This window comes from Epinephelus lanceolatus, chromosome 3, assembly GCF_041903045.1.
Source record: "Epinephelus lanceolatus isolate andai-2023 chromosome 3, ASM4190304v1, whole genome shotgun sequence".
Classification (NCBI taxonomy): domain Eukaryota; kingdom Metazoa; phylum Chordata; class Actinopteri; order Perciformes; family Serranidae; genus Epinephelus; species Epinephelus lanceolatus.
This window is the reverse complement of record NC_135736.1, coordinates 5,170,738-5,242,826: the sequence shown is the minus strand read 5'-3', so window position 1 is coordinate 5,242,826 and position 72,089 is coordinate 5,170,738. Positions and strand designations below refer to the sequence as shown.

The window sequence follows — 72,089 nt, the reverse complement described above, 5'->3', positions numbered from 1 at the left end:
CAATTGTTGAAGAGAAATCCGGTAGAAGCTATCTAAATACATATCAGGTCTTACAGCTGTGTTTGAGGTTAGATAGGTACTATCTGAGGACAAGAGGTCATGAATTTTGCCTCTAATAGTTCGAATTTTGTCGTTAAAAAAGCTCATAAAATCATTGCTGCTAAGGGCTAAAGGAATACAAGGCTCAATAGAGCTGTGACTCTCAGTCAGCCTGGCTACAGTGCTGAAAAGAAACCTGCGGTTGTTCTTATTTTCTTCTATTAATGCTGAGTAATAGTTTGCTCTGGCATTGCGGAGACCCCTCCTATATGTTATGAGACATTTGCCCAGACTAAACAAGATTCTTCCAGTTTGGTTAATCGCCAATTCCTTTCAAATTTTCGCAATATTTGTTTTAACTTACGGGTTTGAGAGTTATACCAAGGAGTGAACTTTCGGGGCATTGGTGGCTTAGTGGTAGAGCAGGCGCCCCATGTACAAGGCTGTTGCCGCAGTGGTCGGGTTGGAGTCCAGCCTATGGCCCTCTGCTGCATGTCATCCCCTCTCTGTCTCCCCCTTTCACACTTGACTGTCCTGTCCATTAAAGGCAAAAAATGCCCAAAAAAATCTTTAAAAAAAAAAAAAAAGGAGCAAACTTTCTTTGCTTTGTTAACTTCTTTTTAAGAGGTGCTACAGAGTCGAGTGTTGTTCGCAGTGAGCCTACGGTGCTATCGATAAGATAATCAATTCGGGAGAGTTTAAAGTCGGTACGGGAAACCTCTGTTACTGAAAGACATGATATTAAATTTAACGACGAAGGAATCATTTCCTTAAATTTTGCGACAGCATTATCTGATTAACATCTAGTATAGTAACTGTTGCTGAGTGGAGTGTAATCAAGTAAATAAAAATCAAAAGTTATTAAATAATTGTCTGATAGAGAGGGATTCTGTGGATAGACTGTTAGGTTATCAATTTCAATTCCATACGTCAGAACTAGATCGAGGGCATGGTTAAAACAGTGAGTGGTTTTATGTACACCCTGACTGAAGCCAGTGGAGTCTAATAATGAGATAAACGCGGTAGCCAGGGAGTCATTATCAACGTCGACATGAATGTTAAAATCACCTACAATAATAACTTTATCTGATTTAAGAACTAAACTGGATAAAAACTCTGAGAATTCAGATACAAATTCAGAATACGGGCCAGGTACACTATGACAAATAAAAGTGGCTGCAAGGTTTTCCAGGTCGGATGTAAAAGACTAAGAACAAGGCTTTCAAATGAATTATAATATAGTTTAGGTTTAGGGCTGAATAACAGACTAGAGTTAAAAATGGCTGCAACCCCCCTTCCTCGGCCGCTGCCTCGAGGAATGTGGGTATTATTATGACTGGGAGGAGTGGATTCATTTAGACTAACATATTCATCCGGACATGGCCAGGTTTCGGTGAGGCTGAGTAAATCAATGTAATTATCTGATATTAATTAGTTTACTAACACTGCTTTAGATGATAGAGACCTGATATTTAACAGTCTGCATTTAATTCTCCTGTTTTGTCTTTCTGTCACAGAAGAGGTTTTAATTTTTATGAGTTTGTTATGCACAACTCCTCTTTGTTTAATTTTGGAGTTAGATAATTTAGGTGGTTGGGGGATAGATACTGTTTGTATAAAACTATGCGTGGGTAACTGCACTAGAAGCTCAGAGAAGCGTGTAGGACTGCGACTCTGATTTTTGGTCTCAACTCTGGGTTGTCAGGCGGTTATTTGTGCATAACCCACAGATTATTGGAAGCAGTTAACATGTGATCAATGTCCAATGGAGTAAAGAAGGAAGCAATCCTGAGCGGTTCATAAGGAGGCAGGTTGGGGCGATGGATGGGTCATGAAACACTGGACTTTCCCCACGAGACCAGTATTCACAACTGTGTTAATTTTGAGTCAATTTCAGTTACGTCCTATGTTTTTTTTTTTTTGTTTTTTTTCTAAACCTAACCATGGTAACTTTACTTGCCTAAACCTAATCTCCCCAACTTTATCTTTATTACATAACTTAACATTAAGTTGGTACCATCATTCATGGGGCACTCATTTATAGGATATCATACGAACAGTTGTATGAGGACAGACTGAGTTTTACATATTGCTTAACTTACTGATGTATTGCTACTTAATGACCTATAGTGTCAACTATCCTTTGGAAACATATGATTCTTGACAAATCACCACTTTGGCTCATAACAACACTTGCAAGGGAGGCAAAAAAGAAAATCGAAAAACAATAAAAGCAAAAGAGTTTAGTGGGGCAGCTGGAAGAAACAGGCCTAATCTGCATGATCATCACTATGGCACGCGCTAGTGATCAAATACGGAGGGGGCTAAATAATAGATCACAATGGGGCTGTCACTGCCTTTTGTTTTGATGTGTGCACTGTGATAAGGCAGAGAATGTGCCTTGCAGTTTAACTTACAGACTACTGCTCATCTACAGTAGTGTGGCACATTTGCCCTGTCACCCACCACACATGACTCGATTCGGGAAGAGAAAGGAGCAGGATAAGAGAGAGCTGTCACACCAAGAGATGATATGATCGCTACTAAAATTAGATTGTGGTAACGTTTTCTGGAGAGAGACTGAATGAAAGTGAGCAAACTGAGGCAAAGGTTTTCTCACCCCAGCACAACTGGTAAGATGACTTTGAAACATTTGAAATGGTGACTGTGATGTACGCTGAAATGAAAGAGACAAAAATACAGGAGAGAGCAAACGGGTGCTGATTACAATGTTGGGGAAGAAAGAAAGGAGAGGGGAGGGAAGAAAACAACTCGAGTCATCATCGCTAATCGTGTTATCATACTTTGATGTGTCAGTGGCATACACAATGTATTTCTATCATTTATGACTTTAAGTGAACTCATGATGGCAGAGGATTACATTTGTCAGTGGGGTGGGGGCTTTGAAAGAGATATGTTAATTTAGCCAAGGAGCAAAAGAACAACATCAAATATGTACCAGTGAATAGCCAAGGGACTTTCAAGTCTTAATATCCTTCAGAAGTGCTTTATCTTCATACCACAACCTGCATTTAGAGCACAAACAGGAAAAGAGCCAGTTGTAGCTTCAAAGCACCGCTGGTCCATGAGTTTAATTCCAGATCAGGCTCAATAAAGGTTATCAGCTGGACCACTAATGAAACAAAGGCGAGTGCACATATGCAAACGTTGTTAGCATATTTCGCACCGCCCTCTCTTTTTCTTCTCCTTTTCCTCTCTCCTTCTTTCATGGTAGACATTTGATTTATTTATTTTTTTGCCAGTGTTTTAAGTTCTGCATCAAAGTGACTGGAAACAATACCCGACCCGCCTGACTCTGACTCTCTTCTCGCTCTCCCGCAGTCAGCGTTTGGAATCATAGCAGGGTGGTGCTTGTTTGATAGCTTGATAGTCATTTGTTTTGATCTGCGACTCCTTTGTCTCTGTTTGGGTCTGAAACAATAAGAGATTAGAACCCTAGACTGAGGGTGCAAGCGCAGAGAAAGAACAAATGCTTTCTTTGTTGTTTTCCTTTCAAGTTTGCTTCTTTTTTCGCCACAAATCTTTCAATCTTTTTTCGCCTCTGAGTGACTTGCTGTGCTCTTAAAGCCCCCCAAAAAGCCTCTCTCAGAGGGTTGTTATGAGCTCGAGCAATAATGATTTTGAGCTGTTGCATACGCAAAAAGGTTGCTTCACTAACTTTCTTGCACACACTGACAACAGGCAAAATTGGTTCCTGTGGTTCAGTGATGGTATCCCAATTATGAAACCATGAACACAGGGAGAAGAGATGCATGATGTGAGCATCACAGTGAAGAGAGTGGTAATCGAATGGGGACCATATTAAAGATCTTTTTCTCCGTCTTCACCATCAAACATCAAGGCAAGAGACAAAGAAGAACAGGAAGAGAGAAAGTGCAGTCTACCAGTAGAGGCCTTGACTGAAGATGAAAGCTTTCAAGGAATCAAAGAAGCCCCATCACTCATTATACCTTGGTGGGATGCCTCAATCCCTATTCGCCACAGTCACAGCGCAGGATGCTACACTAGAGGTGGACAGAGGATTCAAAGTGAAGGTCAAAAGTTATTGCAGTCCTTTCTTGGAATGACAGTGGTCAAACACAGTCCAGACATCTCAAATATTATGTTTTTCAGGTGAAAATACCAAGAATTCCAGCCTCACGGAAGTATGTATGATCAAGATGAGAATTGCAATGATTTAAAATTACAGGAAACATTTGCTCAGTAGATTATAGCCCTTTTTGCACTATTGAGCCACACTAAGTCCCCAACAGAGTTGTCTCACCTCTGAGCTAGCAGTAACAGCGCCAGCACAATATCTGTATAAATAGGACAGCCAACAGAATGAGATCATGAGCAGCACAGGTATGATGTTTTGATGATGTGTCATTGTGCGACCCACTGCGGGAGATATGAAAAGCAGCTAATAGCAGTTAGTAGCTAACTCAAAGAAGAAGAACAGTGGCCGAAAATGTCTGCTAATTGGGAAAACAATGAAGTCCGGGAGCTCCAAGCAGAGGACGAGATCAGCTGCCATATAAAGGAGATAAATGATTGTTATAGACATGCTATGTGATCGTTATTATTTATAAAGCACTGCCAATGCATATATTATATGTCACACTCAATATATTTACATGTCATTGAGGAAAATCAATTTGTTTTGTTACTCCAACTAAAACCAGACTTTTAAAATCAAACGCAACATGTTAGTCCAACTGAAATTGTGTGAAATTGAATTTCTCAAAGTCGGACTAACACACCCATTTGCGACTGGGAGTTGAATTGTTCCTGCATGTATACAGTCAATCAAACCCAAACTGGCCTAGGCGCATGCTCCATAGTTTCCGCCCCAGGCTTTGAACCGGAAGTCAAATAGGCCGGTGACAACATGGCAAAATCTACAACCAGAGCTGTGCATTTTTGAATGGACGAGGAGACACAGTCCATGCTGTGTCTCCTCATACAGAGCTGCAAAGTTGCCACGAACTACCGTCGGTAGCTTAGCGGTAGAGCAGGCGCCCCATGTACAAGGCTGTTGCTGCAGCGGCCCGGGTTCCACTCCAGCCTGTGGCCCTTTGCTGCATGTCACTCCCTCTCTCTCTCTCCCCCCTTCATGCTCATCTGTCCTATCGATTAAAGGCTTAAAAAAAAGAGGCTGAAGCTGTTACATGTCACACCTCTTTTGTTTCCCCATTGCTGGGATCCAATCTAAAATCACACAGTGAAGCAGAATAATTCTGTGTAAAATGCAAAGGTGGTATATAGAAGAGACTTTGTGGCTGTCCTACACTGTCATCTCTAAAAGGATGGCTGCAGTCAGGCTGAGGCAGCACCTTCCCCTCATATTAAAGAATTCAGACACAGATATAGCTGTCTCTTTACTTAGAAAGCCCAAAGATAATGCCATATGGAAAGACAGAGAGTTACAGTGAAGAGAGCAGGAGTTACGGTAAGGTTGGCAGGGAGGCCAGCGATTTTAATAAGCAGAGCACATAATCTGATAAGATGTGACTCCACATTGACACACTTTGTCTCTCCAGCAATGTGAGGCTCGTCCCCAACAGTTACCTACCCTGCCTCATCCACCACCCCCCCCCCCCCCATCCCTCTGTTGTTTCGTTTTATCTCTGTGAAAAATAATGAAAGCAAGCACTTGCAACCGCATCTCCATTGATGTTCGAATACACAACCAGCAGATTCAAAAACACATTCTGGGATCAAAGTAAAAGGGGGAGGGAGAGGGGGTCCTCTTCTTTCCAATGAAATTATGAGCGCAGGAGTCTACTGCGCAGAGCTCATTTGCTAAGACTGTGAGGCAAATAGTCGTTAAAGAATGGCCTATAAGTAGGCATTAAATGGAAATGCCTGCGATTCCTGTGGATTAGCATAAGAACCTTTTCTTGCCAGGCCAGCTAATAATATTCATTTAAAATAAATACATGGGAAACGAATCTGTTTGAAAAGCAGGGCGATTGCACATATTTACTGAAGGGGCCGTCGAAATGAAAGAATGGAGATTCGCAGACTGCTCGAAGGGATGTGGACTTGTGAATCGTCAGTTCTTTGAAGTTTCGGAGACTAGAAAATTAAAGTCTTTACAAAAAATTAGAGGAGGAGAAAGGTTTTATGATTCAGTAGGCTTGCGAGGAAACACAAGTCTGAAGATGTCAAGTACTTATAGTAATGGAAATGAATTTATTATTCTTGTTTATCACAGCAGATAGCAACCTTTGATCTTCTACCTATAGCAACAGTGATTAAGTTCCTGTTGAACTATGAGAGCTTATTTGTACTGCCACAAGTTTTTGTCCCTGATTCAGCATGTAATGGTAGCAAGAGATGTGAAAGTTTTATTTTGTTAGCAAAGTCTTAAATCTGTGACATGAAAAAGTGAGTTCTCAGTAGTCCGAACACATCAGGCCTCTGTTGCTCATAGGTTCTCTGTTGCTTGTAAGTTCGTAGGCCAAGCCAATTAAAATGACCCCCCTACCCCCCTAAAAACAAATACACCCGCACATACACACTTCCACAGGGCCTTGTTTATATACCCTGTGTCAGCAAATGTGTCAATGTGTGTCCTGTGTGCGCTGGCTTCTAATGATGCTGGCCCATCATGATGGCCCAGTCAGATACTGACAGCCAAGCGCTAAAGTGGAGGAACTCCAGCCGTTTCTATAGCTACTGTGGAGTTCAAAGGCAGCCATCTTTTTCTGAGCATAACAAGAGAAGAAAGAGGCCATCACAAAGCAAGAGACCAAAGACGACCTCCAGGGTTACACGTCAAGCCTAGCCCCCTCGACCCACGGACCCTCCCATCCCCCCTTACCCCATGGTGTTAAGGCATGGTCCCAGGATCTGTGGCTGGACTGTCAGAAGCCTCAGACGAGGTCAACAGAGCCAGGTAAAGATTCTCCTATCAGTATTATATTAGCCCACTTTCTTAAAGTCAAGGCTTTGAAGTGACACCAAAGTCTGTTGCAAGTATCTCTCATCTTATGTCCTTTTTTCTAAAACACTGCAGTGTCGACATTTCAAGCATCTTTCAGCGTTTAATGTTGAGCCTTTGATTTTTTTTTAAGACACTAATTTTACCATCTTCAAGGGAGAAGTGAAGTCTCTGCATTTGGGTTCTTTTGTCTGCTGTCTTCTGCCCTTTCTCTCTCTTTATGATATGAAAAGATCTTAAAAGGAGAACTTGTTCAAAGGCGAATCTCCATCAAAAGTAATGCAGAATGTGCTTTTTGGTGACATTTTTGCTACTTGGCCATTTTAACATGATGCCTGTCATCCTAGGGCTACTTCTTCTTCTCTCAAAAAGAGATTTCACAAAGCACATAGACAAAGACTGCATTTCAAGAGACAAACAAACTTAGATTGGGAAACCTTTGATATATTATCATACAAAGTTGAACAGCAACCAATGCAGACTAAGGCCAAAAATTGTGTTTTGAAATGCGGGGTATTCAGCGTTGAGTATTGAAGCATCTGCCTTACATCTGGTAGAGAAATCATCTCAGTATCTGCTGAGTGAAAGTGAAGACATATGGATTTACAAATGGTTGTTGAAGAGGGAGTGGGATAGAGGAGTGAATGTTGAAAAAGAGAAAAGCCCATCAAATTTTCATAGTGGTGTTTCTACCACTCTATCCAATTACAATGTTAAAACTGGATACTTTAAGGATAGGACTTTAAGAATTATTTCCTGTTACAATAGATATATGTTAAATGTATGATTAAAGGATTATTGGCCACTGTAATTATTCTTCTGTCCACACAGGCTGTGAAAAGATCCTTTCTAATGTATCTTTGGACAATAATTATTACAAAATGCACAATATGATGAATGTAAAGAGTATTTTTGCAATTAGACCCCACCATGACATGAAGGTGTGGTTAATTTATGAATATTCCCCTGTTGTAGTCTAGACACTGGTGGTGGAGGTAAAGAGAGAGATGGCTGAAGGATAAGGATGATTGGATGAACAGGACTGGGCAGTAATGAGCTGAAGACTGGAGGTGGATGGGATGGAGGAGGGTTGCATCTGTTTGAGCTACACAGACAACTGACAGCGGCAGAGAGGAGAGCAATTTTTAAAATACTTGACAGCAATGACATGATTGGTTTAGGGAGACTGTGGCAAACTCTGGTTGGATTAATTTAGGGTGATGCCCATAGTCAGCTGATAGAGTAGTGGCCAGAGAGGAGCGAAGAAAATTGTGAATGAAATGTGTGAAAAGAGTCTTCCTGACTGATTTTGCTACGCTTCATATGTGGCATAATAACCTACAAAGTCAATGGAAAGAGTGAAGTGAGTTCTGAGAGCAGTCAGAGCCATCACAAACACACAGAAACGCTCTATGCACACACATCAGTGTGTACTTGGCTAGGTAGCTAAAGCTAACATGTGTATTCAATTCAAATTCATGTCATCCATAGCACAATAAAATACAAAATGTAAGTATAAAACTAAACCAAACCAAACCAAACAAAACAAAACAAAACAAAACAAACAAACCAAAAAGAATAAACTAATAAACAATATAAAAAAAAATCACAACTACAAAAAAAACAAAGGGCAGAATTTGTTTTTATTTCCCCATCTAATTTGCATCGTCTGATGAGCGTACCAGAACGCCAGGATTCTAACTAGAAATCTGGGAACACCTCTTTCATGTAATTTATTAAATAGCTTTTCATGGTTTATACAGTCAAAGGCTTTAGAAGCATCAATAAAACACATAAAAATTGTGGAATTTTGACCATTAAATTTATCTAAAATCTCCTTTAAAACAAAAATGCACATATCAGTGCCATGTTTACGTTTAAAGCCAAACTGGTTGTCAGAAGTCAGGATGTACTGTTCCAGCCTATTTAGTAGAGTTCTCTCCAGCACTTTGGATAAAATGCTGGCTAAGGCTACAGGCCTGTAATTCTCCGAGCTGTTTAGTTTACCAGCTTTAGCTTTAATGACAGGCACTAATATAAGAGATAAGATAGAGTCAGGTAGAATATCATGGACTAATAACCCAGTAAAACAAATAGCAAGCAAAGGACAGAAGTTTTTACGTTTCAGATGTTCAGCAGTTATATTATCCATACCAGATACCTAACCATTATTATCTCCTAGCTTCATGACAGCATCTTGGACTTGGGTGACAATCACATCCTCATTATTATCTATGTTGCCCACACTAAACAAGTTGCTTTTAACACAGCTGAATAGATCATAGTGATGTTTCTGCCACAACTGAGAAGTTTTTTCTGAGCCACTTACTCCATCAATATTCGATGATAGCGATGTTTTACAATTATTATTATTATTATTATTATTTTGCACCTTCCTCGCAAGTGAGTCAGATCTCATTGTATTCTCATTCCTTTTAATAAATCGAAGGGATATTTAAAATTAGCATTTGCACATTTCTTATCTTCAAATATAGGACCATGTTTATTTCTACCCAATTCTACCCATGCTTTAAAAGCCCTTCTAGCCTCAGCATGGAACTCTATTACATAGTTATTCCAACCCGGCTTAGCATGGTATACATTAGACGGTAACACTACATAATACGGCCCGTGACTTAGAGCGTACCTACCGCTCACTTAGAGCGTACCTACCGCTCACGTTGCACCTAATTTAACAGAAGTACTGAGTAACTCTCACTCACCCCCCCCCCAACCCCCCCCCCCCCAGTATAACTAGGCTGCTTCTTAGCGCGTAACTCCCGTTGACTTATGTCCTACTTTACACCAACTTCCACAGAAGTACAGAGTAACTCTTGCTCACTTCCCCCACTATTTCCCCCGTGTTTTACAGTATAACTAGGCTGCATCTGAGAGCGTAACTCCTGTACAATTACGTCCTACTTTACACCAACTTAGAGTAACTCTTGCTCACTTTCCCCCGCTACTTTCCCTGTGTTTTACAGTATAACTAGGCTGCGTCTTAGAGCGTAACTCCCGTACAATTATGTCCTACTTTGCCCAGACTTACAGTGTAACTCCTCCTGGTGTTTTTTTCCCCACCAATCATTTTAAGTACCAGGTATATTAAATTAAATAGTCTGCTGTACAATATGAGCACAGCCTTTCGCTCTTTGCAATTGTTACAATCTTGTTTTTTCTAAGTGTCAGCAGGCAAATTTCACCCCTATTCCAGAGATGTACTATTCATTATGGTTTGGAAAAATAATATGTTGGGAAATGGGTATACAGTATGGAAATTGGCTAATAACAGGCTGGCTGGTAGCAAACTTACCTCTCTAAAATGCACATCTATGGAAGTCTCGTACTATCATCCAAGGGCAAAACACAAACTATACAGTAATAAATCCACAATAATGAGTCATTCAGAGTTATAAAATGTTTTTATTATGTGATTACACAGAAAACACATGACAGGCACTATTCCTCTCATCCATACTCCGTAAGTACGGTAATTTTTATTTATTTCATTTATCCTTTATTTAACCAGGTGAGTCCCATTGAGATTGACATCTCTTTTACAAGGGAGCCCTGGCCAAGAAGGCAGCAAACCAAAATTACAACAATAAAACATCATAAAACATAAACAGTACATAGATAGGTACATGAAGTACATACAGTACACATCAAACTGTAATCAATGTCTAAGTAGATCTTAATTTCCCTGTAACTAGTGTCTAGGTATAGCCTACCTCTCCTGTGAGTACTGCCAAACTACGGGAAACCGGGCTGTATTATGAAGTTTGCACTGTTATCCCCTCCTTAGTGTGTAAGTACACTCTAGCTCTCCTGGAGGTACACGCTAACTACAGGGAACCGGGCTGTATTATGAAGTTTGCACTGTTATCCCCTCCTGTCCATGAGACTTCACGATAGAGGATAGATAGTTCTGATTGTGGTGGGGATGATATTCAAATTGGATGGGGCTTTGAATTTAAAGGCATGTCTGCCGGTTTCAGGAAATATTCTGGGAACTTTGAAATATGGTTGCTCGGTGTGCCTTAGGTTATTCCTGAGGTATGAGGGACTAAGGGTTGTTTTAGATAGACAGGGTAGTTAAAGGACAATTCCGGGAAATTTCAACCTGGGGCTGTAGTTTCCTAACATTTTAGGTCTAAAAGAAGGATTCTGAAGATTTTCGTATTAATCGCTCCTATTTTGCAGTAGTTGTGTCCGTCCCTGCACTGCTGCGGCAGTGTTGAATGGGAGGGGATTGCATTTATGCTGTTTACATCCCTCAAAACCACACTTTTTTTTCCACAGACTGCGTCAGGTGGCTACTCAAACATACACTGATGGGTTTGTTTACTTCAAGCAAGCCGACATGTTTGGAAACGGAGCTGTAATACAAAGTCTTGCGGAGTCTTGCATGAGTCTCGCGTGAGACTGCAGTTGACACGCTCGGTGTGTTTACATGCAGTCTGAAGCTCCCGTTTGTGTCATCAGCACAGGAATATCAACTCGGAGGCACAGCGGTTTCGTAATGTAAGTATTTTCTCAATAATGGCTGATGACTTCATGTAAACAGACTAAACCAGCTCCTTCCACTTTCATGGCAATTTTACAGCCATTAGGTTTGTTTTTTATGTTCCGTTCCGGCATTTTAATTTAATATCTTAAAGTTTCCTTGTTCTTGTTCTTGTTTCTTTTTTTTTATTTTCCAACATTATATACAGTTTTATCTTTGCTTTGTTAGTTTATATGTGTGCTGTGTGTTTAAATAAAACAATAAATTTAAACATGTTGAATTCTTTTTTTCTTATTTTTAAATAAGAAAAAAAAAGAAAAATTGTCTGATGACATGTTGTATGGTATTAGTTTGTGACACAAAAGTGAATTGAACAGAACACCTAATCACAGGTCCCTTGCTGTAACATCAGAGGGACATAGTTTGCTTGACATTGTCAACAGAGAAAGTACCAGGTTTATTTTCTTACAATATTCCCGTATGATTCCTCAGTTGTCTTGAAGTTGCTTTAATGTTTGTTTGTTTGTTTGTTTATTAGGTTTTACGTTGTTAACTGTCAATTACTAGATCGCTCTGGCATAGTCTCATTGATCAGACAAGGTGTCAATCACAGCCACTCTGCTTAGACCTGCAGTCTTTGGTCAAACAGGGAGGTGCACATTTCCCATTGGTTAAGACAGGAAGTACCACCTCTCAGCGAGGCCGAGGGGACAAGCTTGTACTGCGCAGGCACAGGAATCAGACGACGGAGGGAATCAAGTGAAACTACACAATGCTTACGGTGAGAAGTGTTGCTGTAAACACAACGATAACACTCCGAGATCCTCGCAGGAGACGTGAGGGAGGGACCGAGGACCTGTGCTGTGGGAGTGTTAATACGTTTATCAACGTCTTGGTGAGTTGATGCTAACGCAGCTAGCGATGTTAGCTTGTGCTGCAGAAGACGCCTGTCATATCCACCTTATTTTTCACGGAAACACGGAGGCAAAACAGAACGCAGCCAGCTTCTGTTTTTTTGTGCGACACTTCCGGTCCAGCACTCTTACCACTGTGTAAATGGGAATCGCCTTGTTGTTTACCTTGCTGAGTTTAGCTATATATATATATATATATATATATGTATATATCACATTTTTCACGTCACTATATCACCGTTTAGACTAATCTGATGTTTGTAAAGTCTATAAACACAATGACTGAACAAACATTAGTATTTTCTCTGTGTGTAATTAATAACATGGTTATTGTAGATTAGCTGGGCTAACCGTTAGCTGTTAGCCGTGTCTGTAATAACTCACTAAACTCACAAAGTGGCCCGTGAAAAAAATATTTTCTCCAGCGGATGTCTTAGTTACAACATGATTGAGCTAACTGGAGTAGTTTCATGTCGTATCCGACAACGGGAGGCTTTTAACAGATGATGATCCTGATGTGTGTTTTTTCGCTGATTCGGTTCTGCAGGTTCTCTGCTGGTACACTGGAGACGGGGATCAAGCAGTTTGTCTCACTCGGGATAGATTGTGCTTTTTTGGTTCATAGTTTATGATTGACGTGCGATTTAGTCGCGTTTAGAGGCAATAAATTTCCGTTATAACGTAAACGTGGGCACAGTTATCTATACAAAATACACAGACTAACTAACTAACTAACTAACTAACTGATTGACTAACATAAACAACTGAAAACTGAAAAAAAAATTAGCTTGCACCGTTAGCTCCGGTAAGAGAAAGCATGAGGGAAAGCGGCTGACCGGAAGTCACACACAAAAAAACGGAAGTTGATCACTATTTACTTCCGTGTTTGAAAATAAGGTGGATAAGCCGGTTCCGCCGCTGCCGACGCAACTCCTCCTCCATGAAAATATAATAAATAAAATACAATAATAAAAAAACACTACAAAATATTAACTGCCTTTGCCCCTTGCATCGTGACGCGACACAAATCATGACATGCTCGCGGAACCAGGAAATCCTCCGAAGGCTAGACCGTCCCATTTAACAATGGTTGAGGCAGCATTCGGAGGACGCTCCTGCATCCTTGAAGGACGTGGCCACGAAGGCTGCGTCCTTCAAGCACGCAGACCCCGAATCGGGACATAGCTATAGTGTGTGTGCTTCCCCTCTACACTACACTTACTTGGCATTGCAATTACTGTTCGCGACCTACTTGTAACTCTAAAATGCTGCACTCGTTTTGCCTCGTGGCCCCTTGCCGTTTGTATTTGTGTTAGTGTACTGTATACATTTGCACCATTACAGTTGGGTCATGAATGCTATTTGACTGATGAATAGTCAAGTGTAATACGGTGTGTGCACTGATGTAGCCTACATTTTCGAAGTACGTTTTGTTATCCATAGTTAAGTGGAAAACAGTTAAGAATGTTTAAAAACACAAACTTTGTAGTTCAAAAGGAAATGTAATCCACTTGTTATGGTTTAAAAGGCTTATGATTCATGATGTGAAATGTAAAGACAGGATAAAGTATTCCATGCCGAGAAAAACTTGACAGTTAAAAGTTTGCTCACTTTGTGTTGTAATGTTGTTGTTGTGATGTATTTACGTAATAATGATAATGACCACAAAAAGAAATTGAAGTTGATGATGCAACATAGTAATACCTCTCTTTCTGCACAGGTGATGTTTTTTTAGAGATTCTGTGGAAAATTACATGTGGATTTGACATTCAACCTGACGAGGGAGATGGCTAGCCACCCATGACCCCGATCTCTGCCTTGACCCAAGGAGTTGGATCAAGATCACCTTTTATCCAGAGAAGCTCATACATTCTTCCATCTCCATCACTGGGTGTCACACTCCAGTATGATAGTAGTACCACAATGATCTTTTCCACTTGACTTTTGACTTAGAAAGTACATTTGTCAACTGAAACTGACTTGACTATTTTTGACTTAGAAAAACCAAACGGATCACAATAAAGGATCAAAACTAAATTGAACAGTTTATAACAGAAGGAACAAAACTGAACGTAAATAACAAAAACCAGTAGAAATGTGTTATTTTATGTTGTCAGGGATACTTAGTTTCATCTTTGGATTGTTTTCAGATGATGTTATTTTGTGAAACATTGAAGTAACTGTGTTCTAACTCACTGGCTCTAATTACACATTAGTTACAGTGGTAGTAGACTGTACTTAGACACTAAGGAGGGGATAACAGTGCAAACTTCATAATACAGCCCGGTTCCCCGTAGTTAGCGTGTACCTCCAGGAGAGCTAGAGTGTACTTACACACTAAGGAGGGGATAACAGTGCAAACTTCATAATACAGCCCGGTTCTCCGTAGTTTGGCAGTACTCACAGGAGAGGTAGGCTATACCTAGACACTAGTTACAGGGAAATTAAGATCTACTTAGACATTGATTACAGTTTGATGTGTACTGTACGTAATTCATGTACCTATCTATGTACTGTTTATGTTTTATGATGTTTTATTGTTGTAATTTTGGTTTGCTGCCTTCTTGGCCAGGGCTCCCTTGTAAAAGAGATGTCAATCTCAATAGGACTCACCTGGTTAAATAAAGGATAAATGAAATAAATAAAAATTACCGTACTTACGGAGTATGGATGAGAGGAATAGTGCCTGTCATGTGTTTTCTGTGTAATCACATAATAAAAACATTTTATAACTCTGAATGACTCATTATTGTGGATTTATTACTGTATAGATTGTGTTTTGCCCTTGGATGATAGTACGAGACTTCCATAGATGTGCATTTTAGAGAGGTAAGTTTGCTACCAGCCAGCCTGTTATTAGCCAATTTCCATACTGTATACCCATTTCCCAACATATTATTTTTCCAAACCATAATGAATAGTACATCTCTGGAATAGGGGTGAAATTTGCCTGCTGACACTTAGAAAAAACAAGATTGTAACAATTGCAAAGAGCGAAAGGCTGTGCTCATATTGTACAGCAGACTATTTAATTTAATATACCTGGTACTTAAAATGATTGGTGGGGAAAAAAACACCAGGAGGAAGTCTGGGCAAAGTAGGACATAATTGTACGGGAGTTATGCTCTAAGACGCAGCCTGGTTATACTGTAAAACACAGGGAAAGTAGCGGGGGAAAGTGAGCAAGAGTTACTCTAAGTTGGTGTAAAGTAGGACGTAATTGTACGGTAGTTACGCTCTCAGACGCAGCCTAGTTATACTGTAAAACACGGGGGAAATGGGGGAAGTGAGCAAGAGTTACTCTGTACTTCTGTGGAAGTTGGTGTAAAGTAGAACATAAGTCAACGGGAGTTACGCGCTAAGAAGCAGCCTAGTTATACTGTAAAACATGAGGGAAATGGGGGGGGGGGGGGAGTGAGTGAGAGTTACGCAGTACTTCTGTTAAATTAGGTGCAAAGTGAGCAGTAGGTACACTCTAAGTGAGCGGTAGGTACGCTCTAAGTCGCGGGCCGTATTATGTAGTGTTACCAATTAGACATATGTTCATAAAAAGGCCTGCTGGAGATAAGGAGAGACTCCACAATGGAATCATACATAAAACATTACTATGTTGCGGGTTTTTACAGTTCATATCACAACAAACAGTAGCGTCTTTTGGTAGTTCAATACATCCCAACAAGGTGTCAGTCAGAGAAATGTATTCTTTAAGATTCTCCTGTGTTAAGTTAGACCAGTTTAATTTCCCTGCACTCATGTTGCTATTAATAGACAATAGACTAGGTATATTGCCAAAATTTAGCTACATAGAAAAGGGTATGTGGTTCGTAGTAGCCAGATCATAATTAATCTCCATGGCATCTAAAGTGTTATGTGCATCAGTTGTGCATATGCAGTGATCAAGCCATGAAGTTGTGAGCCAAGCTTCACTGATATATGTATAGCTATTGTCAGGCATAAGCACCTTGCTAGAGAGGATCAAACCACCATCAGAACAAAACTGCATTAATTGATTTGCAAATAAAGAATTAACATCAGAGACATCAGCATTCATATCTCCAACAACAGGCGGAAGCACTCCTGAATAAAAGACATCACACATGACAATCTATTGAGATATTCCCCTTCATTTTGGTAACATCAGTGCTTAATTTGTAAAATTAGAAGTAGGGGAACACTTTGGGCCTCTGAGAGAGCAGTGTTCCCCCACTCCCAAAAGTGGGGGAACACCCGAGCCGCCTCACTGCGCATCTCCGAATGGAATGGTTGTGACATCTTGTGTTGTCACGGTACCAAAATTGGGACCCACGGTACGATACCAGTGAAAGTATCACGGTTCTGAGTAGTATCATGATACCACAGCCTTTTGTCATTTATAAAAAGATAAATCACTTTTCTATAATACATCAATGATATTTCAATGGAATAAATTACTTATTGACTTATTCATACTTCAAAAACAGCATCAATAAGTGATTAACATAGGGGGGATCAAAATAAAATAAATAAATGAAATAAAAATCAACCAGCCACCCTCCTCCCCTGACAAGTAAAGAACAGTCCCTTCATAAGTAAAGAACAGTCCCTAAAGTGCGGTGAGGTTTGTGGACCGTTACCTGCCACAAAGAGAGAAATGTGAACGGCTTGTTTCTACTCTGACACGTCACATACCTGTGTGCCGCCACGGCTCGGTTGTCCAGGTACTACTGGGCAGTCATGACATCAACAAAAGAGGAAATTAGGCTACTGGACCTGGAGTTGGACTTCTCTGTCGCCGGTAAGCCATTATGTTGCACCGCGGAGCTGCCGTAGGCTATTTGACTGCTGTATTCCTGTCTGTGACCCCCGTTCAATCCACAACCGGCAGGATTTGCTTTGCTCGCACAAAACTATTTTTAGTCTCGCACATAGAGCTCTGTGGAAAACAAATCACTGCCGACAAGCAAAAAGAAATAAATAAGAACTTTCACTGCTCAAAGATACTCACGTCTGGAAAACAAACCACTACAGCAGTATATAGAGTGCCAGGTGGCCAGCGCGCCGTTATTGACTAGCGCGCGCCAATATTGGATGGCGCATGAACACTCACCCTCTTGCTACTGGACTTTGAACTTATCCCACAGTAGTGGTACGTGAGGCACCGTAGTACTACGGTACTCCACCCTGCAACACTAGTGCCAATACTGTATGTAGTTTTTAGATGTGAAAAGTTCTAGACCCATGCAAATTAGTTCCAGAACGCAACAGGGCCTTTTCTGATAAGATCCTGGTATGCGTTCCAGTACATTCCAGCTCAAATTAAGCACTGGGTAACACTGATAAGGCGTATAAATGTTCAAAATGATAAACTTTTTGTCATTACATTTAAACTCTACTCCAATAGCCCAATCAACATCTAATCTAACCACATTGACCACCTGATCATATTTCTTATTCCATAAAATGGCGACTCCACCTAGAATTCTGCCTCGAACTATTTTGCTGTTAAGGTCAGTAGTAGACTCACCAGCCCCGTAAAAGTCTTTATGTAAAGAATTTAGTCTTTCCAATGCTTGTTTAGCTAAGAATGTCTCTTGAATACACAGTATGTCACAGATCTCCAAGAGCTTGTCCACAACCACACGGTGAGATTTGTCTGCTTCACTGTGGCCAACACACAGCCTTCGTGCATTATATGACACAACACTGATTTGCATTTAGGTTAGTTCATTTCATGCCATCTTTACTGGCTGCTGACATTTGACTGGGCACAAACTAGGCTATGGCTCCCGTGCGGTGATACAGGTGTATTCACACAGCACTACAGACCAGCTCCCCCCACTGATCCACAGGCCTCACTGTCGTTAGCTCTGAGTCTACAAGTCTCATAATAACGACGGACATAAGTCCCAGCTGGCCAAAGTTGTGCATCGTACATATGAGCAACTTCATTGCATTTTGCAGTGACCTGAAACGAGCTGAATCTGTTCCAGGTCGAGTCAATCTTTCGGCATGTCACTGATTTATTACCCAATTTCTCAGTCAAATAATTACGTAGAGTGTCAGCATCCAGATTAGGGGAAATCTAGATACAAACACACTCACCAGCTTGGTTTTAACCACTTGAATGTTACTCTCAGTGCCGGTACCAATTATCCCCGTTTTCTTCTGCTCTCATTTCAAATTCCACGATTGTATTCAGGGCAGGGATCTCATTGCTGCCCCATCCACCATGTCCACCTGGTGAGTGGAGCAGGGTCCAAGCCAGAGGGAACGCGGTGCTTCATTATAGCTGAAATCCGGCGATTCATAGCCACTGTAGCCACCCCCAGGTTCTCACTCACATTTGTCTGTGCATCCAGGGCCCTCCAAGCTCGAAACTTCTCAGCTCAACTGCTCCAGTCTGCTTAGCAGCACCAAGAGGTCCATACTGCCAAACCCGACAGGTGGAAGCTCATCCAAGTAGTGCGAAACAAACCTGGGAATGTTTTGTCCGCATTCGTGCAGCACTTTCAAACATGTTTTTATATTGTTAATGTCCTTCTGAAGGCCTTTGTGCGAGACACAGCTTTGTTAAGTTTTTGGGCAAACTTCAACTAGAAGCCTCTTGGACTCTTCAATCCACTCCAATGAGAAGTTGTTTGAAGTCAGCAAAACAATTTCATCGTGGCTTAGAGTCCTCATTTTCATGACAAGAAAGTTCAACAGCTCGTCTTCCACTAACACCTTTCTTTCAACCGTTTTATGAAATTTATGAAGGTTTTGTACGAAGGCTAACACCGCCACCAGCACCTGCACCAGAGCATGTGAGTGGAGCAGAGCAGAGCGGGTAGCGTGAGGATTTTGTGTTGAGCGAGGAGCGGCTATTTTTTTTAAAGGTGGAGTGGAGCCCTATCTCTCGCTCCAATTTCGCTCCGGTCGCTCATGCCCTATCCAGAATGCATCTTTGCACCTGCGCACACCCACACTATTTTCTTTCAATATTATGATGTTTACTGTGTACTTCAGAAAAGAAACTGAGAAGAGAAGCAGCGGTACCTTGGAGAACGGTCCCTAACTGCGGGGAGAGACGAGAAGGCTTCGGAGGTCGGCCGCTTAACCTGGTCCGTCTCCTCTACACTTTGACTTATTTCCACCCTGCCAGCGGTGCCGTGTAGAACAGTCCCTAACTGCGGGGAGAGGCGAGAGGGCTTCCCCGGAGAATCTACCAAGCTCATGTTTTATTGGTGCCGTAGCATTGTTCCTACCTCTCATTAGTCAGACGTCCCGTTGTTTCGATATGTGATTATACTAGGCTATACTGTATTTGTGTACCATAGAGGATCAGCAACGCAACAAAAGTAGGCTACTGGTCGAGATACAAGTGTCATAGAGAGGAGAGAATGGAAACACCATAACCTCCTGTTATTAACTCTGGGGTCGAGGTTGTGTGGGGAGCTCTCCGCAGTGCTGAACCGGGCGTATTTCTGCCTTGATGGTGTGCCGCGACCGGCTCTAGGTCAGCTGGGAAAGGCTTGAGGCGAAGCAGGCTCACGGCTTATGTGTTTGCCACTTTCTTTTTCATTTTAACCCACACCATGATTTTTTCCTGACCCTAACCAAGTGTTTTTTGTGCCTAAACCTAACCAGACCTTAACCACAGGGCATCATGAACAATGGGTTTAATATGGTCGGAACAATGGGCTGTCGGAAAAATGGGCAGAGCCCGTTTTATTTGTGAATAGAAGATTACAGGTTAGGGTAGTACGACGCAGTTGTTTTGAGGGGAGTGGTGAGCGAGTGGAGCTGGATAAAATTTATGATGGAGTGGAGCGGAGTGGAGCGAAGAATGCGCAGAACCAAGCGGAGCGGATGAGCCGTGCAAAGTGACAGGTCTGCGAGCGAGGAGCAGAAATTTTCACCCGCTCCGCTCCACTCACATGCTCTGACCTGCACCTGCCCGCACCTCCGCTCCCGCCATCTTCTCTCCTGTAGTAGCCTACAGTTAATGAAAACAAAGACTGGACAAGCTGTCTAGTCATCAAATTTGCACAAACAAGGCAAGGCAGGAAATTTGCTCTGCTTTCTGTCTAAAGATAAGCATCAAAAGTCAGTCTTCATTCTGCAAAAATGCATTTAAAAGTTCAGCCCTAAAGCTAATTTGAATATATATATATATATATATATATATATATATATATATATATCAGGAATCAGAGCAAGGCTGCATTCAGACCGACTTAGCTCTGCATGAAAAAACGTAGCCTCCTCAATCATTTGAATGAAACCAGTCCAGCGACGCAGCGAGATAATCATAAAAGCTCTTGGGCAAAACAAGCAGGGTTATCCTTTAAAGAAGTTCAGCATGGCTCAGCTCTTGCAGCAGTGTGGCTGCATGTGGCAAGATGCCACAGTAGCCAAATATATGTGTGCGATTGTCATAATAAAATGTATAATTGTTATCATGATAATTTTCCAGTATTGCTTTGCAGCATTTTGGCATCTTAAGCACTATTCGGACGGGATTAGTTTTACATGTGCACGTGGGGTAATGTCACTTTACCACAGGACGTAGTTAATATTAATGGCCAATTTGCACAGGATAAGAAATATCTTTACTGACATTGTGTGGTACCTATGTAAAACTAATCCCGTCCAATTAGGGCTTTAGACCTTTAAAATCATGGACCTGTTACCTTCATTTTTATTGTCTCACCACTACCTTAATAAAATACCTTCACCAAAGCAGCCCTCTTCACTGTTTTATCACAGGGCTGTTATCATTCTAAATGAATCTTAAGGCAAATCATAATTCTGGGTTGTAGGTATTTTTAGTATGGAAAATCTCATGAAAGGTTCTGTATGAAACTTTTTATGCTAATAATTTTTTTGCTAATGGTTGAACGCATGGTAGCGTAACCTTAAAACTGAGACCTTCATTGACTTTTTCAGTCGTAACAACCTGTGGACTGATTCCTATATAAAGACATGAAACATATTTTCCAGGAAAATCCAGACGATATGTCTATGCACAATCGCGAGTGCCTTGCCCCCTTCTTTTTTTTTGTTTCTTTTTATTGATGCAAAATTAACACAGTGGTGGTTTAACAGAACAAAAAAAAACATTCAATCAAACAAACTTTAAAAAACAAATCAAAAAGGGTATATACCTAAACACAAGGACAGAAAAAGAAAATAGGGTGATACACAGAGCTTGACTATGCATAATCCCCTTGACGCCTGAATTTATTTACAATTATATAAAAATTTCAGTGATTTGTGTTTTTGCTTTCAAGCTAATGCTAAATTAAGTGGAGATTGTTAATTTGTCTGTAGCACATAAAATAGATATAAATTTAGGTATGATGCAAATTAGTGACAACAGGCATAATTGAAAAAAAAAGGTTAAAAAAAAAAAGTAATAAAACATTCCCGTCTCAGGTAGATTTTACTGATGCCACAAAATTATTTTCAATGTCCTGACTATAACACCAACTATTATAATCCAATGTGAAAAAGAGCTCAAGCTTTTCACTTGGAACACTGGTGACAGGAAGTGCATCATGATTTCCATTGGAGTCTCTGCTGCTCCTGTTGTCAGTACTCTCACTACTGCTGCTTTCATACCTGTTGTAGAAAAAACAGAAAGTAATATACAAAAGTGCAGACATTTTTATCTATATGTTATACACATCATGTACACATGGTTACATTCACAAATATATGGCTATATGTAAACAACAAAAAAGCTGAAACTCTTCACAAAATTATAGCATTATTACTGCTAAAGTTTATTTGTTAGGCCTTTTGCCTTAGGATAGCATGAAATGGGAAAATAGAGAGTGGGGGAATGACACACAGTGGAGGGCCACAGGCTGGAATAGAGCCTGCAGCTGCTGCAGCAAGGCGGTGCCTCTCTGCATGGGGCGTCTGTACTATCCACTAAGCTACCGATGCCCCTATTATTGCATTTACATCCCAGCATGCTATTTTTATTATGTTTATAGAAATTAACTAGAATAGCATTTCCTAAAGAAAATGCATGTGAGTGATGAAATCCATCAAAATAAAGCATTATTTATATGCTGCAATTATAGCCGAATTTAGCCGTTATGGATGAATGTAGCGATTTCGCGACAAACAGAAATCTTCAAATAACGTAAAAAATATTACTCACATGAAGTCTATTCCAATATGTCAGCTGTAGAAGCAAACAAGAAGCTGGTACATATATTTATCTTAGCACAACTTGCCTCATATTGGACAATTTCTCCAAATTTGCAGCCTCCATACGTAGCAGTTGCTAGCCAAAATGTTAGTTTCCATGAACTGGATGTAGTTCCCACTCAGACCGGTCCTAAGAAAAAACAGAGCTTGTAAAAGGTTCCTAGCCCTGTATCGCCAAGTGTATCATATTTGATACATGAGTTTTTGAGACCTCTACATCATCAGTGTGATATTTTTTTCCTGAAAAACCTGATGTATACAATCAGATACATGCAGTGCATGGGCAATCCACCAGGGATCAGTAATTGATGCACCAGAGGGCCTTCAATTGAGACATCCAAAATGGCTGCTGTCAGTCAGTGACCCACACATGATTTTTCAGGTAAGAAAAACTTGCAAATTGTTACTGAAACTTCAATGGGAACATTTGATGGATTGATGCAATGTAAAAATACTAAATATTTCATAACTTAATTTACAGTAAAACTGTGTTGAAAAAGTGTGTATCAAAATCGATACAGCAGGTATATAAGGTAATTTATTTGCAAGTCTGTCAGTTGTCATTTTATTGCATTTCATGCATTATGCATTCAATAAAGCAACATACAATCTTTTTTCTTATTTAAGTAAACTAATTAGAGGTTTAACTGACATAATTAGGTTTATTTAGAGTAGAAATTGAGATATTATTAACCTATATTGTATTTTTATATATTCAACCTGCTGTATCATGATGATTGATAAGTAGTTGAATGTTGCTATGGCTCCCTTGCTAATAATTGTGTTTTGTTCACTGATTTCTACTAAAATTGAACAATTCAGAGAAAAAATACACAATAATTTGTGTTTTGGTGTTTGTTTACAAGCCGGTCCGGCTGTGCGTTCATGTACGTTCATGTGAATCCTCCTCCTCCTCCTCCTCCTCCTCTCGGAGCCCTTGGCCCTCCCTCCCTATAAAAGCCTACAGCCAGTGAGCAATGGCAGCGGTTATTTTCGGAATAAAATGGCAGAGAGCAGAACGTCCACCTGAAGAAGACCAGGATCTGACATTACCTCTAAAGAAACAACGGTTGTTGGCGAAGAAGTTGTCAGATAAAGAAAGGGACAGAACTGGGATTAACATTGGCCTTGCATTTCCAAGGTGGAGAGCACTGCGAGAGCTAAAGGGGCTACAATTTGACTCGGAGCTAGCTCTTCTTCTCCTGGACAGGTACAACATAAAGTCAAATGTCTGTTTTAATTAGTGTTACAGTAACGTTAGGCACATGTCGCTATGTCGATTCAGTTAAATTTAACGTTACAGTCATAGCATGGGTTAATGTCTGGAGCTTCGGTCCCAGCAATGGGTCAGGCGTTTCGGTTGTGTTAGGTGTATAGCCCAGCAGCCCAGCTAATTTGCAATTAGCATTGTAAAATGTACTGGCGGCTGTGTTTAGCTATTCCCTGCCTACTTCAATGATGATGGTACCTGTAATAAATGTAATATATTTGCTGAAATGGAGGCGAGGCTCAGTGACTAGAAGAGCTGGTAGAAGCGCTCCATAGCTGCAAGCTACTCCAGTAGCCGTAGTAGCTCTAGTGCTAACTGTGGGAGCTAAAGCTAACATTCCTCTCTTCTCCGGGAGCCGGGAGCCCGAGAAGCAGGCTCCCGAAACGTTAGCATAGCAGCCGGCTAACGCTAACGTCCCCACGCTTCTCGGCTCCGACTCACTGAGCCTGGCGGAGAAGCGTGAGCCCGGCTCCCGACTCAGTTGAAGCGTTAGCTTGGCAGCTGAGTAAGCGCTAATGCTAACAGGAAACCAGGGAAATAGCTAAACACAGCAGAGACCGAGAGTGAGTTAAAGACATTGCTAACTGCTAAACTAAGTTGGCTGTTTAGGTTTTATTTCCTCGCCCCTGTGGTGAGTGAATCTGCCTACAGTGAAAGCGGGGGCTAACTGGTGCTTCCTCCTCAGGCTCCACTTCACTCAGCTACTAACACACCCAGTTAGCCTCCGCTAGCTTCCCAGCTAGCGGCTCTCCGTATGGATCCAACCGGAGCACCAAGCCCTGGTTTGTTATTCAGGTTAATGTGAGAAGAAGCAGCGGGTATATCGGGCAGCTGAGTGAAGCGGAGCCTGCAGAAGAAACACCGGGACCGTCTGGATGTGATAGTCCGTGGAGGTGCTGTGGTACTCGCCGGCACAGACAAGGCGAGTGTGGGGGGGGTGTTGCCTGCTCTACAGGCAGTGCACAACAGCGAACCTAGCGGTGAAATGATTTCGCTTATTGCCCCTTTAATGTTGCCTGTTGTTATTGTCAGAGAGAGTTTTTTGGACACAGCATTCCAGTCTTCCTCACAAAGTGGGAGCACTTTAGACCAATTTATGGAATAATCAGATATCTTGGAGAATACAGATAAGATATCAAAGACTTCTGGAAAGGTTGTGGAAGGATTTGTTAGGTATAACAGGATGTCATCAGTGTATAAGCTAATTTTGTGGTGAAAATGTCTTGTGTGTATGAGAGTGCAAGAGTGCAAGAGGTTTGGTGAAAATGGCAAACAATAATGGGGACAGTGGACTTCCTTGTTTTGTGCCACGTTGCAGTATGAAGCGTTGAGATGTGCTATTACTGGTTATGACTACTGCAGATGTTAAGTTATAGAGAAATTTAATCCAGTGAATGAACGACTCCCCAAAACGAAAATTTCCAAGGGCTGTGAAAAGAAATGTCCAGTTGACTCTGTCAAAGGCTTCTCCTGCATCCAGTGATGTGATTATAGTGTTGAGGTGGTTTCTCTGTGATAGGCTCATGAGGCTGAATAGACAGCGCATACTGGTGGATGAGTGTCGGTTCTTAATGAAACCTGTTTGGTCTGGGTGGATTAATGTAGATATGACTGATTCTAGTCTGTTAGCCAGTGCTTTACTGATGATTTTTGGATCACAGTTGATCAGGCTTAATGGTCTGTAGCTGGAGGCAAGGGTTGGGTCTCTGTCGGGTTTGAGCAAAACTGAAATAAGAGCTGTGTTCATGTTGGTAGGTATAGTTCCAGATATTTGATATGACTAACCAGTTTGTTTAACAAAGGGGATATGAGTTGCCAGAAGTGTTTATAGAATTCTACTGGGTAGCCATTAGAACCTGGTGATATATTGTTGGGCATGGAGAAGAGTGCTTTCCTGACTTCATCTGAGATTATAGGTTGGTCTAAAGTGGTGGTCTGTTCATTGGATAATTCTGGAAGTTCGATGTTATGAAAGAAGGAATGGATATTGGAGATACCTGATACATTATCTGAATATTAGAGTCTTGTGTTTATCCCCTTTGGATTGTATATTAAATTTCCTTCTGTAACTTGTGTAACGGCTGCCTTGTGTGTTTTAAATTGCTGTAAGGAGGGATTTTGCTTTTTTACATTTTAGTTGATTAGGCAGGAATTTACCTGTTTTTTCATTGTGTTCAAAATTATTTCATCTTGCTCTTTGCATTAAGAATTGTGTATTTTGGTGTATAATATTTTCAAGCTGGGTCTTGATTTCCTGTATTTCATTGTGTATTTGCTCATTAGGGGAGTGGAAATGTAAAGAGTACAGATGTTTCAGTTTATTCTCCAGTTCTTGTTGTTTTTCTTTTCTTTTTCTTCCTTTTTTTCCTTGTGAGTGGAAGATGAGATGATATGTCCTCTAAGAGCTGTTTTTGCTGTTTCCCAGAGTACTAAGTACTCTATTTAGTATTTTTTCTGATGAGTCATTCAGTTCAATGAAGGATGTCCAATCTCTAAAGATGAAACTTGCCTCTCTTCAGTTCTCCTACAGCACTAACAGTGTACTACACTAGCTTACTTTGGAATGGAGTCCGCTAACGTCAACAAACAACTGGCACATCCTACAAGTTTGCACCCCACGAATGAGATTATGTCCTTAACATACCGTTACATGATTGACATACAGTTATGGAGGTTAAGTTTTGGCAATAAAAATTACTGTGGTTAGGTTTAGGAAAAGAAACATGGTAAAAACTCAAAGTTCACATGGACTCCAGGGGAAAGTCACCAGCAAAAGTCTTTTTTTTGGTGACCCACCCACCACCCCAACCTGCCTCCTTACATGCGCTCAGGACTGCTTCCTTGTTTACTGCTGTCAGGACACTGGTCACATGATCACAGCCTTTTAAAATACATGGGATATGTACGAATTTGGGTGCATTGCTTTTCATAGGAAAACATAAGAAAAAATTATGAGAACAGCCTGCCCACAGCTCTGGGATTTGTGTTTACTAAACTCAAGGTGCTACTGCCAATACTGCTAGGACTGCAGACCACTCTTCTCCTGGAGAAGTAGTGTCCCAGCAGCAGGGAGAGAGGCAGAGGGAGCACTGGCTAGCTAATTCTTGTCTCATCTGTGGTCTGGTTAACAGTATATTCATCAAATTCAGTGCCCCATATCATAAATTCAGTGCCTCCTGGCGCTGAAATCCTAGAGCCAGGTTTGCTAACTCCCACGCTTTTGCCCTGTGACACAAGCTTTTGTTAGTCACATGCTCTCTTCCATTCCAGAAAAGACTAACTTTTGAACTGAACCTGCTCCCTCACCGCTGTTTTTTTTAAACAAAGCCTAAGTTTGTCTCTGTCTCTTCTCTATTACAAAGCCAGACATGCTGTTGTATTTCCTCACTGATTGTTTTTTGTTGTTTTTTTTTAACACTGTGACTCTTTACACAAAACAGTGGTCAGTCTATTTGTCTAGTTCCACTAAAATATAAATAATATATAAATGGAGACTCTGTCTTTTATATACCTGTTGCTGCAGTGAATTATATCAGAGCTTCACTGATGATGGCTTTTTTTTCCCTCTGATTCTATGCACCAGCTTAGAGCATAACATATTCAGAGTTGATTGAGCAAACTCTAAACAGCTGCTCTGGAACCTAAAACTCAGAGTTTTCCATCTGGAGTTCATGAACTCTGACTTCAGGGTTAGACGAAGATCTTGTTTGTGTGTGTGTGTGTGTGTGTGTGTGAGTCAAAGAGAACCCATTTAATATTCCAATAAACTAATGTTAATACTATACAGCTTTTCCAGCTGCGACTCAGGACCCACGAACACCCACTAACATGTGGCTATTGTATTTAATGGGAAAGGTTACAACTGGCATTCATTGAGAAATGACTCTGTAGTAGTCACGGGCTCCAATCGGCAGTGAAGGAATTACGTCATCCTGATGAAGGCGTAAATTTTAGTCCCTATACCAGCACGATACAGTGAAGCGCTGCCACAAAACTTCATCCATCTGTGCCCAAGCAGCGCTCAAACTTGTCCATAGCATATGCCAGCCTATACCATAACCCCACCTCCACCATGGGGACCTCTGTTCACAACGCTGACATGCAAACCACTCGCCCTCATGACACCATACACATGACTGCCATTTGCCCACTACACTGTAGATTCATTCATAAAGAAAACACTTCTCTAAAGTGCATGATACCATCAGAGATGAGCAGTTGCCCATACTTGTTGGTTATGACGACAAACCGCTGTCATGTTAAGACCCTGGTGATAATAACGGGCATGCAAATGAGCTTGAGATGGCTTGTGATAGTTTGTGCAGAAATTCTTTGGTTGTGAAAATCAACTGTTGCATCAGCTGTTCAGGTGGCTGGTCTCAGACAATCTTGCAGGTGAAGACACTGGATGTGGAGATCCTGAGTTGGTGTGGTTACATGTGTCCTGCGGTTGTTAGGACAGTGGATGTACTGCCAAATTCATGGAGACGATATTGGAAAACAAGTTCACAGACAACAGCTGTGGTGGACATTCCTGCAGTCAGCAGGCATGCTCCCTTGAAATTTGCGACATCTGTGTCATTGTGTTGTGTGATAAAACTGCACATTTTAGAGTGTCTTTTTATTGTGACCAACCCAAGGCATAACTGTGCAGTAATGGTGCTGTTTAATTAGCACCTTGATGTACCTGTCAGCTGGATGGATTATCTGGGAAAAGGACACAGATTTTAACATATTGGCAAACAAAATTTGAGTGAAATAACTGTGTGCATAGAAAGTCTTATATCTTTTATTTAGACTCATGAAACAAAAATTAAAGTGTTGTGTTTTTATTTTTGGTCAGTGCAATAATATATGAATATGCTGCAGTATTGAAAAAAGATAAAACTTACAAAAGTAGGAAATAATGGATGAGAATGAGGAATTGATGGAAGCTACAGCAATTCCCTCAGATCTTGGCTGCCAGCGTGGCTGAAAATGCTATTGGATCACCAGGCCTGATAGTTTCAACAGCATTTAACACCTGTTAAGAGAGCAAAGAGTAACAACTGGTGCAATGCCTACAGTGCCAAGCAATCAAATTCAGTATGGATTGAAGTACTGGTGCGACCTCTCCTCTGTCAACATTCCAAGAGACTTCAGAGCAACCCAGCATTCAAACAGATACATCATTTGCAGCAGAATTAGAGTTTATTTGACAGAGGTCACACAATTCAGGCCTTCCTAATATCTCAAACATATATGTCCCAGCTGTGCAACGCAGAAATGATCCAATGTTTCCATGTTCCACCCAAGCGGAAGCGCACAAGGCTTCACATGATGCAATGGTATGCAACAGGGGAAAGTGACATGACATGATGCGCTAACTGCCTCATGAAGCTTCAAGTAAGATGACAAAGAGGACTGGGACACATATCTGTTGCTTTCTGAGTATGAACTGGTGCAGAGAGAACTGATAGACACCATGAGTGCCTTGATGGAGTTTCTATTTGTTATGTCTGCTCCTTGCCAGAACACATCTGTGAAGACTATAACCTTCTTAAAGAAAAACTCACACAATGGTTTGGAGTTAAAGATTCCCCAAGAACTGTTCGCAAGATGCTGACAGAGCTGTGGCAGGTAAAGAATCTCTGGCAGAGTTTGCTGAGGAGATGTGACACTTTGTCAGTCTGGCTTTTCCTAGAATCCTATTACTGTAGGATCAGCTAGCTACTGACACATTTTTTCAAAGATTGAAGAACCAAAATGTAGCTTATGGGTTCATGAATTGTGATCTACTATCACTGGCTGAGACACAAAAGCTAGCTGAAGTTCATTAACATAATTTCAAGGCAACTCTGGGCCTAGATGCTGAGATAAGGACAGGAAGGGCCAGACCTATCTCCTGGATAGATGAAAAAGGTGGCTTCCCTGATTGGCTTTTCATTGCCTCTGGACATTTACAGACTCCCAAGTATGTTATGGAGGAACAATTTAAAATGATGATAGACAAAGTGGAGCAGCTGCATCTGAAGCTGGAGCACCTGCAGCCTGTGGCCAGAGACTGTGAGAGCGAGGGGTCCACTGCACGCTCTACACTGTATGGCAACAGAACACATGAACAAGAGAATGGAAGGAGACTGACACCTCAACTTCCTCCTCAAAGCTCAAGAATGCATTCACCCAGCCTAAATCAAGCAAGCAGAACCACTTGGAATGTTTCCGTTGGACTAGGTTACCTTGTCCAACTCGCTGTATGTGTGCATCCCCAAGAAAAGTAAGGTAGAATCTTTCGAGAGACCTACAAGCAAGGACGACCAACCTCCTACCCTGTAGCTTTGAAATGACATTGAATGGCCTACCTGTTCAGGTGGTTGCTGATACTGGTGTAGAAGCCACAGTGATACCTGAAAGGTTTATAGCATGCTCCCAGAGACCTCTCTCTGGAATGCTGGAGTTGGAAGTAAAATGTCCGCCTTGGAAAGACATGCAGGAAGCAGGAGTAGTTGTACCATCCTCCTCTCAGTGGACATCATCAGTTATCCTTGTTGGTAAGAAGGATGGTGGTGTCTATCGGTGTGTTGACTATCAGCGCCCAAATGGCCTTACATTGAAGGACTATCCAACATAATGCAAATGCAGATGCACATTTGAGGTGCAACTTAAAGAGCTCAACAGACTGACTGTTATCAAGCAGGCAAGGAAGAAACAGAGCTCCCATATCAAGGGTGTTCACTGTAAAAGGCCACACAAGCAACGGACCAGATTCTGGGAGGATATGGATGGTGCAGTGCCTCTGGTCATCAGTCAGATCTACATTACTGCTAGGAGAATGCTGACAGATAAAACCTATCCACGCTGTTGCTGGTCCCTGCCTCACTGCAATCTGCAGCCATGTAGGCATTCCACAGTCGTTACATTAAGTTACAATTGGTACAGCATGGGAAGTGTTCTTTGCAAATACATTCAAAAATGCTGTCAGTGAAAAGCCCAGAAATCAACCAGTCCCACACTAAGTGCCAAGCTCCAGAGCACCCATGGATCAGTTGCATCTCGATGTACTGGGACCATTTCCTGTCTCATCCTAGGGAAACAAGTAAATGCTGGTTATATCTCATAGTTACATACACAGCTTTTAACATTGTTTCCTTGCTGAGGGATACTTAGATGTAGGTTTGTTGCAATAAACCACGAAACCATGAGAAGATGAAGTTAGTAGGGGTGGGAATCACCACAGGCTCCATGATACAATATCATCACGATATTTCAGTCATGATACAATATGATTGCGATTTTAAATATGTTGCGATATGCTAAGTATAGCCATTTATTACCTGTCTTCAGCAGCAAATAATGACCCTAAAGGAAAACTTTGTCAACATCTGTTTTATCTAATAAGATAAAGTTTTAAGTCTGTTCATTTCACAGTAATTTTTTTGCAGTAAAATAGTGGATAGTAGTGGACTGTAAAAGCAACGGATGATATTATTCAAGTAGGCTATGTAATTTTTAATTTGTATATGTAAGATTAATAATTTGATTATTAAAAAAAACTAAAGTTGGCACTGTGTGATGATACAATATTGACACACAAAAATATTATGATACTTTGCTGTATCAATTTTTCCCCCCACCCCTAAAAGTCACCCACATGGTTTGTGTAAGTCATATTGCTGAAGCCATATATTAGCTTCAGCTGAACTACAGAAAGCATTTTGCATATAACAAGGACTTTGAATTTTTACAGTGTAGTTGCATTAGAAATTAGTTGAAGCCAGCATGGAAAGAAGGGCCGATTACTGTGACCAATAACTCTTTCAACGTAGATACTGTCATTTAACTGTTGTATTAAAGACACATTTGGAAAATTATAACTCCTCCTTTCATCTTATCTGTCTTCCTTTCTTGGGTAAACCTCAACAACACACTCTGTAACAGGTGTGATGCAGCTATAATGTCAGTCTTGTCCTTTTTCCATCTTCCCTTCCCTTGCTGCTCCCTGTCCCACTCTTTTCCAGCCAAGGATACTAGTTTGTATCTATGTATGGAATCATCAAACAAAAGTGAGCTTCACATCACATCAGGTAAAGAAGGCATGCCTGGGCACTTCTAACAGCCTCCCAAAGATGTGTGTTTCAAGTCCTCACAAGAAGGCTGCCTCTCATTGAAGTTCAAATGGATAGCTCTTGGGCACAAGCTTTCCAGGGGGGAGGGAGGGAAGCTAGCTCACCTCTGTACCAAACTCACATATCCTACCAGGGAGCTACGTGTGAGGAAAAAAAAAATTAAAAGTGCAGCTCATGGGCAAAGCAACCGATTCCTTCTTTTCTGTCTCTCAAGTAGCCCCCCCCCCCCCCCCCCCCCCCCCATCCCCTTGAGCTGCTATTGCAATGTCAACAAAATTGGGGATGGGAATGTGGCCGTCTGATGAAAATCAACTAGCTCAATGGGATCCTCACATGAAAAGAACAGCGCCTCAGCACAGATTTCCGTATCTATCATTATGAGCCCCATCTATAGTGAAAATGAACTAATCGTCTAGTTATTGGTGCCTTGTTATCCACAGTTTGCCCCAGATGAATGGTCTTTTGCCATGAGGACCTGCCATTGAATAAAGACAATTAAACTACAAAGGGCTTTGATTACCACTCTTCTACTTTGATGAAGGAACAATAATTCCAACAATACCAATCCTTATGAGTTCCTCAGGGTTAAACATTTGGGGGGAAACTGTGGTAAGCTGTATCAAATTAAGTCAGAAGGGGGAAGTTCATTTAATAGCTTGGAACTCCCAATCTCAGACTAAATATCTTTTCCCATGAGCCTTTGCCTGCTGTGCCCCTCCTCCTTCCCTGCAGTGAGGCCTAATTTTCCTGTTTTCACCGAGAAGATTTCATGGTTCACAAGATCAAAAGCTTGCATAAGCTCTGCGTTTGTTTACATCAGCCTACACCCAGGCAAATAAAGTAATGTTGACTATATTTCTCTTTTGCTCTCCTGGCTTGTACTCGTCCGCCATCACACATGACCTTCCACCTCCACTCACTGCACATTCTCTGCTTATTTTCTCACTCCACATTACCAGGTTATAAAGCAGCACCCTTCCTTTCTCTAACTTTGTCCATATTCATGAAGTAATTCCAAAGAATTGGCAGCTAAAGCTAATGCTAAACTCAGATCCTCCGAAACTGCCATCTCGATGTGTGAGAGCAGTGACGTCTTTTCTGTCTCCACGTGGTGGATTTTGACACAGCCCAAATAAGGTCCTTTGACATTTGAAATGGAAGTGTGACAAGAGGGACAAAAACAACCACCAAATCAACACATGAATAAATAATCTGTTTGCCTTTTCAGTGTCCCATTTTGACAAACCACAGGCCATCCGTCTCGAAAGATGTCTGGGACTCATTTAGTGCTGAACAGTTTTGAATGAACGTGTCCCTTTGATGTTTGGCTGAGTTCTGACATGTCTTCATAGTTCTATTGTTTTATAATTTTAAACTGATTGGAGTCCCTTAAACAATAAAACTCAAATATCATGCGAGCAAACATCTTGAACAAACTGCTTGAATATTACATATTGTACAAATTAGTTTGTGATAAAATCTGTAACTTTTAGCACATTATAGCCCTCTGCAGTGGCAAGAGTTGTTATGGAAGGTTACACAGAAACCACACTTAACAAGTTTGTGGGTTTTATTAAAGAATTGAGTAATGTTTTTGATGCAATCAAACTGAATGTTATGAAGTTAAGAAGGCCATCACAGTTGCCAAATTTTATTGTGCAAACACAACAAATGCAGAGAATCATTGAGTAATGACTCGGGCTGCAGGAATAAATGTAACCTACTTACACAGTGCAAAAAAAGGACATTCCTTGTTCCCTCTTAATCTACAGGAACAAAACTCGTGTCTGCACTACGTGTTCATAAAAGCTGCAGCTGCCAGCTGCTAGGGGAATTTCTGAAAATATCAAGTGTGACTGCAGAAATGCTCAAGAACTTACTGAGTTGTAAACTACTGTCTTAGTCCCATTTGCAGTGGTTGCTCCCTTTGATCATTTTTTAAAAATGATCTTGTTATGTGTAAAAAACACATTTTATTGGCCATGCAACATTTTGTTTGTCACTGAGCCAAAAAGTTTGTCACAAAATATTTGCTTTGAAATTCATGTAACGTCATGAAGATACAATTGCTCTTTCGACATGAATGCAAACACATTTAACACAAACAAGAGGAATAATGGATCAAGGAGTATTGTTGAGGTCACCTATTGTCAGGGGGAAGCTCAAGGTCCAGATTTTTTATTAACTGTTGGCGCTACATCAGGTACATCCATATGTCATCACTCACAATGGTTATTTTTTCTATCCATCCATCTCTACTTGCTATGTATTTTGCATCGCTAGATGACCAAAACCAAAAAATAAACAACAAAAGCACCTGTCAGTCAGGGGCACATTTCACAAAAGTGATTTGCTAGCATCACTTAACACACAGACAAACTGTGGCAGCATCACTTTTCACTTTTGGCTCCAGGCATGGTTCCAATTTAGCACACCATTTAAAGGGAAATTTCGTTTTATTTCAACCTGTCTCCTATCGTCCTAAATTTGTTTCAAGTGACTAGTGACATAAAAATAATAGTTAGCATGTTAGCCGTTAGTCTAGATACAGCCATAGTAGTGTCAGACCTGTTAAAACATATGTGAATGGGCATACAAGCAAACAAGCTTTTTTTCCACAAAGACCGCCTCATATCGTTAGGATAAATGTCAGAGAACATATAGAAAACGACATGTAAACGTGTTGTCTTACCTTACCGGTGTGCTGCCATGTTTGTTTACCATTTAGCTCTGCTTTCCAAAGCGCGGCCAAAATATATCTCGTGAGCTCTAGATAAAGCCCAGCTGGATACTACTCCAGGTGGAGGTGTCTCATCCTCGGTCACATCCAGACCTTGAAAATAAGGCTGCAACCGGTCCCATTCCTTGCAACAGAGGCATTCCTCTTCTGTGGGCACTGGGGCACAGCATTCACAGGTACACCACCAATCTCCAGAGCTACGCAGGCATTCCTCCTCTCTTGTCCTCTACCTGTTGCGCCTCTCTCTCTCTCTCCTCCTCCGTTCTTCAATTTCACGAAGCTCTTCGTCAGTGTATTCTGGCTCAAATAAATAAGGGCAGCCATCAAACTCTGCAAAATCAAATTCCGCTTCCACAAAGTCGAAGTCTGGCAAAAAGTCAGCCATTATTCTATAAATCTTTCATAAAATAAATGAATGAACTTTTCAGGCTACTGTCCGGTTCTGCCTTTCAGCTATATATATATATATATATATATATATATATATATATATATATATATATATAAAATGTAAAATGTCAAAACGGTTGTACATTTAGAGGTTTTTAGAATCACTGTCAACTAGTACATTGTACGTAGGACTTACTCTGTATACCGTAATTATATATAGGGCAGTGGATGGGTCACAAAACACAGGACTTTCCACCGGGACTATCTTTCAGGGGAGCCATTTGAATTTCAAGTGAACTTTGAGTAATTTTAAGGTATGTCCTTACTATGTTTATTTTCCTAAAGTTAACCTCTGTAACTTTACGTTAAATAATGTTATATGCAGGACATAACATCATTCATGGGGTGCTAATTCATAGGATATCACATGAACTGTTGTATGAGGATACGCTGAATGAGGACAGGTGCAAGCTGACAAGCCAGGACAAACCGATCAACATTTCCCCAGTGAGAAAGTGTCCAAAAACAGTATATGACCACTGGGCCTTATGCAGCAACAATCCCTTAAAGTTCTTTTATATTTTCTCTTAATTTTCTGTTAAGAGAAAAAAAAAGAGAAGTCAACTCCAGATGCACTGAGCGTTCCTAACCATCTAAATCTGCTCTGAACCAGGTGTATTTAATGATGAATCCCACTTGATCATAAGTCACCTATTAACATAGGTAATGCTCCCTAAACACTAAATAAGGGCAGGTGAAAAGGCTGCACAAAGAAGTAAATGTCATCTTTTAGTAAGTAAGTATTAGTATGTTTATACAATCAGGAAAATGTACTGCAGTTTTAAAAGTAAAAGTACTCAATTCAGAAAAGTTTTTAATAAAATCAATAATCAAAAATAATAAAAAAACACAAAACAGCAAGTGGTCATACAAATAAATATGAGAACCTGGAACCAGGAAATGTTTTGCATGAAAAATGAAACAATTATAAAAAAATAGTAGCCAATTCATTTTCTAACTAATTGACTCATTATTTCAGCTGCACTTGTGTATTTTCATATAGTTCCTGTAAAATTTTAATTAAGTAACTGGTAACTAAAGCTATCACAAACTAGTAGTGAAGTAAACAGTACATTATTTCCCTCTGAATTGTAATGGTACAGAAGTAGAAAATGGCATGAAACGTAAACATTCTTTGAATTTTACTTAAGTATGTACTTAGTTACATTCCACTACTGGTCAGCAGAGTGGCGCACAGTAGTTGAATTTATAGTAATTGGCATTGGCTATAGGGCATACCGAGCAATGTCTGGTGGGCCATTGGCATATTTTGGGCAGGCACAATCGTAATTTACTTAATGTAATTATGTAGATATTTTCTAATGGCTGTGCCGGCCTTTAAAGCACGGAAAACGGCCCACTGGTTATTTTTGTACACTTACATTGGGCTGGCCCATGAAATCTCTCAGCCCTTCCTCCTCTGCCACCCCCTCCCCGCTCATTTCCTGAGTTCTCCTGAGTTCGAGTAGTTTGCTGTTGGCCTTTTGCACAGTGATGGAGTGCGTAGCCTACTAACGTACACTGATGGATAAACCACCAAAGTGCAAGGGAGGTGCGGAGAAGCTACAGGAGAAAAGGCGCAAGAATGTCCAGGCAGATGCAGGCAGATGCAGGCAGATGCAGCCATATGCGCGAAAATATCTGACATGTTTGCTGGTGCAGCAGGGCCGTCCGCACCGAGTGCAGTACATCCCGTTGCACCAAACATAAATGTGGATCCTCAAGAATGTAGCTCAGGAGAAGCTGGTGGAGGTGATTCAGAGGAGGAGGAGGGACAGAAAGATATGGCCCAGGGACAGATTGAGGAGACCGGAGTAGCCACTGCCGGCCGGGTAAGGAGTAATATCAGCAGAATGAACGAGAGACTCTGTCATGTAGGGAGGGAGATTATTTGTGTGCGTCTGTGTAAGGGTGTCCACGTCTCGCTTTTCATGCATTTGAGCGTTTGCCTGTGTCCGCACCTGGTGCTTTAATGTTTGACAGTTGCATGGGGAGAAATCAATTGATGAAGACAGAGTATTGATTTTGATACCATAATGTAAAACATCTAGTAGAGACGTTACATTTTAACTAAGAGATTTTGGTTTGATTCAAGATTTTTTAAACTTAAATCATGAACTACAGTATTGCAGAGGCAGTACAGTAGGTCAAGGGAAAGTGGCTACATCAAAAAGAATAAATCCCTTAACCTTCAAACTGCTGCTGCATCACAAAACAACACCTGTAGTTCCTAACTGGTAATATTTTACAGTGTAGTATCTAAGGGTGGAGTTCCCTCTATATAAAACCAGGCCAATAGCTCCAGTAATTTACACAAAACCTTTACCTTCCAAAATTTGTGGAAATTCAGAGGATCACAGACAATAATACTTCCACCAATGTATGTAAAGTCTGGTCTTGAGCAGATTACAAGCCAAAGGTGTGCAAAGGGGAATGGAATGCCCCCCCCCCACCCCCCCCCCCCCCCCCCCCCCCCACCCCACCTCCCACTCCCACCCCTACGAGGCAATTGGACAACCATAGACTCATGTGGGTAGGGGCTGGCACACCTCAGAGACAGAAGAGGAAGAAGGGGGAGCAAAGTACCTGGTTCTGGTTCTCATGAAGGCTTTATAATAGTGAGACCAATGCCAGCAGTTGAGGTGCCCAAGGCATACAGAGTAAAAGAGTTACAGCAAGGGAGTGTGCACCATTGAGCCTTGGCCAGAGAGAGAAACAGAATGTGAAAGGGAGAGAGTATGAATTACTTTTTAATAAGCAAAGATTTTCACTTTACAGAGTCTTCAAATAAAACTATGTTCTTTTGAAGACCAAAACAATAACCACTCTGCTGCAAATGAGAAAACAGTTCTTGTTTTATGTAGAGTATTTGTGTGTACATGTGTATAATATATTGTATTTATATTTATGTAAATATCTTATTTGAAGGGAAAGCCTAACCACTGCCTGGGGAGGAGTCATATTTGACAACGATTACGAGATTGTATATCCTTCTGCTCATCGCAGGAAACAAACAGTCCGACTCTGAATTTAACTCAACAAACAAGAAACATATGCCTGTCTTTCCTCTCCCGTCATCCCCTTCCACCACCCTCTTTTCCATGAGAAACATGTAAATACAAAGACCCAAAAACACATGTGGTTAGTCATAAAGCTGCTGCAAATGTACCCCCCCCCCCCCCGTTTTTTTTCTTCTCTCTGTGCCGCCCCCAGCCTCGACCTCCTCACCCGAGAAACAAACCCACAAGAAGGAGGGAGAGAGGGAAAAAACTAAGGAACAGGAAAACAACAAAAAACAAGAACAAAGAATGTTGGAGGGGATCACAGCATTGGGAAACTGACTTAATTGCCTGTGTGTGAAAAGCAAAGGAGAAGAGGGACAAGCTGGCGACAGGGAGCCAGTGGAGAAAAAAAAGGACAGAGCTGCTGTGGGCTCCTGCAGACTGCAAAGCCATTTCCTCACAATGGTGGCCTCTTGTCGTGCCAGGGGGGCCATGTTGGCCCATCAGTGGGTGGCATGTGAGATGAGGAACACAAACAAGGAAAGACAGTGCTACTACAGTCCTCATTATGAGACGGCTGAATTGTGTGATTGTCCATTAGCCTGTTTGGAGATGGACAGATTCCCTCAGAGGCTGATGGCAACTTTCTACCTTCTCATCCAACTTAGTCCCTTCCCATCATCAAGGCCGATTAGCCTAATCATTCTCGCTTCAGTGGTAGTTATCATCTTGGGTGTTAGATGAAAATGGCTTGCAGCTGGGTTGTGTACAGCTCAATCTCTAACAGGTGCTGGGCTCTGTGGGTATAGAGTAAACAATGGTGGCTAAGCCCCGAGCTTTGCCAGGCAGAGTGTCTACGATGGGAAACAGTCAGGCTTGAGGGCTCACACACCCACAACCCAGGTGGTTTTCAGAGGTTCATTTGGGCATGTGTAAACTCTTGGTGTGGTAACTTGTTTTGGATGGTGGTGAAAATCTGTGGAGAAAAAAAGGAAAAGAAGAGTTTAGATCATTTTAGCTGCTAAATGATGGTCTGGTTTCCATCTTATGGCACCTGCACATTAAATGACTTTCAAAGTTGTCCGAATGCTGTACTGATCACATTACACAACTGTGTTATGTATAATGTGGTGTGTTGAGATTTTTGTGGTTTGCACATTACATGAGTGATAGGCGACAGAGCGTCACACATTACATTTCGTTAGGAGGAATCCCTAACAAGTATGTCTGGTCTCCAAACTACATCTACTCAACAAAACACACACGGGAAGTAATATGGGAAAAGATGCAAGACCATGCAGTCAGAAGAATTTTTGCACATGGAGGAGTCTTTCTCACAGTTATGCTTGCTTATGCTCTGTTGTAGGTGTTACAACTCCTCCCCCAATATTCCCCTCGCCTCGTATCTTGCACTCTCATTGGCTTCACTTGTCGCTGCCGTCATTTCTGGCATAAGCAAATTTCACACATTTGGACTCGAAGACAGGTCCAGATAATTAACCTGTAAAATATATCTTGGGTATCACAATGGATGGTTGCATTTCTCAGTTGCATCTTTGAAAATTTACACAAAGCAATCATCCCTCACATTAACTAAAATCGTGCAGGGTAAACTCACTATTAGATGCAAGACAAAAGACAAGAGAAAGAACAATGTATCCTCATACAATAATTTGTATGATTTCCTCCAAATTAGCGGCCCATGAATGGTGTTATGTCCTTAATGTTGGTTGTGGCTCTGAAGTAGAGCGGGTTGTCCACCAAGATCAGCGGTTCGATCCCCAGCTCCTCCAGTCTGCATGTTGAAGTATCCTTGAGCAAGATACTGAACCCCAAATTGCAAATCGGTATGTGTGTGTTAAAAACTGAGTAGCAGGTGGCACCTTGTATGGGTAGCCTCGGCCACCAGTGTATGAATGTGTGTGTGAATGGGTGAACGTGACTTGTAGTGTAAAAAGCACTTTGAGTGGTCGAATGACTAGAAAGGTGCTATACAAATGCAGGTCCATTTACATAGTTTACATTACATACATACATAAAGTTATAGAGGTTAGGTTTAAATGCTAAAATGGTAAATAGACTGCACTTGTATGGTGCTTTTCTCATCTTCCAACCACTCAAAGCACTTTTACACAATGAGTCACATTCACACACACATTCACACGCTGGTGGCTGAGACTACCATACACAGTGCCACCTGATAACCATTTACACGCAATCACACACTGGTGGAACAGCCATCAGGAGCATTTTGGGGCTCAGTATCTTGCCCAAGGATACTTTAACATGCACACTCAAGGAGCTGGTGATTGAATTGCAGCTCTTCTGATCTGTGGACGACCCACTTTACCTCCTGAGCCACAGTTGTCGTATAGGTACCTAAAGTTACTGTAATGAGGTTTCAGAAAAGAGACACAGTGTCAGTGTACCTTAAAATCATTTAAAGTTGACACGGTTCCGAACACCGGTCTCCCGGGGAAAGTATTTTGTTATGTGACCCATCCACCATTCCAACCTGCCGCCTAACTGGACTGCTCTGGACTGCTTTCTTCTTTACACCCATCAGCATATTGGTCACATGATTGCAGCCTTCCAAAATGCGTGAGTTATGCACAAATTACTGGCTCATCCTTACATGGGATATATATCAGTGCATGACAACAGCCTGGATAGAAGATAGTAACTTCATCACATAATGAGAAATCTGACACACTGTATGCAAAGTGGTTTTCTCGTATATTATTTTATTGAAAGAGTTGATGAAAATCCTCTGTTCCCACTTTGCCTCTCCTCTTCATAGGACTCCAGAGCCGCAAGAGTCACATGACTGTGTCACATGATGGAGGCTAGTTTTTATGCCTGTGGTGCCTGGGAGGCCTCCAAACCCAGAGTGGCCTTACCACATTTCCCACAGCCGTCTGGGGAATGGACTGCGGACCTGAAGGTATGTGTGAGACACAACACTAAAGCACTATGGCTGTCTTAGGATAAAAGTGCAGAGAAATTCCCCAGTTTCTAAAAAAGAGCTCAGTTCAATATTGTCCATGGCAGCCACACCCAAGCAAGACAATATACGGATGACAATGTCTGGATGCGGCTGCAGGTTCTTTGTGGTTCGTGTCTGGGTTTGGGAACATAAACGGCTTTTTTTAATGGGCTTGAGTTGTAATTTGTGAAAAAATTGTATAAATTAAAATGTTTCTTTATCAGTGCAAAATTTGTGCTGTTTAACTTACAGATACGTGTTGATCACCTGCTAAACAAAACACAAGTATTGTTATTTGCAGCACCAGAACGTGTCGGTGTACATGTCCAGAGCAAGATCAATACTGAAACAATTTCGTCTTGCACTGTTGGACTTTGGGCTGAGTGGAGCTCAACTGAAGTGACAATATGACAATAATAAAACTAAATAATATAGCCAGTTCCATGTTGTACATCCACATGCAACAAAATAAAGAACAACCACAACAGCAAAAATGTAACAAATCGTGGTCTAGCAACAATAAATCTGACTTTCCTTTGCATGGATTCTTCTTCTTGATGCCAGAATGAGAATTGTTTTCTGCCTTAATCATAGTTCTCTTTCTAATTTAGTTTTTGCAGTACTGACAGCAAAGTAATATTTTTAAAGCTTGGCTTTTTGTAACCAAAAAGGCGACAAAAATCGCCAAAGCAGCCTTTATCTGTGTGAATTTTAGTTTTCCCACTAGATGCCACCAACTCATGACTGGACTTCCAGGCTTCAGTGTGGTGCTGGTTTACTGGTCTCATCTGTCCCCGATATAACTTTATGACAGGAGCATGTTTAGCTTCAAAGCCTTTTTTGACCCCAAACTCTAAACCCATTCTGCGTTTGCATACCAAGCTGCCCGCAATGTCATGTGGGCCAGCGTGTTAACAAGACTCAAGGTTGCCATATCTTGACACATTAGCATACTTTGTGTGTGCACAGAGGCCCGGAGGGAGTTTGGTTCAGGCATTCATGTGAAAAACCACAACGCCTTAATCACTGTATTTTTAGAAATGCCGCTCCCAATATTCAGGATCGCACAAGAAAAGACAAGAGTCTGATGGATTCAAAATACACCACATACCCTCCAAACTAAGGCCACAGGCGAAGCCTTTCGAGGGACTGCATTCCGTTGGGTCACTGAGGAATGTCGACAAAGTAGCTTGCCACGAAAAACTCATGTTATCGGATCATTTGGCCATTCTGAAGTTCTAAACAATGGCGGCCCTAGCAGTGGACTGCATAGACCAACTTTGGGCTGCATGGCAAAATTCTATCTCTATTCCTCCTCTTGAGATCTGAGAAAGATACCGTCCTGCGGTGTTTACTGACGAAAGAACACTGCTAAATGGAGCTGTGGTTCACCGATCTGTAAATATGGCCCTTGCCAGCCAAATTGTTCCCCTTGTTGACAGTGGTTTGGGCCCAGATCTCTATCATGCCCAAAGAACACAGGCTTCCCTTGGGGGTGGTTTGAGACCCGACAGGGGGTAGTTAGACAAAATAGATAATGCCTATCCACTGCTGACACCAAGTTGGCAGAGGAAGAGAGAAAGAGAAAGAGACGGATGGATGCTCCCAAAATAAATGAACAAAAGTCATCCAGAAAGAGTCCTCTTAAGTCAGAGCAGAGAAGGCCAAAAAGCTATAATATGCTTTTTCCTCTTTTGAGTTTGTGTGGACAGTTGAATAGTTTGTGGTCACTATAGGCATTGAACTACTATCCATAAGATAATCACTGTTATCTGCAATTTTTCAAGAAATCTGCTGATAATTCAATGACAAAGCTCCTTCTTGATTGTGACCCCAGCAGTTCCATACTTACGCCACATGACCTTTCCAACTGCTTATGAAGAATGCCAGGTATGCTCAAAGCTCCAGAACAAGCTACTAAGTACACACCAAATTTTCAACAAAATATTTTGTTATCGCCACAGACCTACAGTTTAGAGCAGGTAGAACAGGTTGCACAGAAACTGGGATCTGGCGTATCCGCCTTGCTGAGAGACTCCTTTAAGCCTTCTGTATTTTCCTGGAAATGTGTATATTTGCAGTTGCATAATTGATCATCACTCAATATCCAGGTGTCATCTGGCTGTCAATTTACCATGCATACTTCCTGACTGAATAAGCAGTTTTTCTTCACAAGTTAATAAAAAAAAGATTTTTATTTACAGTGAAGACAAAGCTAGTTTCTATATCTATTTTTAACCTTATATCTTCTGCTCATAATCTTACAATGACAGATTTTTTTCAGGTAAAGACAGTAAAAGGAGCAGAGTGGTGTACTTGCTTAAAAGACATGCATGCTAGTCAAGGTTATGTTGAATCTAGATATTCCCTCCAGATAACAGGTACCCCCACAACACCCTCACACCCACATGCACATCACCCTCACAACAGAATGACAGAGAAACAAGATAGTTCAGGGAAGCTGAAAAGATAAGCAAACTTGACAACAGAGAATGGGAGAGTGGGTGAGAGAGACAGAAAGACAGACTGGAGGAGAGAGAGACGGAGAGAGATCTCCAGCAGTGCCAGCCGAAAGAGGATCAAGGTGGTTTTGGATGAGTTTCAGAGGTAAGCTGCAGCTAAAGCCTCTAGCTTGGACTGTTCACACGCAAATGCCAAGCCCCACCGCACACACCATGAAACACGAGACAACACTCAGGTGTTTGGTGACAGGCAAGAGGACAGCATCCACTGTTTAGGGGTTCGTTTCAAGAATGCAAATGTTGTTTTATATGCAGTATCCTCCCATCCTGTGGAGGAAATATTGTATTTGTATTTGTACTTTCTGTCTTTCCCAGTTGATATTGAAACTACAAACTAAACCTTGTGCATGTTAACAAATGATTTCCATTGCAAAAATGTTCCTATAAGTTGCTTGCAGTGACAAAATGTTCCTATATGAGAATCATGATGGTTAGATATGTCAAGGGACACAGTTGGTATTGTTTGCACTGGTATTTTTTATTTATTTAAGGCTAAAACTGTACATGTATATCTTAATAAATAAAAATTAGGGCTGTCAAAAGATTACTTTTAAAATAGTGATTAATCGTTGAATTTTAATAGTTAATCGCAATTAATTGAGTTTTTAGTCACATGTTTAAAATTCCATTATTTTGCATTTTCAAAACAGTTGTAAAGTCCATATTAACAAGGTGAAACAATTCTTACAAGAGTGTCTTGATTGAGAATCAAATACATGCAATGAAATTTACTTAATGATCTTGACTTTTAGATTGATTTATTTCAAAGCAGAGCTGCACTGCTACAATAGCGTGGTCTTGAAACCATGACTTAGAGGTAGGAGACAACTGCAAGTGCTTATTCCGTCAAAAACAGTGTTTGTTTTTTTGTTTGTTTGTAAGGATTACACTGTTCCAGTTAAAAAAGTACAGTTGCTCTGATATAATTGTGGTTACTCACTGATGTCCAGTGATCCCTGGTTAATGTGACAGTATTTGCACTTTTCAGGAGTCCCAGTTTAGTTGCTTGCTCTGATTCATACAGGTCCTGTATGTGTTAAACTATAAACCCATGACATTAAGACATATGAGTGGTCACAACATGCCAACCTGAGGACATCCCATAATACATAAATATACATTTGCGGTGGTGTGTCTATGTTACTCTGCAGTTATACCTCCAAAACAATGGTCTGCAGGGGGGTTCTGTGAAATGCTGAAAAGTTTGATTGATTCAGAACACACCTAAAACATACATGGCTTAATAGAGACACTTTCAAACACAAGTACACAAATCAGCTTAATTATAACTCGCAAGATTCACAGACAAAGAACATCTTTTGCTGAGCACATTTTCCCCACAAATGCCTATGGCATTTTACATTGCATAAATTAGCATGGTTAGCATGATATGAAGCCTGGAACAACAGCAACATTTAATAAAAGGTAATGGTACAAAATCCAGCTTGATTAACACTCACAGGGTTCATCAACAGAAAAATAGTCTTACTATACATGTTTCCCCCCACAAATACAACATGCTAACATTATTAGCGTAAGACTATGACATTTTACATTGCAAAAAATTAGAATAGTGGCGAGCAGAGTTTTTCTCAACTCACATGAAGTCAGCATAAATTACACACAGGACTTAAAATGCAGGTCTGGAGTCAGTTTTCACCCATTTAGCAGTGCTGTAGTTAACTTTTAGTTTCATCCACAGGTCTGTAGCAATTTGCTCACTCTTAAATAGCGCTTTGCCTGCTTTGGTGATGCATTTGACACAAGGTGTATATTATTTTTGACTTGTCAACTGAGCCATCTGGGGGTTCTTCAAAGTGAAATGAGCCATTCAAAAGTGTAGTGGTGTCTTATTTTCCATCACTGCAGCAGCAGGAAGCAGGGGGGTCTGCCCATTGGTCCGACAGCCCATTGTTCCGACCATATTAAACCCATTGTTCCGAAGTCCCATTGTTCCGAAATCATCATGATGCCCTGTGGTTAAGGTCTGGTTAGGTTTAGGCACAAAAACCACTTGGTTAGGGTCAGGAAAAGCTCATGGTGTGGGTTAAAATGAAAAAGAAAGTGGCAAACACATAAGCCATGAGCCTGCTTTGCCTCAAGCCTTTCCCAGCTGACCCAGAGCCGGTCGCGGCGCACCATCAAGGCAGAAATACGCCCGCCGGGAGCCTTTCAGCACCCCGGAAAGCTCCCCACACAACCCAGACCCCAGAGTTAATAACAGGAGGTTATGGTGTCCATTCTCTCCTCTCTATGACACTTGTATCTCGACCAGTAGCCTACTTTTGTTGCATTGCTGATCCTCTATGGTACACAAATACAGTATAGCCTAGTATAATCACATATCAGAACAACGGGATGTCGGACTAATGAGAGGTCGGAACAATGCTACGGCACCGGAAGCAGGTAGCTGCTGCCACAGCTTGTCTACAAGTAAGGGTGCCTTTAAGAAGCAAAATAGCAGCACGTCATTAATGTGATTTTAAATGATTTTAAAATAATGTATTCGTGATTAATGCGTTAGGCAGCCATTTTCAGTGGAAAATCCAGACAAATCAACTGTACACCTGCCCAGCACCTAACAGCAGATGGGCAACTTCCGACTTAAGCTAAACTGACACTACACAACTTTCACTTATCAGGTCCCTGTACTGCTCACAGTACACAGCTTTATGTTTTGCAACTTTGTAAGACGTAAAAATCATGGACGTAGCTACAGTGACATTACCCATTGGTTTGTGGACTCCTGTTTTGAAGCCCTGAGTTCGGCATTTCAGCTGTCGCCATCTTGTTTTTTTGGAGCCAGAAGTAACCATATTTGGGTGAGAGGCTGGTGCTGTGGAGGAGTGAGGGGTGAATCTGACTGAGAAGCTGAGACACTATCAGTGGACAGCCTGTCACTCAAAGTGACAGAAAGTTATGTTTGGTCAATGAAAACAGAAAACATATGTCATCCCATTCAAACCAAGCAAGGAAGACTTGCATGCTACCTTGCAACATTAGCTTGTAATTCTCTCCTCTATTACTACCATTACACAATTTAAAACTCACTAGACCAACCAACTACCTCCTTGACACGGTCCCAAGCCTCATTCTTTTTTGGCCTCATTTTGGTCTCTGTAACTGAACAGCGACACATTATAAAGGATTGAGTTGGCGAGCACAAATAATAAACTTCTCAATATCCATTGACGGAACAAGTGGGCTATAGGAACCAAAGTTACATGGCTTGTTCTCTGGGACCCGCTTCATCGAAGCACGTCAGCATTCCGATTGGTTGTCGCCGAATCACGTCAGAGCTCATTACCATAAAGTTAAACGAGTTTTACCTCCCCTCCGGACCGCTCCAGTTACTTTGGTCGCCCAAGACACGTGGCTGATGACCAGGTCACCCAAGTCGCTGGGCTCTCATTGAAAATGAATGACTTACACAGTTTTGGAAGCTGGTTTGAACGTACAGTTAGTGGGTCACACACGACAAGATCTTTCATCAGAAGGAATCTCCAATGAGTGGGTTGTGTCATGTAATACATGGATCGACTCAGAACCCACAGGTCAGGCAGGTGCTTAGGTATCATGGGAATGGGCGGGAAAAAAAGCAGCATTCCAATTAAGTACAATCAAATAACTCACAGAAACATTGTGTGCCATAGTCCACCTTCCACCCATTCTCTTTCACCCTCAAACACACTCACACACACACACCTTGGACAGGACTGCAGCGCTCACGCCGGATTTCCACTGGATGCGTGTCCGTTGCGGAACAGCAGCGCTGGTTAGCCGCTGCGTGCTCCGCCATCCGTCAATACCCACCGGCTGCATTTGCTGTGTGGAGCAGTGCAGCTCCGCCGGAAGACATCTCGGTGCACTGCCATGATTAATATCTCCTCGTCCATGGTGTCAACGGGGTGAAATGACGTCTGAAAACCTCTGACCCGTTGACTTCAGACCTGCCTCTGCCCATTATGACGTTTTCAAAGTGTAGTGCAGGGAAATATGATCCGCCATGAACACTGTGTATTTTATTTTGAAAATTAACTGGATGTTTTATTTTGTTTCAGTGCATGACTTCCTGCCCCACACGATCTGCTCTGTGTTGAATTGCTGCGTTGTGCTAAATAGAAGTCCTGCGTATATGTTGCGGAGGGCTCCGGAGTGCCGGAGCTGAGACGGAGCCGGAACACAGCACAGCCGCAGCCGGTGGAAGCACACACATTGACTAGAATTGAAACGTATTGGCTCCGCTGCCGTTCCGGACCGCAGAGGCAACCAACACGCATCTGGTGGAAATAGGCTGTCAGTCCTTGTCTCTGTCCTCAATGTCTGCAATGTATCAGTGAGCCACAACTCATGTCTTTGAACAGTTCACATATAATATTAAGCACAGATTTGCAAGCATCAAGCTAACACCTATTTACTTCTGATCTCGGGCTTTTGTCAGGAAACTCCAAAAACTGTTGGCAAGTGGAAAATCAGGGCTAAAGTTGTGTAGTGTGAACTAGTATTACAGCCAGCTGGTGAAAGTAGTGGAGCATTAAGCAGCTTAAGAACCAGAAATTCCCCTGAGGAATTGGTGGAGACCGAAACTGGGGTTAAAGGAGAGTAAATATTGGACTTACATTCATCAGGAGGCCAGAAACACAGCTCCAAATGAATGCTACTGTTGCTCTGTGTCTGCTGAATGAGTGAATAGGCAACATTACCCAACTATTTGCTAACACGTTTGCAATGAACTTTATAAAAGGTCCCTTTTGTTTACAGCTTGAGAGTCTGTCCACCAAAACTCACTGAATTCAGGTGTATACTTACACCTATACACCTGTCAAACCATCTTAATTAGACATCTGAATTGAGTCACCTGATTCATTTAAACACTATCTCATGTTTGTATCATTTGACTAAGCATTATTGGACGCTATGAGTGAAATCAGGCTTGGACTTTGCTTATGCTTTGAATAACTGATTGCATTTAGGATACAACGTAACCTCAATGGGCCTCTATCCAATATTTGAATCAAAAGAAGTTCAAATTCTGCTCAGTGCTCCCTCAAAGGATTTCCGGCATAAAAAAAGGTGTTTCAAAGCCGGGACATGCTAATAGTTTTGGTTGTGATGACACACAAGCTGATGTATTGTTCTGTGATGTCCTTGTGAATTCAGATGAGTTAACAGGCATTGATTTGAATCGTCTGCTCTTTAAACCTAAATGTTTAACATGGCGATAGCCTCCTAATCACTGCCAGCCTCCAATAAGACCATTTGACCCATCTCCTCTTTGTTACTCGCCCTTCAGTCATTACAGGAAATGAAAGTGAACAATCCAACTTGTGTCTCTTGCTCTCACTTTCTTTCTCTCTGTTCAACCCCTCTATCTGGCACTGGGTTCCAATGTTTATGCATTTACTGAGATTGCTGGCGGGATTGTCAGAGAAAAAGGAGGGTTTATTTTTTTCTTTTCTCTCTTTCTTTTTTTCTGTGCAATCTCTTGCCTTCAGAAACCATTAATGCCCATTCAACATCAACATCAAGGCACAGCTTTGATGTCTATTCTGGCAACAGACCTCTTTCTTTCTCTGCCGCCTGCTGCTCTCTCTCTCTGTCTCTCTCCTTCTCTCTATCCCCTTTATCCCTTCCTCTTCCCTTCGCTCACTCTTTACGGTTACTGTACAATCAAATAATTAAACGGATTGTCGACAAAATGATTTTACCTGGCAATTAAATATGCAAAGCGAGTAGGCAAGCGGTGTATGAGAAGGCGATTAAAAAGGGGCCCACTGCAAATCTACAAAGGCTTCACCAGCACAATAGGCAGCAGCCCCTGCCTGCCTCGCACACTAGCTTAGCCTGGGGAGTGACTGGTGCCTCTTTATACCAGTCTCACACAGCCATGTTTACAATAGCCCCAACCATGCTATGCCAATTACCACAATGCAAGGAGAAATGAATGCCACTGTTTGGAGAACAGACAGGGATGAGGGTAGCAGCGTATGGGACATACGGGGTGTATGGAGAAAGAAAAGATTCCGATGAAATCAAAGTTACACCACAGAAGTGTTCAAGACACTGTGAAAGAATCATATACTTCAAATTAAAATTTAAGTTGAAAAAGTCAAAAGTCATGTTTCTGTGAAAGCAGGAACTTCAGAACCTGTGTATAACCTGCATTACACCTCAACAAAGCACCTATTAGGACTGGAATGCTACAGAAAGGCTGAGAGAAGATAGCGGGGGGTAGGGGGCAAGCTCCCAGCTCCTGATGTGCAAAAGAGGGAATGCGACAGTCAATGTCCATCTATCAATGCTTCAGTAGGGAAAAATGCAAGCAATTTTCCTGGATAGGTTTCCCTTCAAAGCCAGAGCCCCAAGAGGCTGTAAAAATAGAGTTTTGGAGAAGCGAGAGGGTGGGGGTAGTAGGGTGGAGGGTTACACCTGCCCTGTTCCAGACAGTTCAACAGAAACTAGCTGGTTCAGCCTGATTAAACTCTCCTCATTGTGAAGCTAAAAGCATGGAGGAATTGATTTTAAGGTTTGAGGAGTATGTAATGCATTGATCATGTGTTGAAGTTTCACCACACGGCGCCTTTGATGAAAAGAGTCTGGGAAATTAATCTGCTATTTGTGGTGTTAAAAATACAAACTGTTCAGGGATGGCTGCAGTAAAATTATTTTTAAGGTAAAAGAGGAGTGTGTATGTGCTTTAAGAGAGAGAAAAACCTACAGTATCTCATAGATGTGACAAGCATTTGCGGCTTGTCTGTTTTTCTTCCTTTTTTTGCCATATTGCCAGGAACAGCTACCAGGGGAGAAAGAAATGAGAAAATCATTTTGTGGGAAGTGAAAGCTTGTCAGTAATGACTGTTGTTATCTTTGTTACGTGGCTACCTCTGCTTTTTGCCAATTGCAAGTCTCTTTTTATGTCAACAATTTGAATTGAGCTGTACAAGTGAGTGAGTCTACACGCAGCAGACAGCACACACTCTCCGCTACTGAATTATCCCCCCCCCCCCCCCCCCCAACCCCCACCCACCCACCCACTGCTGAAATAAAGCCAGATAATTGAGGCAAACATGGCTAGGCCCTCTGATAGGGGATGCAGGGTGCTTCATTAATGTTTGTGTTGACTGTCAGAGAGTAGCGCTGGTCCTCATTGCTCTTTAATAGGACCAATTAGCCCATGCCCCCATTTCCATGTCTAATGTCTCCCATTTAAGTGCTGAATACAGTACTGAATACAGAACGTGCACATTTAACCACTGAGAGGCTGTAACACAAGCTTTTAGTGATTTCTGTTTACACAGTGAATTAACAGCTTACATTCATGAACTATTTTTCCAGCACAGACATGTTCAGGTTCTCAGTCTAGCTCAGTCCGCTCCTACCTGAATGAAGCGGCTACAAGAATTTAATTAACCATTTGGTTTAAATGAAGGTTCACCTCTCCACCTTCACTCTGCATTGTGATGTGATCACGGTACTACTGTACCTCTTCAGTGGTGGCAGCTACAACAACATTTTATGTTTTTCATTACTGAGAAAGACATGAAGGTTATACAGAAGGCAGGTAACTGTCAAGATTAATTCTTGCAAGTATTTAACAACAGGTTCCATAGAGCTGTCCTACTTAGCAAATTCTGTCATTTTCAGTATATATCATTTCACTATAGCATCGTGTGAAGTGTAATTTCCACTATCCAATATTTTTTATCATTTAGTTAAAGGCATACATTTCTGAAAGTAGAGCTGATGCTGATGTTTTAGTGGGTTTTAACTAGCAGTACATTTGTTTACAAATAGTATTTCAGGAGAGGGGATTACATGCAAGAAAGATCACTGCCCAGATTCATATCAGGAGTGTTACAATTCCTTCCCTGAGGAGTCTGAAGCTTGTTGTTTAACACTTGACTGCTTAAATATTTTAGGTGCTGAATCCGCGATTTTTGCTTTTCTAGATTTGCACGAATGTTTAGACATTACCAGGTGTCCCTGACCAGCTTCAGCTTTCTAAGTTCCTTTGAATGGACGAAACACTGTAGTCTATTGGTTTCCAACTGGTGGGTCGTGGTCCAAAAGTGGGTCACGGATCCATGCTGAATGGGTATGACTTGAGGATATGTCAAGTTTGTAAAAAACACACTTTATTTTAAGGTACAGTAAATTTCCAGCACAGAGCTTTTATTTTGAAGTGCCATTTCCTGCTGTAAAATTAGTCTCTGTGTTCTAATACCCATACTACTATACTATATAGTATGCAAGAAAAGCTTTAGCGTGTCCCAATACATAAACTGTCAAATACAGTATGCCAAAAATACCAGGATGTTTTATTCCATTTGGTCAGATTTTGCAATATGCAAGGCCATGCGCTTCTCTGGCTATTCTGGCCTACAGTCTTTTGCAGTGATAGATATGTCACATTGACTGTGTCAGAAGTCATGACAGCCTATTCAGGTGAGGTGACTGATGACCACTCAGTTAGTAGCAATAGGAATGTTAACTGTTTAGTGGAATTAAATAATCATAAACCAAAAACAAAAGGGCTTAAATATCAAATAACGATGACAGACAACTATATAGCCTCTGTAATTTTACAATTGTGAATATAATATGTTAGGATCTACAATGTATGCAGTTATTACTTATTGCAAAATACCAACACTGGAGCTCTCCAGGTCGATCTCTGTCTTTGGCGAACTCGGTGAATGGCATTTTGTTTTATATCCATGGTAATGGATATAAAAGAAAGAGGGTCAAAGTTCAGGGCGAAACGTTGTGAGACAGTAGTATGTTCCGATTGTGTATATACTGCATTCAACAGTACGTATTATTAAGGGCAGCTGCAGCACCTACTAAAAGTAAAAAGAAAAAGTATGCTATATGGATAATACCCAATGACTAACGGACAGCTACTTGAGACAGAGACAGCAAACTAGCTGGATTGCAAGAATGATGCTTAATGGATTATGCTTGAACTAATCACTAAGGAGAGATCTGCATGCTGCGGCTGGACCATTCAAGAACCACTGCTTTAGTCCACTTCTGTTCCTTTGAAATAACTGTCCAAAAAAAAACACCTTCTCTTTTACTTGAGTTTGTTGTGCAGGTTGATATAAAAAGATACCATCATTACACAGGGTGTCCACACGTATCAGATACTTAATACTGTTTTTAAGACCTTTTAAAGATAAGCTGTAACCAAATTTAACTACATTTTGGACAAATCATGTTTTTCTTATTCAAGCACTGTAGGTAGGTATAAAGGTAAGTAGTGTATGTGTGGCTCTGTGCAGAGGCAGGTTTTATGTAGTAATATGGTTATTAGAGTGAGTAAGGTTAATTTACACTTGGCCAACAGGTAAATGCAAGTATGAAGTAAAATACAGTCTTAGGTTCAATGGTAGGTATAAAGATTTAAATGTGCAGAAAAGCTTGACTCATTTTGACAAAGAGATAATATAAGACTGACTTTTAAGGCCTAATATTTATCATATTGAATGTAAGACTTTTTAAGGACCTGCAGACACCCTGTGACATTAGAAGTACTGTGGAAATGAGTAACGTGATATTCTGGACAATCATGTCAGAAGAAAATTCACATACATCAGCTTTCATTTGAAAAATATAAAACTTTAATAAAGGCTACAGCTCTCAATAATTACAATAATTATAGGTCCATGTAAATCTTTAAATGAAACTCTTTATATATTGTATAATTTACAGTTTAGATAGAATGAAACAAAACAATAAAAGGCCGTGGTGTCAAAACAAAACAAAACAAAACATGATTATAGGATATTATTAAAAGCATAAAAATATCTTTTCAACATAAAACCCTTCTGAAAACCAAGGGATATATATTAAAACCCTGAAACAGGGTAGCACATGGTATGGCATCCATGTAGGCACAGGTGCTGTACTCGTTAAACACCAGCGATACTGAGTGTGTGTGTTTATATGTGTGTGTACTTTATCTGTGCATCACATATGTCAGTATCCATACTTCAGAATGCATAATTACAATGTATACAGGAGCTCTGCTATATACGATGTTACTGTAACGACATTCAAAGGATATTGGAGCCATAATTCTTCACTTTTTTTTTCTTTTTGTGTGTGTGTGTGTGTGTGTGTGTGTGTGTGTGTTTTTCAACATGCTAGCTGACTTCCTCAAGAAGTCGTTCTCAGTGACCCAAACTTGTTCTTGTTAGCACAAGTTATTTTGGTGTGCGGGCTGTAAACACTGCCATTATTAGATGGTACAGCTTGTGCTCCAAGTCTCCTCTCTGTGTGTATTTGCGACTGTTTTCGACCCCCCTCCCCACCTCGTGCAATGCCTGGTTTATAAACAAAGGCACAACAAAAAAGATTGAGCTCTGTTGCCGGACTGAGAGAAAAAAAAGGGGTTACAAACTATCAGCAGCATAAAAGACTAGGATTGACCATTAGAATAGAGGAGGGAGTGCGCCTCAGACACGACCGCCGCAAAGGTTATTAGTTTGGATCAGACGGGGCTACAAGGCTATGGGAGGTGCTAGGCTAGTGTCACATCCTTTGTGTAAAGTAAAAACAAACAAACACTGAACAATATCACCACAGTATTTTCCCAACATTCAAAGCAGCTTGCCCATTGGCTGGATATAGGGAAGGGGAGGGACACAGGTTTAAGAGGACTTAGGAAGGGAGATGGGGAAAAGATCGGGTTGTTTTTTTCAATAAATACTTAATAAAAACTTTCAACTCATGACAAAAAGCATCTATATATATAATACATGTATATATACATATATGCATGTATGTATATGCACATGTACAGATGTTTTTGTAACGATGTTGGAGTGTAAGAGCAGGTTGGTGGCGCTGTGTCTTCAGCACCTGATAGTCCGTTGCACTCGGCTGGGAAGCCAGCGTGAACGCACAATCAGTCTCTCATCACATCACAACAAAACAGTCATCTACATCTTCAGTGGTTATATTCAAGAAGAGGCGGGGTCTCCCCCCCACTGGCCTCCAATCATCATCATGATCCTTGTATTGGTCTTTTAAAGTCTCTCTTGTCGTTCCCTTGTGTTAAGGTCTAAGGCTGATTGGTTGATAAAGTCAGGGAGGGGCGGCACCTCCTCTGGGTTCGGCATACTTCATTGGCTCGTCTTCCTTCGATCACTCCTCTTGTGCTGGATATATTAACTCTGTTTAGCTTAATATTAAGAAATAGAAAAAAGAGTCCAGAGTTTTTTTGTTAATTACAAAGAGTCTCTTGCTCAAATTATTTCGGGACAGTTTAGCTTTTGGTTGGGCAAGAAAGGGCGTCGGTTGGTTGGCAACAAAGTGGCTTTTAGTCCATCCTCTCCACCTTGCCCAAGATCTTGCCCTCATACATGGGTAACACAGAGGCATCCTCCCATACCTCCTCGAACACAGCACCACACTCGAACTCATCACTGGCTTTCTTGAAGTAGTACCTGTGGGGGACAAACAAAGAGAGAGGTCAGTGATTAGAAAATGTTAAGCGTAGGTGTATGTGGGAAAAAAAAAAAAAAAAAAAAAAAACTCAAACGAAAACTGACAGAGTGGCAGCAGGAGTGCATCTGATACATTTCATCATGTTTTAAACCGCTTTGAGGCACCTACACGACTACTTCCATATACATGCTCACGCACAACTCCCTTTAGTCCAAATCAAACACAAACACACACACTCTGAGAGCCAGAAATGGATCCTGCGCAAAACAACTTAGTCATAGCCTTCAATGCCATCCCTGCACACTTCAAAGGCAGAGCCTGACTCCACATCACACCGCTGCACAAACAGAGCTGAACCCTCCGTTTAAACACTCCCTGTGATAATTCAAGCTGCTAGAAACAGCCTGTTTGTGTGTGTGTTCATCCATGTGTGTTTGTCTCCTTATCCACTGCTGGCCATTCTTCAGATGCCAATCTGTCCTGCAAGGTCTTATTAAAGTTGAAGGGTTAATTTGAGGCTGTCTTAAGCCCCCTCCCCCCCTCTCTCTTCAGCAGTGCCCCCTCCCTCTCTGTGACTCCATGACTTCTAATTGGGCTGGCTGTCAAATGAAGGGCCTTTCTGTCACACAGGCTGGCATTTCAGGTGCCTGAGAGTCTGCCTGTGACTGCAGGAGCACACTCTACTCCTTGCACATGCCCTGTGTTTCTCTCTTACTTGCCATCGCAGAAATACACACACTTTGGGCAGCTTTCCGATCACCAGCGGAGAACAGAGGAAAAAGGGGGAGCAGGAAGGGAAGAAAGTAGGGGGAAGTGGAGCGCGGGCCTTCCCTGGCTCAGTGAGTGGGTGTGATAGGTTGGATGTGGGCCGAGCCTGAGGGGCTTTACCCTGGGAGGGGAGGGGAGGTGGAGGGGGTGACCGCTCAGACAGTCTCCTTGAGGTCACAGGTCACTAAGCTAGCCCACTCTTCTTCGTCTCTCAAGCAGAGATAACTCCCAGGGTTAGCTTGGTCCCGGTGACTGTGACGTCTCCTGGAGCTCCTAATGATTTCTCCTCTCTACTTTAAACCCAGCAAAAGATCAGCGGGAGGGGATTTAATGATAAGCTTTGTAATGGAAAAATGCCTCATTTTGCCCATGTGTGCCTGCATACAGAATACAAAAAAAAAAAAAAAAAGAAAAAAGGGAGGAGGAAAAAAAGCTGTTTTATGAGCAATGGCTCAGCTTAGAGTCATTCAAACAACACATGTAAGGATGGGCGTACAAAAACGTACACACAGAGTTTTATTTGCCATGCTGATTGTAATTACACATAAATGAAGGAGGAGGTTGTGTTACCACAGCTGCAAGACTTGATCGTCAAGTGTGCAGCGACGTGACAGAGGAATGATGGCCTTGTTTCATGATATGATATTTCAGCAAAGTTCTCCTCTGCTGTCTAAGCTTTGCTGGGCAGGATTTAGCCTTTTCATCTTCATTAGTAGAAACCAAATAATAAAATTGGCTGGATTTTTTTTTTTTTTTTTTCCCAGAGGAAAATGCTGTATTTTCACTCAAATAATTCAAAGTCATTGCTTTGTTTCAGAGAGTGAGACAGAAAAAGTCTTTCTATTGGAACATGTTTTATGTGGCAGGATTTTTCTCTCTTCGCAACATCTGGCGCCAATATCGTCTGGCAGATCTGCGGCGTACTGTTCTCCACTGTATCGCTGCCATGTCCAAATTAACCAACTCCACACATTCTGCTGCCATTGAAGCCAGACGCTTATCCCCACCTCCCCCTTCTCATTCGCTCGCTCAAGAGTTATGGGATAGCAGGGGTGCAATGACTTGTTTGCAGGCCTACTCTCTTGCCTAACAAGCAGATGTGGTTGTAACCTAATGTTGATGTCATGGGCATGCAAGGCTTTGTGTTTTCAATAGGATACGTGCTACGCAGAACTAGAACAGTTACTTGATAAAGCAAGTCTGGACTTCACTGATTAAAATGTCCTCATACTAACATATTTTAAATTACTTAGTAAGTCTTTACAGTGTTTAGGAATTCCCCGTCATCATCTGACACTGGCAGGAGGTGTTTTTGCTGTGTTAACTGCTATCAGTCATTAACAGAAGAAGGTGCTTGCGGCATTTGATTTTAATGCCTGATGCAATAGTGTGGAGGAGGAATTTGAAGGCCTCGGAATGGTCTTTGTGCACAAAATAAAATGGCCCAGTCTTCAAAGCCATATCTATTAAGGCTGCCTTACCATGGAAATCAGTACCAGATGTGGGAAAAAATTCGCTCCAGACCCCCCCTCCTCCTCCCCGCTCTCTCTGTAAGCTCTGAATACAGTGGATCAGCCCAGTCTTTTCAACTATCGGGCTCCAGTATTTCACACTCCCACTCAGCAGACATACAAACACAATAACAAATGCACATACATACACAGATAACTAACCCAGCTACAGCACCAAACCCATCCAAACAGGTGTGAACAAACATCTGAGTGCATGCTAGCATGCTGTGATTTGTGTGCTGTTGTCAGTGGTTCATATTTACCGGTAGTTGCCTTTCTTGCTGAGCTGTTCCTTGAAGTGTCCGAGGGTGAGGCAGTGGGTCTTCATCATGCTGCGATAAGGAATTTCCTCCCCACAGAAGAAGTAGGTGACCACTAGCTCCTTAGACCTGAAAGTATAAAATGAAAACAGTTTTTTAAACAGCTGTGCATGTAGGAAAAGGAGTCAGATTGTTGTATGCAGACAAAGAATTTTTGGAGTAAAATGAGTTAAGGATGCCAACAGACAGCTGGCTCACCCAAAGGGTCAACCAATTAAATCTAAAAGAGGCCTCACAGTCAGGTGGCTGTAACTTAACATCAAACACCCAACCCATTCAACAATAAATGTATGAAGGGGGCCGATGCATTTGAGTTACCAGAGGCTACTTAACACATCTTTGTTGGGTTCCAGTGGTGAGTGTGTGTGTTGGGAGACGGGTGAGTAGTTAGGATTCCGTATTAAAGCACGTTTAATCTTAAATGATTAAAAAGCGAGAGAAGAGGAGTTCAAAGACAGAGCTATGCTGACTCACAACATCTCTCTTTGAAGGAAAGAGCAAGAAAATCTGAGGAAACAAGCTTGGGGAGAGAGAGAGAGAGCGCTTGAAAAAGTGTCTAAGTATATGAGAAATTAAATCTGGGAAACTAGAAAGCAATTGGGAAAGAAATGAAGAAAAGCTGAGCTATAGAAACAAAGACAGGACTGTGTCATAGATTCCAGAGCAGTGCAGTAAAAGAAGACACCCGTACTCGTCTGCTTGGAGTCCAGGGCTGGCTAGCGGACTGCCTCCAGTGGGGAAGGCAGCTGCTGGATGGCTCCTGTCTCTCTGAAGGCTGCTGGCTGTTGTTGAATGCCTGTTAAAATCACAGAGATCAATAAGTAATTAATAATCACATCAATATGAAGAGAAACCACTGGACACCACTTATAATACATTCTAACATGGTCAGTGAGATGTGGAAAATTGGGAATATGTATGATTGGCAAATGTTGGTTCTAAGTGTAACACTAAATGTGTGTCCTACCTTTGTTTTGGTGGCTTGGAGACCTCTTCTAGTCTGCGACAGGCCTCCTCTAGCTGTGCTAGGGTGTTGGGTGGGGGCAGGGGTGGCATCGCTGGGTCCTGGATGAACGGGTGTCCTGGGTGGTGGCCACGGAGGTGAGCCCCGCTGCCAATGCCGCCTCCGCCCCAAGAGGAGTGGGTCCGACCAGGTAGAGTCTTGGAGTCAAGTGGGTTGGACTTCTTTAGGCCTTGAGTGCTGTTAGAATGATAATAGTCAATATACTGCATGAGCTGGGGTCTCGAGACACTTGCGTCGTGTGATACAACAAATGCTGAATCAATTCCTGACAAACACTTACCTATGTGGCTTGTGCTTGCCCTGCCTCTCACTCTCTAGGATCCACTGCCAAACATTCTGAGAGCGGTCGGTGGCGTCTAGGGGAAGGTGCGGGGAAGACACGCCCTCATCTGTGCTCTTGACTGGTCGTCTGGACAAAGTGCTGCAGCGACTGAAAGTAGACAGAGAGGCAAGTTAGGGCCAGAAAGAGCAGCTTTAGCACTGGACAAACTGAGGAAATACAAGGTACGAAGCTGACTGGCAGCTAGTTTCCACACAGCTCAGTTACACTTACGCATGGGTGAAGTCAGAATAATTGGCGCCCCCTGGAGGGCAGAGGCACTGCACGCGCTGAGCCGCTTCAGCCTCAATCTGCTCCTTGGTCTTGGGCGCAGCATGGTGATGGTGAATGTAGTGGTGGTGGATGTGCTTTGTGGACTGCCTGCCTGTCATCAGAACTTTGGTGGCCCCAGGATAAGCACCAAAGAAGGGCCCGTGGCCTGAGGAAACCATAGCACCTGTCCTGTCTGGGGATCGCGATCGCGGCGAGTGTCTAACCACACCCGGTGACTGGCAGCCAGGTGTCTTCAGGACACGGGACAAGTGCTCGTCCAGGATAGCCTGAGGGTCTTCCTCGCATTGGCTGCCAGAGGGGAGCAGGGGGTGATGAAGAGAGGTGCTGCTGGTAAGGTCACCACTCTCCTCCCGTTCCTCCTCCTGGACAAAGAGTGGAAAAAAAAAAAAAAAAAGTTAAGGAAACTGACTAAACATTCATACACAGTCACAGTCAAAGGCACCAAGCAGAGGAATTTATGTCTCAACTTACACCAACTTATATCTATCATCCTCTGAAGTCAGGGAGAGCAAACGCCTGGATAACTTGATTTGAGTTTCCTTTTTGCCGCACTGTTATCTTCACTAACAGACTTTGGGTGCGCTTCATCTATAATGCAGAGTGTGCCTGTGCTTCACAAAGAGACTGGCACTACACATACTCAGCAAACGTGCCACTGGAGAGTAGCTAAGTGCTAACTATTTGAAGGAGCTTCAAGTGTGTCTAGAAACATAAGTTTGAAAGTTCCTCCAGATGAAGTAGTGGAGGACAGAGAGGAAAAGGGAAGAAGGAGCTAAACCAAAACAGACTTTCAAATCCCTTGGTCTTTTCCCTGTTCTTCAAGATGCTGAAGCTGGCAGTGAATCTTTTGTGGTGCAATATGGAACCATCGTCCTGAGTTAACTTGGATACAGGTTTGAAATTCTAAGTGGCAGGCATGCCTATTGTCAGTGTAGGTTTCAGACTGTTTAGCGCAAGTTCGTTTGCATTTGTTACCTCCTGGATCTGCTGCAGCCTCTCCTCCAATGAGCTCATGGTGTCCTGCTCTCGCTTCAGCTTCTCTAGCCGGGATATAAGCTGGGCAGCAAAGGCTGAGGGCTCAACAGGGGTCATCTCCTTAGGCAGCCGATGTGTCCTCTGCAGGGTAAACAACACAGAGGAGAGGACATTTTAGTAAGTGTGTGTGAGTATAACTGCGGAGTGTTTCTGACAGATGCAATATGTTGCATAAATCCACTGCCCTTGCCCTAATCCTGTCTTGTTCCAAAAAGCCTGCTACTATTCCAAAAAGCCTAATCCAGATGCCCTTGCCCTCCAGCTAACCTGAACCTTCTCCGCCGCCCATCCCTCCCTAGATCTTCTTATGCCCAGTGCCCTTGGCAGTGCCAGGCTTCTGGGTGAGGGGGAGAAAAGGGGGTAGTGATGGCGGGGTAGCAGTTGGTCTCGCTCGGAGGGGAGGCCCCCTGCCTGCACCCTCTGTAGCCCAACCAAGCCATCAGCTAGGCAGCCTCTGAAGTCAGCACACTTCAAAGGGCCCTTGTCAAACATCAAACGCACACTAGGGGTGGGAGGGACACGCAGCTTTAAATCTCCGAATAAAAGCCAGATATCGACAGAGAAGAGAGAGTGAGGAGAGGAGAGGGGAAGAAAAAAGGGAGAGGGGGACAAAATTAACAGCATGAAAAAAGAGGAAGAGGATTGAGATGTGTGTTAGGGAAGTGGCAATGGTGGCAGAGAGAGAGCAAGACAGAGAAAGAGGGAAAGGAGGGAGGGAGAGGATAGAGGAGTCAAATACTGGGAAGATCTGAGGGGAAGTAGTAATTTATTTCCCGGCTGCATGCAGGGCAGCTCAGAGGTACTCTAGTCACATTATCCTCCTTTTTCTTTAACTATATGCACCGGCTTCTCTCTCTCCCTTTCTTACTTTTTTGTTATTTGGCACACTGGCTTTCTTGATTTTGACTCTTTTTTTTGTTGTTCCTCTCATCTCTTTGTAGACACGATGAAGGGAAGAAGAAGAAAGGCAAGCAGAGCTGCTGGCAAAGGAGCGCCAGCCCTGCACGGGGCCCCCGCTGCCTGGGGCTGGTGCATCATGGGAGACAGAGCCATCTCCAAATCAGGAGGGAGACATTAAAGGAGTGCAAGTGGGAAAGGAAAAGAGAGAGAGAGATTGAGAGAGAGAGAAAAGACAGAGAGGAAGAGAGAGAAAAAAGGTGGAACAGACAACACTGTCAATTGCATGCACACAACACACAACTCTTCCACATACACATACCTGTTTGGATATCAAGACAAAAGAATTTCTTTTCTTGCCTCAAACAGACCAACCTCCTAACCTGTGTCAATCTGTTCTAACCCAGTTCCTTGAACCTTCTCACAACAACGTCAGCAGGTCAACAAAATCTAAAATTCAAAGCACATACACCATATGACCCAAATAGGGAGGAGACAAAAGCAGAACTGCATAGTGATGTGTTTCCTGTTCATCTGCTGGGATCCAAACTTAAGTTTTTGTAATCGTTTAGCCAGTTCAATTTAATCATTACCATTAGCCCCGTTGCAATGTCTATATCCGATGCTATAACAAAGCTATTATTGATGCATGCATACAGCTATGACGCTTTGTGACATACTACAGTTAGTTACTGAGACGGAATACAAAGATGACAACACAAATTTATATTTACAGGCCTACAGAAACTACTGGGAAAAGGGGTGGGGGGGTGGGGACTTGAAACAGCAGAAGAAGTGAAGTGGTATGCAAATCCTGCCTTTCATTTACCCTGACTTTTATATGAAAATGAGCCAGGGAATGAAATATAGAATTCTGTCACAACACAAGCTCTGAAAAAAAATAAAAAATAAAATAAAGCGCAACTCCTCGAGGGAATCAGGACCCAGTTGTCTGTCAGCGTGTAAAAGTTTGAGTTTAGCAGATTACAAAAAAAGGAAACACTGACAGGAAGTATAACTTAAGAAAGTAGGACTTACAGGAAAGTGGGGTAGCGTTATCTGGCCATTGATCTTGACACTGCGATGTATCTCTCGCTGGAGTTGCTTCTTAGTGCCCAGCTTATACGGAGGGATTCCATCTCTGTAAAAAAACAAAGATATTATATGTTTACATTTGGTAAAAAAAAGGACCACTTAGATTACCCACATTTACATTTGGTCATTTTGTCTATTATAATCAACTAGCTAGTTGATGCTATTTTTCATCATTTATGGCAACTCATCATGCAGGTCACCATACCTCCACATCAACTGTTGGTACATTAGCTCCATTAGCCAATCTTTGTGGAGAAGGAGCCCTTAGCAGGCAGTTTATCATTCAAGTGACCGACACAACACCACCCAGTAACCACCCACTAGGCACATTACAGCTAAATCAAAAGGCCGGGGAGCCCTTGAAGCCAAGGCAACAAAAACACACATAACAAAACACACCAGGACAATGAGATAGAGATATGCTAAACACCCCACTGTGAGCTTCAAAAGAAGAGCCCTACCGATAAGATTACATCAGTCCTTGTCAACTTTGACAGCGGTTGTTTGAAAAGCAGACGAATTAGCACTAACCTCAGTAGCTGCTTTCAGTCGGAAACTACAACTACAGCGAGCAAGCGCTGCTTAAGTGCTGCTGGCTTTGTAGCTCTGATATATTAATATGAAAATAAAGATGGAGCTAGGAATACCAGTAGTCTCCGGACAATTAAGCATTTGTTCTGGGAATCGTATTCTCCATTTTTCATTCTGTGTCTGCTAGCTTTTCCAGTCAGCTGCCACTTAAGCTGGGCCAATTATCTTGGCCGTTTTGGCTGCTCAGAAGTGTCTGACCTAGCCCAAACGCTACTTTTTCTGCTGCCTCTTTGAAATCTCACACTCAAGCACATATGCACCCGCTGCCATCTTCGTTTGGCAAGCGCTGTGCTGTGAGCCTCTGATCTCAGCAACATCAAAAGGCTGGTTTGTAAGATAAGGTAATGTTTGAAGTTGGTGCAGCAGCATTCCCCAGCGTCCAAGTAAATCCATAAATAAGATATAAGCAAAAAGAGAAAAAAATCCCCCCCCCCCCCCCCCCCCCCCCCTTCCCAAATCCTCCTCGTCTTGTTCTTTATCTGGGAAATGAGATTCAAATTTGCAGTGTGCCTTTTAACCACTGTAAAAGGACACACTAATCAAATTGTTCCCTCCAATGAGAGAGGAAGAAGCTGTGTTTTTATTAAAATCAGTTAGGGGTGCAGAGAGATGAGAAGAACAGGAGAAATTGCTGTGTCAAAGACCTTGGTGAAAAACTATTTAAAGTATATGACTTTGACACATGACGCTGTTCAACAATGAATCTATTTTTTTCTAATTCCCTAAACAATGTCTGCAAGTCATATTTCAGAGTGACACTGTCAAGAAGAATCAGATAATGGAGCCAAGCTGCCGATATCACCCTTGTTGCAGCAAGCTTCTTGTAAGTAAGGGCCTACTGCCAAAATCAATGCTTCACAAACTGTACCCCTGAGACTACAAGCCATCGTCCCTCAAGGTGCAGGAAGAAACACAGGAAACTCTTCAAAAGTAAAACTCAACAGCCCAGAGGTACTTGCGTGCTAACAAGAACCCAAAACTTAGTGGCAAATCACCATTCCCACACAAAGCTGGCAACTTCTCTATCACAAACTATGTTTTTATCAATCCAAATTGTCTCCACCCTGGGGAACCATGTGACAGCCGGGTGCTTTGTCCAGGTTGGGGTAGAGAAAACAGCCGTGGACTCTTTCATGGTTTCATGGGCCCTTACTTTATGGGGATCTCCTATTCAGTTGTGCAAGTCATTTTCAAAGCAGCCAGCCACCCTCTTATCCCCCTAAGCTCCCCTCACCTAACAATAGGCTGAAAGCGATTCAGTTAAGCCCTTTATACTCCATGCACTTTATTTTCTCACTCCCTTGCACTTCGAGCCTAACCACTCCTGCTATTGGCTCTGGAGGGTGGAGGACAGAAGCTGTGGAGGGTTGGGTGGGTGAGGTGATTTTTCAGGGGTGCCCTAGTCTGGCCAGGGGGAGTTCCTCATGCCTTGTCCCAAGGTCTAGAAATGAGTAACCCCTGAGAAAGCCTCAAAGACACATGATCTCAGCACGCTGCAGAGGCCAGTGGCAGGAAACCGACCCACCATGTGAGTAAGCCTCCTTTCATTTAGTGCCAACATTTTTCAATGAGTTTGTCTTGAGGCCCGAATGGCCATTTCCCTCCCCCTCTCCTCCAGCTCTTCAAAGGGAAAAAGCGATTAGATAATATGAAAAAAACAAGTCTGTTGTGGCAGAAGGGTGGGTGGGATGGATACATTTCAACTTTGAGGAAAATCAGGCAACGCCCCCACCCACATCAAGACATACTCATTTTTTTCACCCTTCTCTCCAGCCTGCAACGCATCAGAATAAACTTCAAAAGGTCCTCAGACATAATGACTTTCCCAGAGTTATCTCCCTGGAGGCCACAGTCACAACTACACATTAATAGAATTACCTGGAGTCAATCATGGAGGATAATTATAATACATTATGGACCATTATTTCACAACAGTGTAGTCCCCTGGCCTTCAGAAAAATTGAATCTGTTGGACTACAGGGCCAAATATTTTCCTTCACACCCCTAGACTTTTTCCTGGAAAGGTATTGACTGAACCCTGGTCCAGGCATATTTAGATAACTTGGAAACAATCAAATTCACAGAGCTTTGGTAATGGAAATTAGCCTTTTGAAGTTGCTACATTATCTGGGTTAAAATGAAACTGATCAATGAAGTTTTTGATAGATAAAAACTAAAACCACTTACACGCTACTGTCTGTCATGGACATGGAATCATCTGTTGTGGCATCGCTGGAGATCTCGCTGTCATTGGCACTGGTGGCAGGGGCAAAAATGTAGCCAGAGTTGACAAAGTAGGGGCTGGCAGGGTCTCCTCGACGGTGGGACCTGCAAAGATAGAGAAAGAGAAAAAATGCCATATTTTAATGTGATGTCCCTCTTGACAGTGGAGAGATGTGAGAGTTTCCATGCTCTGTGTCTCCTTCCCTGAAAAATTGTATCAAATTTTAAAAGCAAATGTGATGTGTTTGAGTTTGTGTTGTTGGATTTTTCTTTAGATTTCTGTAATTGGAGTCACCCTCATAAGACTCTGAGGCCAAAGGAATGTGACAGCATTAGAGATGGATGTATGGGTTGTCTTTTATTTCAACTCTCCTTTATGTCAGCCTTCCCTATCATACAGGGGTTGTGTGATTGGGAGTGGGGGTGAGGGGTGATGGTTGGAGTGCTTGAAGTGAGCAGCCTTTCTGTGTGAATAAACAAACCACATTTCCCTTCCTTTTCTCTTTTCTGCTATCTTCACACCCTTTTGTCTAGGCCAGGCCCATATTCCTGCACTTTTCCACTCTGACACTCCAGTCTCTCTTTCCTTGGAGTTTTTTCTCCTCCATGCTCTCCCACTTTTATCTTTCTCTCTCTCTATCATCCAGTCTAGGGCCCCTCCTTTACCCATTCTCCCCTGCTTTTCTTTCTAAAGTCTCTCTCTGTCTTTCTACTCTCTCCTGCTGTGTTGCATTCCTCTTTCAGTAGTGAAGGGGGTGGACAAGGAAGAGGGAGGGAAGAAGAGGAAGGGGGAACTTGGGCTTTAGAGAGAGAGAGAGAGAGGGAAAGGGGGAAGGAGGGCCCCTTTCTTTATGAGAATGCCTTCTGCCGGGAGTGCTGAGAGGAGAACCCCAGCATGACTAAAGCCGTAGGCCCCAAGCACAAACCTGACCTTTGGAAGGTCCGCGCAAAGAGTCAGGTATTTAGCACAGCTGGGCTCTCTGCACCCCCCGCTCTCTTTCTCCATCTCTTTTCTTTCTTTCATGACCCCCCCCCCCTTCCTGTCTTCCCCCCTTCCTCTCCTCTTGTCTCTCCCTGTCTCTCTCCAAAGCATGCTTAGTCTCTGTCAGACAGTTTTTTGTTTTTGTTTTTTTCAAAAAGGGAAAGATGAAAGTGCTGGATAGAAAAAGAAAGAGGAAGTACAACACTGAGACACACACTCAATCTATGGCAAAGTGGGATTGGTGGTTGAAGCCGCGGAACTAAGCTGAGGATGTTTTGTTGTTGAGTTTATCTATCACTTTGGAGTCGAGTATCTGAGGTTTCTCAAAAAAAAGAGGGGAAAAACGAATCTGTGCAGTGGCAAAATTAGTTCCACATGTTTGAGATGGAAATTGGTTGACCTACAGAGATGATGAGGGGCAGGGGGAGAGCGTGGCTGACGGAAGGGAGAAAGAGGGGGCTCTCTCCCTCCCATTTTCTTTTAGTGAAAAACAAGAATGCAGGGGATCACACCAGGAAACCAGGAGATGGCCACATGTCAAAAAACCTTGGGCTCATCGGTTACTTACTCAACATGGGCATTTTTTTAATTGTTAGTCACACTTAAAGTTTAGTTAACTTGAGTGTGATAGTATGGCTTATCTATAAATTGCACTTTTTTTTAAACCAATTCCAAATAGTAAGACACTGTCCAACCTCTAAGCAACAATTGCGTCCAGATGTGAGGACAGAGTACAGTACTGGAGTGAAAAAAACATTTAGGTACTCTTTGGTGCTCATGCATAAAATCCCGCTTTTGAAAATGTTCCTGGCTTGGAAAGATTTCAGCTGTTGGACAACGTGTGGGACGGCTCTTAAGATAAAAGCCCAAATGCTTTCCACAAACACTTCTGCTTTCATGTCTGACCAACAGAACAATGTCTCTGCTTGGAATAAGACTGACTGCTAAAGTTATCTTAACTTTGTAAGAGCATTTCTTTGGTTTGTGGAGATTTAGTGACAGTTTATAATCAATATATGGCTTAGAGTAGAAAAAATGAAAAATACAGCATAACTTTACAATAGCATCATACTGTTTTATGTAGCTGTAACAGACATGAGGCTTGGTGTCTGAATTTGTGCCTGAACTGAAGGAAGGGTTTCAAAGCACAGGAAACTTGAGCAAGCCAGCAGAGGGCTGCCTGCAAGACACCATTTACTTAAAAGGAAGGCTCAGATCCATTGATGTTTTGTACCCACTCCGCCCCTCCAACCCCTTGACTAACTGCAAGGCAGGAGGGCACAAATATACAGGCATGTTCCTCTGAGACTCTTTGATCAAGTGCCTTTATCTCTCTCTTAGGCATTTGTGAAATAACTGCCAATTGCCACATATTCACTGGAGTTTAACTAATGAAGGAATGGTGATTACAAGGAGAGTTTGCAGTACTAAAAACAATACCATGCATTATAAGATGTAACAACACAGGCATGCATGCAAGTGAGCAATGCTCTTACCTGCAACTATTCTCCAGCACTTCAGCTGCTGTCCGGATGGTAGCAGTAGCCCTCAGGGTTTTCGCAGAGAGTCCGACCACAGACCCTAACGTTTTTGCCTTCAGGTCATTACAACTCCACTCCTCTTCCTCCATGAGAGGAGGAAGGTATCCACACATCAGCTTGAGGCTCCCGAGGCTGCCGTGGTTCATGTACGCCGCGTTTTCGCAGCCGGTGCGCACGTATTCGAGGTATATGTCAGAGGTCAAAAACATCTGGTATGCATTCTCTTCCATGTTGGACTGAATTTCCGTCTGTGCCTGGTCAAACATGGCAGAGTCTATTTGTTGTTTCTTAATACTATCCCTTATGAAGATCTTGGTGGCGGGTTTCAGCTGCTTGGCTACGATGCTATTGTTCTCGATGTACCGCTTGAAAATAACTTTGGCAACTCGCAACGTTTTGGTATCCTTTAAGTCCATTTGCCTGAAGCCGTTGCAGGCGAACCAAAAGTCCAAAGTGTCCACGCAATTCTCCCGCTCCAAAAAGGTCCTAAAGAGGTGAGCGCCGTCTTGGTCGCCCAGGAGAAAATGCAGAGACTTTGTCCACCGGACTAGAGGCGAGTCCGGTGACGCGCTGCCCTCTGGCTCCCCGAGTCCATCCTCGTTCCTCCGCGGTGTGGAGCCGGGAGGTGCGGCGGCGGCGGGGGTATCTTTAACCTTACTTTGGGCTCTCATTTTGGCAGATCTGCTGGGGTTGTAGCATGACGCCTCTCCCTCCTCCCCCGGTACCGGAGGACGAGGAGCATCTTCTCGGAAGCTACTGCTGATGTGCTCCGTAAGCGCCCTGCTCATGGCTCCAGCTCCGGTTGCCGTGTGAGAGTGCCGTTGTGCCTCCACTGAGCTCCAGCCTAATCCGCCTCACTCTCTAAAAGCAGCGGGGGAGCTTCTCAGCTCCTCTTCACTCTGAAACACAAAGTATTGATCTAATCAAAGCCAGATCCTGCTGAACTTCAAAGAAAGACATCAAGTAAACAGTCCCTTTCAAAAACCCTCGCCGGGTTCACAGAGAAAGGAAATATGAAAGGCTCGTTTCGTTTCATTTATCTATTTATAATCTAAATGAGAGATCAACTGCAGCCTACATTCTCAACGTGCATTGATCTGTCACATCAAAAAACATTTTACAAGAGTAATCATCTCACACAGCCTCAGTCTTCACCAAAACCGTATTCTCACAACTGTGGCTTACACGTGTTTTCCTAACGAGTCCATGTCACAGGCTTCAACTCCAATTAATTCCCAATCTGTTTCGGACGACCGTACCCTACCCCTGTCTGCATCGTACACACACACACACACACACACACACACACACACACTCTCTCTTTTCCACCCGGAGCCCACGCTTGTCCTCACCATCCCAGAAATGTACAAGCAAGTGGAAATGCATCGGATTTGCTCCACAATGACCTTAAACGTTGTAATGTACGTGGGGTAAAAAGCCCCGCGGGAAAAGCCAGTCGCTCACGCGTAACTGTGAGCGATCAATCGCCTCAGCATGCTATAACGAGACATTATTCAACCCCGGTGATGTGTCTCAACTATCAACGACAGAACGACTCAATAGATTTGGAGTAGCGTAATTCAGAAGTTCAGTGATTTTAATCGGCGCCTCAGTGCCAGATCCAAAGAGATTTGTTACCTCAAACGATGCGCAGCTAAAACGACACAAAGTGTTACAAACGCTACATAATAATTCACACTGTCTCAACAGACAGTGTAACTCTGCAGCATAACATCACTGATCCTAAAATCCAGCGGATGAATGCTGAATAAACGTGCGTAAAACAACATACCATCGCAAAGAGGATCCAACCGGAGTAAAACCCGTTAAAAAGTTCAACTATTATTCCATGTATGGTAGAGCCTCATACAGTCCAAAACTCTCCAAGCAGTAATCCAGCACAAAAAGCGATGACGGACTATTTAAAGCCTGTGCTGTGCCACATGTGTCCGATCTCGCTGCAAAACAAGCGCTGTAGTTTGATGTACCCTGTCCCATTCAACAACTGACCTCAAAGTAGGCAGGCTGAGTCCCTATGCAGATCACTGGGGGTGTCAAAATCTGGAGGAGGTAAAAGAGGAGGTGGAGGGGCGCGATTGAAGAATACATCCCACTTTTTTCCCCAGCTAGAAGACGCACCACCCGACAAATATTCGGTTTTTATCTGGGCTACACATTCACAAGCGCGCGCGCGCACACACAAAACACACACACACACACACACACACACACACACACACACACACACACACATATAAGCTTCTTATCTATCTCACCGTATTTCTCGCCCACAAACAAGAAACATAGCCCGCATTTCTCAACTTCAAAGCTCAGCAGCAGCACATCAAAGCGGCCAAGAGAGGGGGCCTGTGGAACAGCTTTCCCACAACTTACCATCCATGTACCCGAGTAGCCTCCCTTTTTGAAAACGTGAAAGTAAAGTAGTCCAACAACAGGCTGTGCTACAACCGCTTCGGTGCCGCTCTCCGTCCTGTAATGTCCTATCACAGTAGACAATTTGAATGCAGCCGAGAATAAAGGAGAGAAGCGTTTTGCCCTCGACTTTTCTCCCCAGGTAGTATTTCAAGAAGTCATGGCAGGCGGTACAAGTCCTCCAGGCTGTTTCTAAACCAACTGGGCTGAAGGTTTAACTGTGGACTTCAAAGTAACAAACCGATGGCCTGGTCTCGGAAGATACATAAAACACAGCGTCTCATCTTCGCAGCAACCAATGAAATAAAACAAGATAAAAACGAGCTAGAATAAAGAAAAAGCCACAGAAACTGCTATAAATTACAGAATATTTTCCGCTCAACACTCTCTCGTAAATAAGCCATTGCGTTTAGACGTTCATTAACGCTGAATAAACTTTTCTAGACGGGGAGAAAGGATTTACATGTATGCCAGGACCTTATCAAAGGCAGGCAATCTAGAGCCAACTCCCCGAGGCTTTAGAGCGTCAGAAGTAAGTGATCTACCGCGCCAATAGTATTATTCCTACAGTCCGTCTGTTACTATACGAAGTTTAAACAGAAACACAAAGCAAACAAAAGCGATACTTTTGTTGCCTGTGGCCTCTTCACGTGACAGGAGGGAGTTTAGTGTGCTCACCTAACTGAGGGAAAAGCCATTATGACAGGGTTTATAATACTCACACTTCATTGTATCTCCGGTTGTACAGCAAGATATTTTGTCATTACATATTGCTGTACAGTGTATAGGATGTTTGGAAACATTGTTCAAGATTCAGTCTATTAGTAATTTTTCTTGTGTCTCTGCATCCATTAAAAAGACAAAATACTGTTATCCCAACCCACAGCAATGTAAGCAAAAAGAAATATATATAGCCTATATATGTATGTATGTATGTATGATAGACAAAGATAGAGAGCGAGAGAGAGCGAGTGTGTGTGTGTGTGTGTGTGTGTGTGAGAGAGAGAGAGAGAGAGAGAGAGAAGAACTATATAGTATATACTATGTATAGGGTATGGTGATATTTTTATGTGGCAATTTCATATTGTCACACAGTGCCAAGTTTGGAAATTCTAAACTTAAACTTTAGGTAGCCTACGAGAATAATATAATCAATTGCTTTTTCAGTCCATCACATACATTTTGCCACAAAACTTTATAATAAACTGAATCTTCAATAATGTTTCCAAACTTCCTATACAGTGTAGAGCAATATATAATGAGAAAATAGCTTGCTGTTCAACCAGAGATAGAGATCGTTGCTACAATAAACTGTAAAAGTACTGTAAACCCTATCATAATGGCTTCTACTCAGCCAGATGAACATGCTAAACCTGACACGAGAAGAGGCCACATGCAACAAAAGTATATATGTTACAAAAAATTATCTATGTATATCTAAAAACTCTCTGTCAAACAACACCTATCCTTATGTAATTAAGTACCATTCCCTTGTAATTACAGAATTACCAGAGTAAGGGGAGTGACAGTAAAGAATTTGTGGTTTAATATAATTGTACAACATCCACAATGACTTCAAACATATTCTTTAAGTTATAACACTGATTTGATAATCCTATAGAGTGTAACTGTCAAATAATTTACATATTAGTCACAGGCTTTTAGCCACAAAGATGTCAACCTAACACACTTGCCAGTTCCACATTCAGGGAAAATGGCACAGCATGACATTATGATTGAAATTGGACAGAGAGCAAAGGCAAGAGCTGTTCTCCAGTCTTTTAATTCACATGACTTCCTTAATGTCATTGTGACAGAATCTTAAAGAGTGGGTTAGACAGTGATCCAATCCCATGGTACTTCAAAGGCTATATTGTCCCTTTGATGTTGAAAATCAACTTTAAAGGAGAATATAATTATATAAGTCAGACGATTC

The 72,089-nt window shown here is 42.1% G+C and overlaps 1 protein-coding gene across 2 annotated transcripts; it reads right to left on the bottom strand.

Moving 5' to 3' along the window:
* Positions 1-53,266: 53,266 nt before the first annotated feature.
* On the bottom strand, positions 53,267-70,391 carry LOC117255517 (axin-2-like). Of its 2 annotated transcripts, none has more exons than XM_078163649.1 (11): positions 70,115-70,391; positions 67,676-68,619; positions 65,162-65,302; positions 62,327-62,429; positions 60,332-60,472; positions 59,297-59,718; positions 59,024-59,173; positions 58,687-58,920; positions 58,411-58,515; positions 57,663-57,788; positions 53,267-55,119 (listed from the first exon to the last, which is right to left on the bottom strand). In XM_078163649.1, exons 2-11 carry the CDS (start codon positions 68,506-68,508, stop codon positions 54,993-54,995), a joined length of 2,382 nt encoding a protein of 793 aa, XP_078019775.1. In that variant the 5' UTR covers positions 68,509-68,619; positions 70,115-70,391; the 3' UTR covers positions 53,267-54,992. The 2 variants fall into 2 exon arrangements, with proteins under 2 accessions (XP_078019775.1, XP_078019777.1); XM_078163651.1 differs by lacking the exon at positions 70,115-70,391 and adding an exon at positions 69,513-69,727.
* Positions 70,392-72,089: the final 1,698 nt, after the last annotated feature.

Bases quoted from the DNA above. Each gene is read 5' to 3' on its own strand.
- LOC117255517 (XM_078163649.1), bottom strand. From the start codon at position 68,508: ATGAGCAGGGCGCTTACGGAGCACATCAGCAGTAGCTTCCGAGAAGAT. The intron at 59,174-59,296 runs GTAAGTGTAACT...GTCTACTTTCAG, and splicing joins TATTCTGACTTCACCCATGC to TCGCTGCAGCACTTTGTCCA. The intron at 58,921-59,023 runs GTAAGTGTTTGT...TCATTCTAACAG, and splicing joins GGCAAGCACAAGCCACATAG to CACTCAAGGCCTAAAGAAGT.